This window comes from Micromys minutus (assembly GCF_963924665.1).
Source record: "Micromys minutus genome assembly, chromosome: X".
Taxonomy (NCBI): Eukaryota; Metazoa; Chordata; class Mammalia; order Rodentia; family Muridae; genus Micromys; species Micromys minutus.
This window is the reverse complement of record NC_137970.1, coordinates 85383308-85455396: the sequence shown is the minus strand read 5'-3', so window position 1 is coordinate 85455396 and position 72089 is coordinate 85383308. Positions and strand designations below refer to the sequence as shown.

At 36.5% G+C, this 72089-nt stretch overlaps 1 protein-coding gene and 2 pseudogenes across 3 annotated transcripts; all 3 read right to left on the bottom strand.

Moving 5' to 3' along the window:
• Positions 1-30809: 30809 nt before the first annotated feature.
• Positions 30810-31451, bottom strand: LOC308415073 (serine/threonine-protein phosphatase 2A 55 kDa regulatory subunit B gamma isoform-like; the record flags this gene model as incomplete). Its single annotated transcript, XM_080910170.1, has 1 exon — positions 30810-31451. The coding sequence occupies one exon, from the start codon at positions 31449-31451 to the stop codon at positions 30810-30812; it is 642 nt and encodes a 213-aa protein (XP_080766296.1).
• A 4196-nt stretch (positions 31452-35647) lies between these two features.
• On the bottom strand, positions 35648-38985 carry LOC308415072 (FGFR1 oncogene partner 2 homolog; annotated as a pseudogene). Its single transcript has 2 exons — positions 38977-38985; positions 35648-36419 (listed from the first exon to the last, which is right to left on the bottom strand). The product of its transcript is annotated as an FGFR1 oncogene partner 2 homolog (transcript).
• A 17089-nt stretch (positions 38986-56074) lies between these two features.
• On the bottom strand, positions 56075-57481 carry LOC308415921 (methionine aminopeptidase 2-like; annotated as a pseudogene). The gene has a single exon. The product of its transcript is annotated as a methionine aminopeptidase 2-like (transcript).
• Between the last annotated feature and the right edge of the window lie 14608 nt (positions 57482-72089).

Genomic DNA, 72089 nt, shown 5'->3' with positions numbered 1-72089 from the left:
GATCTTTCTAATCCATGATCATGGGAGATCTTTCCATTTTCTGAGATCCTCCTCAATTTCTTTCTTTAGAGGTTTGAAGTTCTTGTCATACAGGTCCTTCACTTGCTTTGTTAGAGTCACACCAAGGTATTTCATAGTTTTTGTGACAATTGTAAAGGATACCTTTTCCCTAATTTCTTTCTCCACATGTTTGTCTTTTGAGTATAGGAAGGCTACTGATTTGTTCAAGTTAATTTTGAATCCAGCCACTTTGCTGAACTTGTTTATCAGCTGTAGAAGTTCTCTAGTGGAATTTTTGGGGTCACTCAAGTACACTATCATGTCATCGGCAAAGAGTGATGTTTTTATCTCTTCCTTTCCGATTTGTATCCCCTTGATCTCCTTTTGCTGTCTAATTGCTCCAGCCAGGATTTCCAGTACTATGTTGAATAGGTAGGGGAAGAGTGGCCAGCCTTGTCGAGTCCCTGATTTTAGTGGGATTGCTTCAAGTTTCTCGCCATTAAGTTTGATGTTGGCTGTTGGTTTGCTGTATATTGCTTTTATTATGTTTAGGTATGGACCTTGGATTCCTGTTCTTTCCAGGACTTTTAACATGAAGGAGTGTTGAATTTTGTCGAATGCCTTCTCAGCATCTAGTGAGATGACCATGTGATTTTGATATTTTAGTTTGTTTATATGGTGGATTACATTGATGGATTTACTTATATTAAACCATCCCTGCATCCCAGGGATGAAGCCTACTTTGTCATTATGAATGATCGTTTTAATGTGTCCTTGGATTCGGTTTGCAAGGATTTTGTTAAGTATTTTTGTATCAATGTTCATAAGTGAGATTGGTCTGAAGTTCTCTTTCCTTGTAGGGTCTTTGTGTGGTTTAGGTACGAGGGTTATTATAGCCTCAAAAAATGAGTTAGGTAGTATTCCATCTGATTCTATCTTTTGGAATAGTTTGGAGAGTATAGGTGTTATATCCCCAATAAATGTCTGATAAAATTCTGCACTGAACCCATCTGGACCTAGGCTTTTTTTTGGTTGGGAGGCTTTTGATGACTTCTTCTATTTCTTTAGGTGTTATAGGGTTATTTAGATGGTTTACTTGGTCCTGGTTTAACTTTGGGATCTTGTATCTGTCTAGGAATTCGTCCATTTACTTCAGATTTTCCAATTTTGTGGAGTATAAATTTTTGTAATAGGATCTGATGATTTCTTAAATTTCCTGAGTTTCAGTTGTTATGTCCCCACTTTCCTTTCTGATGTTGTTAATTTGTATACTCTCTCTTTGCCCTCTAGTTAGTCTTGCTAGGGGTTTATCAATCTTGTTGATTTTCTCAAAGAACCAATTCTTGGTTTTGTTGATTTTTTCAATGGTTCTTTTTGATTCTATTTGGTCTATTTCTGCCCTAATTTTGATTATTTCTTGCCGTCTACTCTTTTTGGGTATATCTCCTTTCTTTTGTTCTAGGGCTTTTAGCCATGCTGTCAGGTTGCTGATGTAAGCTCTCTCCAGTTTCTTTTTGGAAGCACTTAGGGCTATGAGTTTTCCTCTCAGTACTGCTTTCGTTGCATCCCATAGGTTTGGGTATGTTGTGTTTTTGTTTTCGTTGAATTCTAGAAAATCCTTAATTCCTTTTTTTATTTCTTCTTTGACCCTGCTTTTGTTTAACAGAGCTTTGTTTAGTTTCCATGTGTATGTGGGTTTTTTGTTGTCTTTGTTGTTGTTAAAGACCAGCCGTAGACCAAGGTGATCTGAGAGGATGCATGGGAATATTTCAATCTTCTTACATCGATTGAGGCTCGCTCTGTGTCCAATTATGTGGTCAATTTTCGAGAAGGTGCTATGGGGTGCTGAGAAGAAGGTGTATTCTTTTACTTTAGGATAATATGTTCTGTATATATCTATTAATTCTAGTTGGTTCAAAGTCTCTGCTAGTTTTGCAGTGTCCTTGTTCAGTTTCTGTTTCCATGATCTGTCCATTGGTGAGAATGGGGTATTAAAGTCTCCCACTATTATTGTGTAAGGTGAAATATATTTTTTGAGCTTTAGTAGGATTTCTGTTATGAATGTGGGTGCTTTTTTATTCGGAGCATATATGTTATGGATTGCGAGTTTCTCCTGGCCGGTTTCCCCGGTAATGAGTAAAAAGTGTCCTTCCTTATCCTTTTTGATAACTATTTCTTGGAAATTTACTTTATTCGATATTAGAATAGGCACCCCAGCTTGCTTTTTGGAGCTGTTTGCTTGGAAGTTTTTTTCCCACCATTTAACTCTGAGATAGTGTCTGTCTCTGAGATGAGTTTCCTGTATGCAGCAAAATGCTGGATTTTGTTTATATATCCAGTCTGATAGCCTATGTCTCTTTATTGAGGAGTTGAGTCCATTTATGTTAATAGATATCAAGGAATAGTTGTTTCTGTTTCCTGCCATTATTGCTTTTGTGGGTTGAGTTGTGTCTGTGTCTTTTTCTTCTTTTAGTTTTCTTGTTTAGGAGTTTTCTTGTTTTTACTAGGCTGTATTTTCCCTCACTGTATTGGGTTTTCCACCTATAATTCGTTGTAGTGCTGTGTTTGTGGTCAGATATTGTGTAAATTTTGATTTGTTTTGAAATATCTTCATTTATCCATCGATGGTGATTGATAGTTTTGCTGGGTATAGCAGCTTGGGCTGGCACTTGTGTTCTCTTAGGGTGTGCATGATGTCTGTCCAGGCTCTACTAGCTTTCATAGTCTCTGTTGAGAAATCAGGTGTGAGTCTGATTGGCCTGCCGTTATATATTACCTGACCTTTGTCCGTTACTGCTTTTAGTATTCTTTCTTTGCTTTGGGCACTTGATGTTTTTACTATTATGTGTCGGGAGGTATTTCTTTTCTGGTCCAACCTATTTGGAGTTCTGAAGGCTTCTTTTATGCTCGTGGTCATCTCATTCTTGAGGGTAGGAAAGTTTTCTTCTACGATTTTGTTGAAGATATTTACTGTGCCTCTTAGTTGATACTCTTCTCCCTCTTCTATTCCTATTATCCTTAGGTTCTGTCTTCTCATTGTGTCCTGGATTTCCTGGACATTTTTGGTTAGGAGCTTTTTGTTTTTTGCATCTTCTCTGGCTGTTTTGTCTATGTTTACAATGTTGTCTTCTGCCCCCGAGATTCTCTCTTCCATCTCCTGTAATCTATTGGAAATGCTTACTTCTGTGATTCCTGATTTCTTTTTAGGTGTTCTACCTCTAGGGTTATCTCTTTTTGTGTTTTCTTTATTGTGTCAATTTCTGTTTTAAATTCCCTCTTCTATTCCTTCATCTCTTTGATTCTGTTTTCCTCTAGTTTTTTGAGTTCTTTGAGTGTTTTTCTTGTTTCCTCTTTAAAAGCTTCTGAATCTTTTTGCTCCTCCTCCCGTTCTTGTTTAAGTATCTCTATCAGCATCTTGAGGTATGATTTCAGGTCTGTGTCTTCCTTTTCTGGAGTGTTTGGAATTCCGATGTTTTCTGTTATGGGAGAGCTGGGTTCTAGTGTTGCCAGGTTGTCTTGGTTTCCTTTTGATATACTCTTTCGCTTTCCTCTTGCCATTTTGTTATCAGTGATATGTTCTTGCCTTTTCCTTGTATCTGGTCTGTGTCATTGGATCTCCACTGGTCCAGGTGGCAGATGGATCGAGCCCTGTTCTATGCCTCAGAGTCACCGGGTGGGAACAGAAGTTCCAAAGTTCTATTCCTGGTGGCTGGATCAGACAGGGCAGGGCAGGGCAAGGCAGGGGGTGCACTTTCCGTGTGCACTCCACAGAGATCTCTCTGCTCCCTGGCAGCCCAGGTCTCCCACGCACCAGTTGCTCAGCCTCTACGAGCCGCCGTTCCAGGTTTCAGATGGGCCAGGCTCCACTCTGTGTCCTGAAGTCCCCTCTGGGTGGAAACAGAAGTTCCTAAGTTCTGTTCCAGGTCACTGGATCTGGCAGGACAGGGCAGGTCAAGGCAGGGGGTTCACTTTCCGTGTGCACTCCGCAGAGATCCCTCCACTCCCCAGCAGCCCAGGTCTCCCACCCTCCAGTTGCTCAGCCTCTACGAGCCGCCGTTCCGGGTGGCAGATGAGCCAGGCTCTGCTCTGCGTCCTGAAGTCACCACCTCTTCTTTTGCTTTTCTTTCATAGTTATTTATTTTATTTTTCTTTCTCTCTTTCTTTCTTTCTTTCTTTATTTCTTTCTGTCTTTTGCTTTTCATAGGATGTATTTTCCTTCCTTGTGTTGGGTTTTCTACCTATAATCCTTTTAGAGCTGGATTTATGGACACATTTTGTTTTGTGCTGGAATACCATGGTCTCTCCACCTAAGGTAATTGAGAGTTTTGCTGGATATATTAACTTGGGCAGGATTTTTTTTTTCTTTTAGAGTCTGTATGATATCTGTTCAGGATATTCTAGCTTTCATCTTCTCTGTTGAGAAATCAGGTGTAGCTCTGATTGGTCTGCCTTTATATGTTACTTGTCCTTTTGCCCTTACTGCGTTTAGTATTCTTTCTTTGTTTTGAACACTTGGTGTTTTGACAATTAAGTGTCAGGAATAATTTCTTTTCTAGTCCAATCTATTTGGACATCTTTAGGTTTCTTGTATGTTCTTGGTCATCTTGTTAAGGATAGGGAAGTTTTCTTCTATGATTTTGTTGAAGATATTTACTGTGCCTTTTAGGTGATATTCTTTGCCCTCTTCTACATCCATTATTCTTAGGTTTGGTCTTCTCATTGTGTCTTGGATCTTCTGGACATTTTCAGGTATGAGCTTTTTGGTTTTTGCATCTTCTCTGTCTGTTTTGTCTATGTTTACTATGTTGTCTTTGTTACCTGAGATCCTCTCTTCCATCTCTTGTAGTCTGTTCATGATGCTTGCATCTGTGACTCCTGATCTCTTTTTTAGGTTTTCAGTCTTCAGGGTTGTCTCTTTTTGTGTTTTCTTTATTTTTCCATTTCTGTTTTCCATTCCTTCATCTCTTTGGTTGTGCCTTCTTATAATTCTTTGAGTCTTTTCTCCTGTTTCTTCTGTAATTGTTTAAGGGAGTTATTCAAGCAATTTTTGATGATCTCTATCATCATCATGAAGTATGAGTCTTCTTTTTCTGGAGTGTTTGGCAATCCTCTACTTGCTGTGATGAGAGAGCTGATGTCTGATGTTGCCAGATTGTCTTGGTTTCCACTGGTTATGTTCCTTCACTTTCCTCTTGCCATCTAGTTATCTGTGAATATAGGTGATCTTTTTGTCACTGACTCCCACCTGTCTCTCCTGTGGATCTGAGGGCCTGTAGTCTTAGGAGGGAGATATCTCCTGGATGTTCAACTTTTTGTGGGTAAGCAGTGAGTTCTAATTGCAGTGACTCAGTTCTGTCTTCATGGGCTCATGTCTGGGAGCTACTGTGAGGCTGTTCTGGGAGCTTAGCCCTCTACCCACAGGTCCTGAGTCCTACTGTTGTAGACTCGGCTCTTTCTCTAGGTCAAAAAAGACCCTTTTCCAGAGAGCATAGCACTCTTTGCCCTCTGAGAACTTCAGGTGTGACCTCTCTGGGCCTATGTGTCAGGCTCACCTCTTGTCCAGGTATAAAAGTGCCTGTGTGGCTGCTCTGCAAGCTCACTCTTTCATGGAAAGATCCTGAGTCCTGATGACAGAGATCTAGCCCTCACTGTGGGCCAGAAAGAATCCTTTTCCAGAGAACACAGCGTTTACTGCACTCTGCAAACTCCCTGTGTGACCTCCCTGGATTTGTGGTCCAGGGTCTCTGCTGGTTGAGGTGGAAAAGAGCTTGTGTGGCTCATTTGTGAGCTCAGCCTTCCCTGGGAAGATCCCAAGTCCTGATTCTCAATATTTATCAGTAGTGTTTATAGAGATACCTTGTATTCCATATATCTATGGTTGACTAATTTTTGTTCAGAATATTCATTTAAGCAAATGGTAATCTAATATAATTAAATGAATATACCCATTGATAAAAAGAATTTATTTAAAGGTCTTATTTATACAATAGAAAATTTAAATCAAAATGCATATGAATTTTAGATGGATGACAGAAATACAAACACTTCAAAAATTATGGGGGCAAATCTCCATAACTTTGACCTTCGCTGGAATTTCTTACATGTGCATTAGTAACACAAATAATAAAGATATTAATGTCTATAGCAAATAATTTTCACAACTTAGTGCATAGAATATATAAGTCTATTAAGAAGCATACAGATATTCTTCATACTTATTCCCCTAGGAAGTTATACAAATTCTCCTTAAACAAATTTAAAGGGGTCAAGTCATGAGTCATGAAAGAAATATAAATCAAAATCACAGCCAGATAATGTTTCATTACCACTTAGATAACTATCATAAAATAGGGCATAAAAGTTGTGAAAATAGAGATGTAACAGTTATCAGTTCAGAGAAACATAAAGACATACTTTAAACCTGTATATTCAACAAAATTGTAAAATATAAAGAAATGGAATTTTTAATCATTACCAACTATCCAAGTTATATCAAGTTCAGATAAGCATTTTTAATATATCTAAAACTGCTAGTGAAATAGGACTCATTCAAAGTCTCCCCACCAATGAAAATTCCAGAACACAGATAGTTTTAGTGCAAAAATTCTACAAGATGTTCAAATAAGGGCCAATGTCAGTACTGCTCAAATTATTCCACAAAATATAAACAGCAGGAACATTGCTCAATTTTGTGAAGCTATGGTTTCCCTGATACCCAAACCACATAAAGACTCAAAGAAAGAGAATTTCAGGCTAATTTCTCTTATGAACATCAACACAAAAATACTCTAGAAAACATCCACAAGCTGAATTCAAGAACACAACAAAAATATCATCCAACATAATCAATTAGGCTTCATCTCACAGATGTAGGGATGATTCAAGATATCAAAATCCATCAATGTAACACACCATATAAACAAACTGTAAAACTAAATTCATGTGATCTTATCATTAGATTCCGAAAAGGCTTTTGCCCAAATCCTGCGTCCTTCTCGAAAAACATCCTTAAAATACTGGGGATGCAAGAGGCATACCTCAATATATCAATGGCAATTTATAACAAGCCCAGAGCCAACACCAAATCATTTTTAATTTAATTTGGTTATTTTACTTATTCATTTTACACCCTGTTCACCTCTCCCTTGGTCATCCCTCCCACCATTCTTATTTGTCTTTCTCCCCTTCTCTGAGTGGGTGGGGACCCCTGTGTATACTCACTACCCAGGTGCTTCACTTCTTCCAGGCTAATTGCTTCCTCCCTACATAAGCCTGCCAAAAATGCCCAGCTAGAAGAACATTTCTCACAGATAAGCAAAAGTTTTTGGGATGGCCCCCTTTCCAGTTGTTCGGGATCCACATAAAGACCAAACTGCATGTCTGCTACATATATGAAGGGAGGCCTAGTTCCCACCAGCATATGCTTTGTGGTTGATGCTTCAGTCTCTGAGAACCCTAAAGGTCCAGGTTAGTTGACTCTGTTGAAGTTCCCTTGGAGTTCCTATCCCCTTCAGGACCTACAGTCCTTCTTCCTAATCTTCCATAAGAGATGCATGTATTGGTTTGTCTTTTGTAGCATTTTTAACTCTACTGGTTATAACTTGGACATTGAGAGAAACTCACCCAAGAAATGTTCTCAGGGTTTTTGCTGCAGCTTGCTGCTTCCACAGCCTGCCTCAGGCCACTGGGCTAGCCTGGCAGTTTCTTTAGGATTGAACTGGTATTTGCTTACTGAAAGGACTAAACTGTACCTGCTGGTTCATGCCTCGGTGTCTACTTGCTTAGAGGACTGGTCTGGAGCTGATAAGTTGTGTTTGGTGTTTGCTGTGGAACTGAACTGCTGCCCAAGAAGATCAAGCTCATCCCCAAAGAACTGTTGTTAAACAGGTCCACTTTCCTCATCCTAATAACACCACATCCTAATAACTTTTCCACAACCTCTGTTGGGTGATGGGCTAGAGGAGATTTTGAATACTTATTAAAAGTATTTTTCAAAATATTTATATCTATAGCTGTGACTGTCTGAATCTGTCTGATTCAGCTGCTTGGTGAAGCACCACAGAGGACAATGTGCTTCTGTCTGCAAGCATAAGACAATATTATTAATAGTGTTAGGCATTGGTGCTTGCCCGTGGGATGGCTCTCAATTTGGGCTGGTTGATGTTTGGCCATTTTCTTCATCTTTGTTCTATCCCTGGTGCCTGTATATCTTGGAGATTGGATACATTGTGAATTGAACGCTTTGTGGGTGAGTTGGTGTCTCCATCACTCCACTAGGGTTCCTGCCTGGCAACAAGAGGTGGCCTCTTCAGGTTCCGAATAACCAGTGTAGTAAGTCAAAGCCAAGGTCACCCTGATTAATTCATGGGCACCTCCCTTATCCCAGGTCTTTGTCTTATCCTGGAGATGCCGCCCACCTCCTCACCCATTGGTTACAGATTTCTATTGACATTCATGACCATCTAACCATTTCTCCTGTCCTTCCACACACCTGATTGTGATGCCCCAATTTCCCTCCATATCAACCCTCTCTCCTACTTCCTTCCATTCATCTGCCTCATATGACTATTTTGTTCCCACTTTTGAGTCAAGCATCCTATCTCAGGCCTTCCTTCATGTTTGGCTTCCTTGGTTCTGTAGAGTATACCATGGTATCTATATTTTTTTTTGGCAAATATTCACTTATAAGTGAGTACATGCCATGATTAATTTCTGGGTCTGTGTTACATCACTCAGAATAATATTGTCATGATCCATATATTTGCCTGCAAAATTCATGTCTTTGTTTTTAATAGATGAATAGTATTCTATCATGTGCCAACATCAATTTAAATGGAGAGAAACTAAAAAAAAATTCTACTAAACTCAGAAACAAGGTAAGTTTGTCTACTCTCTATATACCTATTCGATATATCTCTTGAAGACTATAGCTGCATAAAAAAGGTAATTGAAGGAGAACAATGGGACCTAAATTGGAAAAAGTCAAAGTACTGTTATTGTCAGATGAAATGGCAGCATACATAGGTGACCCCAAAACTTCTACTAGAGAACACTTACACTTAAGAAGCAATTTTAAAACAATAGCTGGAAACCAAGTTAATTCCTTAAAATCAGCATCTCTTATATTTATACATGGCAAATGGTCTAAAAAATACCAGGGACACACAATTTTACAATAACCTAAAATAATAAAAAATAGCTTGAGATATCTATTACCAAGCAAGTGAAAGACATATGATAAAGACTTCAAATAAGGGAAAAGAAATAGAAAAGATACCAGAAGGTGGAAAAATTTCCCATGCTCATAGATTGGTAGGACTAACATAGCAACCCTACCAAAATCAATCTCCTGATTCTATGAAATCCATATCAAACCCCTAATGCAGTTTTTCACAGATCTTGAACAAATACGTAAAGCTTCAATTGAAAAGACAAAATGAAGCAGTATAGCAAAAACAATCTTGAATAATAAAAGAACTTCAGGAAGTTTCACTGTCTCTGATTTTAAGTTGTACAATAAAATAATATTAAAATAACATGATATTGGTATAAAAATTGACATGTAAATCAATGGAATCAATTTGAAAACCCATACATAAATATTTGTGCCTACAGATTTTTTTGATAAAGCATCCAGAAATACACACTGGAAAAAAGACAACATCTTCAACAAATGGTGTTTTTTTAAACTGGATATCTGCTGTTAAATACAAATAGATTCATACTTATCACACCCACATACATACAAGAAAATCAGTTCCAAATAGATTAAATATCTCAACATAAAACAGATACACTGAACCTGATACAAGAACAAGTTGGTATTAACTTTGAACACATTAGCACAGGTATAGACTTTCTAAATATAATACCATTAGCATAGACTCCAAGATTATTAATAAATCAGACCTCATGAAATTGGAAAGTTTCTACATGGTAAAAGACACTGTCATTTGGACAAATAAGCAGATTTTTGCCAATTCTATGTCTAATAGAGTACTCATATGAGAATCTATCAAGAAGTCAAGAAACTAGATATCAAGAAAACAAATAATATAATTAAAAATAAGGCACAAGTCTAATAAAGAATCCTCAATAGAGGAAGCTCAAATGGCTAAGAAACAAAGAAATGTTCAATATCTGTACTTCCAGGGAAATAAAATCAAAACTCTTTGAGATTATATCTTACACCTTTCATATTGACTAATATCAACAAATCACGTAGTGGCTGATGCTAGGAAGGAAGAGTAAGAGGAACACTCATACATTGTTTCTGGTAGTGCAAAGTATACCCCCTATGGAAAGTTGCCATTAAGTATGTTGGAATGATTGGAGTCAATCTTCCTTAAGATCCATCTATACCAGTCTTTGGCAAACAACCAAAGGATGCTTTGTTATACTACAGAGACTCATGTTCAACCATGTTCATTGCTGTTACATGCATAATAGCCTGATATTAGAAACCTAGATGACCCTCAATAGAAGAATGGATAAAGAAAATGTGGTACATTTACACTACAGACTGGTTACTCATCTGTTAATAATGACATCATGAAATTTGCAGTCAAATGGATGTAACAAGATAAACAACTCATCCTCTGTGAAGTAGCCCAGACATAGAAAGTCATATATGGTATGTATCATATATATTGATATATGTAGTTATTAGCTGCTAAGTCAATGATAACCAAGATACAATCCATATAACCAGAGAGCATAGGTATAGAGTAAGAGACTAAAAGGAACACTTAGATCTCATTAGAAAGTGGAAACACAATACCTAGATATGGATAGAAGGCTGGAAATGGAGGATCAGGTGGTAAGAGAGAGAAGAGGGAGTATAGGAGGGAAAAGAGGAGAGGCTACTAAAATTGAAGGGCATTTGAGTGGTAGTATGGAAGTCTAATATGGTAGAAACCGTGTGTGTGTGTGAGAGAGAGAGAGGGGGGGGAAGGGAGGGAGAGAGGGAGGAAGGGAGGTAGGGAGGGAGAGGGAGAGGGAGAAGGATATGGAGAGAGAGACACTCAATTGAACAATTGAACATCTTTTCATAAATGAAGCTTAGGCTATATCTAACTAAGTTAGTTGTCAAAGAGACTCCTTAGGAATCCCTAAACAACCTAGGCTATTTCATAGAGTATAGGTTTGCTTATGTTTGCTATATTTGAAAAGATTAAATAATTTTGATTTCTGGGTCAACTTTCTACTACCAACTTAGTTACAGCACCATATTGCCCTAGATTGCTTTGGAATTTGTCAGTTTGCTGGTGACTGCTTCATTGTGAGATATGTATTAATTTCATGCTCTTATGGTCTGCATTTTAAAATTTTTGTTCCTTTGTTTATATAAGTTCTTCGTCAGAAATACAATACAGAAATTCTATCAGAATCAGCCATAGTGAAAATACTATCCTAAAGATGTTTACTTAGTATGGTATGTGGTCACTGTAAAATTTGCATATCCACGTCTAAAGAAGGAGTGAATTTGAGTTTCTCTCTTGGTCTACTTGAGAAGGTAGAAATAAGCATTGTATTACCCTTAAAAACACTAGAACAAAATGATTCCTTTTTTCTTTGCCAATGTCAATTGTGTTTTCCACAGAGGTGAATGATATAATATCTAATGCTTCTTTTATAGCTGCTAAGTGTAAATAGACAGTGGTGTAATTAAACCCAAGTCTAACCAGTGATCTTATAAAATGGTTCTACATAAAGTAAGTGTTCTGATTTTAAAGAAAACCCTAGCAATCAAGTGCAAAAGAAAACACCTTGTACATTTCCATAAACGCTACCCAAAATATATGTAAGAAAATCACCAAAATTGTTTTCAAATGCAGAACTTTTAGAAATGTTGTTAATTTTGTTTTTGTCAAAATCAGTGGAAACAAAGGATTGATTGAGTTTGAGCTCAGAGGTACATTGTCTGATTAGCATGTGGGAAGCTCTGTTTAAACTTCAGCAAAAATATACATAAAGAGACAAAAAGGAAAGAAAATTTAAAAGGGGAAAGGAAAAAGGAAGTATGTTATTGTCTAAAAGAAATAAATCAGTTTTAGAACATGTAGCATGGATGGCATTCTAGCTATATTCTTTCTTTTTCTCCAATACAAAAGAATTCCAACGGTTATGATACTTATTATGCAGTCTGAACTATTTAATTTTTATAATAACTCACCACTTTCTATAAAAAGGTTAACTGCCAGGAAGGATAGAAAGATTTTGACATCAATAAACATAACTACGTACTGTTAATTTTTTTACCAGTTTTGCTAGAAAGATAGACTGCACATTTATGAAATGAAAGAAATCCAAACTGAAAAGGAAAAAAAATCACTGCTATGTACTCAGTATATGAACATTTGAGGGACAGAATATGATATTCACAATGGGTTTACAGGATCCTACATCTTTTTTAAATGTGTTATGGGAAATGATTCCCAGGGCAGACTGTATAGTGAGAATCATGTATGCCACTGAAGCAAGAAGTCCTTGAACTGATATGATAGCCACTTATGGAGTAGGTAATGTCTGCCATTAGAGTGAGAGTTGATGATAATAGGCTTTCTGAGATGGTAGCATTTTTTTAAAAAGTACCAATAATATGACAGAACATAGAGGAGCAGCTTTTCTTAGGTAAGTGAAATGGTTACAGTCACTTTTTTTTTTTTTTTTTTTTTTTTTTACATTTACCTTTTCCTTTCAAAATAATCCACAACAGGCTAGGAAAAAAGTTCTTTTGCAAGTAAAGACAATCTTATTATTTTTCCTTAAGATAAGTAAACTTTGATAATACTCTCCTGTTTCAAAATATTTATGTTTTGTTGCCAGTGTACATTTCCGCATACTGTGGTCACAGTAAGACAATCTTCCTCAATGTCTCTCAGTTGACTGGATTCTACTGTCTTATAAAGATCTCTTTTTTTTCAGCCTAGTGATAAAATTACACTGATTCAGTGTTAGGATAGTACTAAAGTCTTTACTCTCCTACTTGAATTTCTTATGTTGACTCCAATACTTTCAAAGTACCTCTAAAATTTGATTCAACATATTAAGTGTTACTTATTTATTGTATAAGCCATGGTAATTTAGCATATGCTAATTACATAAATGCATAAAAATAAATACTGAGATGATTATTTCAGTGAAGGAATTTAAAATATCTATCCACAAAGCTACATTTATTTTTTGGTATTAAAATGTAAAAATCAAGTCTCTTAGCATATTTTCATAATACAATCCATTATTGACATTGATCCTCACCCTCGGTGCTACATCCATATACTCATCGATTCTATGTAACTGTAACTGTATATTTATTGACCATCATCTATCTGTCCATTCACCTGAAAAATCAGGGCATATTCAGTTTGCATATTATTTTAGTTTTAAAAACACTGCATCAAGATGTTCTGCTTGTTTGAATTAAATGACTGCGTGATCATTTTCCACTTGTGGCTGTGACTGAAGACAGGACTTATGAATTCAAAGACATGAATCATTCCTTTTAACTTCATCATCGTCCCATCCATATGCCATCAAACTGCATATGATTTTTAAACACATTCAAAATGCTAGTTTTTTTAACAGCACTTTGAGTAGAATAAGTAGCTTACAGTTTGCATCCAACCAAGAAAAAAAGCAATGCCACACATTGAAAAGGATTTTTCCAGTTCCTTTATTGATAACACCACTTATTTCTAAACTATACAACTGTTGCTGAAACCAAAAAGAGGCAGGCTTTGGGCCTTTGAAAAGCTTCCATTCAAGATACAATTTTTACTTTCAAAAAACAAAGTTGAAAAGATTTCAAATGGCATGCACTGCACATTCCATTTTCTGAATCTCTCAATCCTGTATAGCAAAAAAAAAAAAAAAAAAAAAAAAAATGTTTCACTGCAATATCTTAAAGCAATAGAAACAAAAATATTTCTTGAAATAAAAATGCATAAATTCTTACTTAAGTTTTTCCTATCTGAAATTCAAGTGTCTTATCACAAAGTCAATTTGAAATGTTTGCCTCACCCCTGAAATAGATATGCTAAATGCCTAATGACAATCATACTTAGAAATAATTTTTGGATACTTTAATAGACTTCAAATTTTCTACCTATCCTTATGAATTAAAATCGTTTGCTTTGTATTTGAGAATGGTGAGTATGTAAAACTTACTGCGAACATTTTGGTTCATTGAGCTTCGTTAATTAAGTCAATATAATTTTCTTGGAGAAACTAGGAGAATACATTCACTTCAAATTCCCCTATAGAATGCAAAAAATAAGAGAAAAAGTTTTTTGTACTTATGTATCCTCACTTGACATTATTTAGGAGTTTCTCTTCTTAAGAGGTAGTTCAAAATGTGTTCTCTCTCTCTCTCTCTCTCTCTCTCTCTCTCTCTCTCTCTCTCTCTCTCTCTGTGTGTGTGTGTGTGTGTGTGTGTGTGTGTGTGAGTGTTTGTAATTTTCCATTAAACTTCCCAAATTATTGCACATTTTTAAGTCAATATAAAATTTAAAATTTTACATCATGTTTCTTTGAATTATGTGAGTTAGGAGACTTAGCAGAACTTTTGTATGCTGCCTTCTATATGTCTCCATGAAATACATGGACCAAAGAAAATGTTCAAGTGTCCTTCATATCATAATTATTGTGTGCCAAAATGTCCAGAAATCTAATCTTCCCAGACGCTGGGACAGCTTGGAATAAGAGGATTACCCAGCAGGGTGTTTGAGAAACATATAAACTGATCTAACTAGTACTAATATAAATCACTCTGTGTGTTAACGCCCCTCTGGTGGGTCCTATAGTTACTGAAATCATAGTACTGTGAGCTATCAAAGTCAATTTAATGCATGAAATTTGAGCAAGTTCCATTTGGGGAGCCATGAGTTACTTGGGAAATCTCAGATACCCTTTTTGTTAACAAAATTTTTAGCAGAAAGTATATTGGAGGGATTGCTAATAAAGACACCATGATGTATTATAGAGGTAAAATCTTGCACAAAACAGACATGCAGACCAATAGAACAAAACAGAAGCTCCAAATTGGAGTACACATAAATACAGCTGCCCAACATTTGATAGAGAAGCATGTGTGTGTGTGTGTGTGTGTGTGTGTGTGTGTGTGTGTGTGTGTTAATTAATAAGACTGGGAGACTGGGTGTCCACATGTAAAAGATTGAAATTAAACTGTATCCATCTTTTACCAAAATTGTACAGTATTATATCAAAGACTTCAATTAGATATTTGGGACACTAAAACTACTAAAAGAAAACAATTAATAGTACTCTAAAACATATAGGTGAAAGAAAGGACTTCTGAATTTGACTCCATTTGCCATAATTCAGGCCAATAATTAACAATTAAGACCACATAAATCAAAAAGGCTTCTGTACAATCAATTAATGAAATAGTCAATTAAGTGAAGTATACCTCTCCAGAATGGTAGATAATTTAGCTAGCTGTAACTACAGGATTGTACAAAAACACATGCCCCAGTTACCAAGGAATGAGTCAGAAACTTATTTATGTACAATGCTTAGGCTTTAAGCTTGGGCTTGTTTGCCAACTAGCTTATAACTTATATAACCCATTTAAACTATTCTATCTCTGATACATGGCCAGTTCCCTCTCCTCAGTTTCATGGGACACATTACTTCAAAGTCTGAGGTGAATCTCTTGCCTATGAAACTGTGCCAGAGTTCCCCTCTTCTTGCTGAATTTCCTGCCTTCTAAATCTTCTAATGAGGTCCCAATCACCTCATTGGACATCAAATTTTTATTGACAGGTGATGCTTCCATTTTAAAACTGTATGGTTGTATCTAGAGATTATCATCCTGAGTGAGATAATTCAATCACAAAATAATAGACATAATATGCAGTCACTGATAATTGAATACTAACCCCAGAAAGATCTGAATATCCCTCAAAAAACTCACAAACAATATGAAGCTCAAAAAATGAAAGAACAAAAATTGGAAGCCTTAGTCCTTTTTAGAAAAAAATATAAGTGTATAGAACTCTCTCAGAGTATGGTAGACCTAGACATTAAATCATTAGTAACTCAAGATCTAAGAAGATAGCCTTGTAGCAATTCATGATATTTAAAAATCATTGTTTAATCTATACACACCAAGAAACCTTTGACTATTTTCCTGTTACGTTTTGTTTTACATGTACTTTATGCTTATTGTACCTAGTAAGGTTTCAATGCATACTATCAAACCTTTAAGAAAATCAATATTGATAAAAATATATTCATATAGTTTTATGCCAACATGCCTTTAAAAATCTGTAAGTGTATCTCTGTTTTTTAAATAAAGTTGTAAAAAAAAAACTGTATGCCTCCAAATGCATACCATGTAGACAATGAACGCTATTGCAACCTTCAGATGGAATTTTCAGGGGTAGTCTTGCTCTCAGAATACATTTTCTGTTTCTCCAGTTTAGAGAACTAGATATCTTTCCTTAATGTTTCTAAATATTTTATTATTTGCATATGCTTTATTATATGCTCTATACTTTGCTAAAACTTTAAATTTTTTACTCGGTATCACCAAACTTCATCTCTTTGCTTCATTATTCCTATATCTGGATAAGAGCAGTGGCCAACTGACATTGCAATCTGACTCTGTCTTGTCATCTCTTAGGCTCACTGGATGTATGTGAAACATTGTAGGGGGTGGAGAATTAATAATTTAGAGAAGGAACAGCAGAGATCCAGGGACACAGGCCTGGCAAGACTGCGCTGCAAGTAGCCAGGGTGCAGAGAGTTCTGGGCTGAACTCACAGAAAGCGTGCCCCACCCCAAGATTGGTTCAGGGGAGCAGGAACTTTGTCATAGGTTCTCAGTTTCTGCCTGGAGGGCCCGTGAGTGCAGAACAAAAGCTCAGGCCATCTGCCACCAGGAACAGCAGATTCACCGGTGCAGGCCTGGTGAGACTACACTGCAAGTAGCCAGGGCACAGAGAAATCTGGACTGAGCACACAGAAAGCACTTCCCCCAATAGGTTCAGGGGAGCAGGAACTCTGTGATAGGGTCTCGGCTTCCACCCGGGGGGCCTTGTGTGCTGACCAAACGCTCAGGCCATCTGCCACTGGGAACAGTGGAGAACCAGGGATGTAGGCCTAGTGAGACTGCACTGCAAGTACGTGGGGCACAGAGAGGTCTGAGCCAAGCACGCAGAAAGCACCCTCCCATCTGCCACTGGGAACAGCAGAGATCCAGGGACAGGCAAGGTACACAGGAGAAATGGGAACCAATCACTGACAACAGGACCATATATAATCACAGACAACAAGATGGAAAGAGGAAAGCAAAAGAACTTACCCAATGGAAACCAAGACAACCTGGCAACATCAGAACCCAGCTCTCCCATCACAGCAAACAGCAGAATGCCAAACACTCCAGAAAAAGAAGACTCAGACCTGAAATCATACCTCAAGAGGATGATAGAGATCCTTAAACAAGAACAGGAGGAAAAGCAAAAGGAAATAGAAGCTTTTAGAGAGGAAACAAGAAAAATACTCAAAGAATTCGAGGAAAACAGAACAAAAGAGATGAAGGAATTGAAGAAGGATTTTAAAATGGAAATGGAAACAATAAAAAAAACACTAAAAGAAACAACCTTAGAGGTAGAAAACCTAAAAAAGAAATCAGTAGTCACAGATGCAAGCATTTCCAACAGACTACAAGAGATGGAAGAGAGAATCTCAGCGGCCAAAGACAACATGGAAAACAGACAAAACAGTCAGAGTAGATGCAAAAGCAAAAGAGCTCTTAACCCAAATTATCAAGATCCAGGACACAATGAGAAGAACAAACCTAAAAATAATAGGAATAGAAGAGGGCAAGGAATATCAACTAAAAGGCAGAGTAAATACGTTCAACAAAATCATAGAAGAAAACTTCCCTACCTGTAAGAATGAGATGACCATGACCATAAATCAAGCCAACAGAACTCCAAATAGAGTGGACCAGAAAAGAAATTCCTCCCAACTCATAATAGTCAAAACACAAAGTGCCCAAAGCAAAGAAAGAATACTAAAAGCAGTAAGGAAGAAAGGTCAGGTAACATATAAAGGCAGACCAATCAGAATCGCACCCGATTTCTCAACAGAGACTATGAAAGCTAGAAAAGCCTGGACAGACATCATGCAGACCCTAAGAGAAGACAAGTGTCAGCCCAAGCTGCTATACCCAGCAAAACTCTCAATCACCATAGATGGAGAGACCAAGATATTCCAGGACAAAACTAAATTTACATAATATCTGACCACAAACCCAGCACCACAATAAATTATAAGTGAAAAACTCAATACAAGGAGGAAAACTACATCCTAGTAAAAACAAGAAAATACCTGAGCAAGAAAAACAAAAGAAGAAAAACTCACAGTCACAATTCTACTACTAAAAGCAGGAAACATCAACCACTATTCCTTGATATCTGTTAACAAAATGCACTCAATTCCCCAATAAAAAGACATAGGCTATCAGATTGGATACATAAACACACTCCAGCATTTTACTGCATACAGGAAACTCATCTCAGAGACAAAGAATCAAAGTAAAAGTTTGGGAAAAAAATCCCAGCAAACTGCCCCAAGAAGCAAGCTGGAGTGGCCATTCTAATAACAAATAAACTAGATTTTCAACCAAAAGTTATCAAAAATGATAAGGAAGGACACTTTTTACTCATTACAGGGAAAATTAATTAGGAGGAACTCTCAATCCTTAACATATATGCTCCAAACTCAAGAGCACCCTTATTCATAAAAGAAACACAGCAGCCCTATTTATAATAGCCAGAAACTGGAAAAAACCCACATGTCCTTCAGTAGATGAATAGATACAAAAATTGTGGTATATTTACACTCAGCTATCAGAAACAATGACTTTATAAAAACCTTAAGAAAATGGATGCATCTAGAGAATATCATGCCGAATGAGGTAACCCAGTCACAAAAGAACAGACATAATATACAGTCACTGATAATTGGATACTAACCCCAGAAAGCTCTGAACAGCCCAGAAACAACTAACAACTTAAACTTATATGAAGTTTAAAAAAAACAAAGGCCAAAAAAAAAAAAATCATATGCTTAATCTTTACACATCCAGAAAAGTTAGACTATTTCCAGGTTACATCTTGTTTTACATGTACTTTATGCTCATTGTAACTAGTAAGATTTTTAAGGCATTCTATACAACCTTTAAAAAATCAAGTACTGACAAAAATGTATTCATGTACTGTTATAAAAAAAGTTTTTTAAATCTGTACATTTATCTTTGTTTTTTAAAATAAAGTTGTTCAATTAAAAAATAATTTAGAGATGACATTCCAGAGGTTATATATATATATATATATATATATATATATATATATATATATATATATATATATATATATATATATATATATATATATATATCAGCTATTCTGCAAAGGGATCAGAATATTAAGGGCATTTGTGTTTTGGGGGAAAAAAACAAGTTTGGTCTGACATACCCTTTTGTGTCTCTTTCACCTAATCTATGATTTTATTTTATAGTTGAACACATTTTTTTGTAGCAGATGATAATACATTCTATACAGTTTTATTTTTTGAAAGTCTTTGTTGCTGATATTATTATCTTTTTAGGACAATAATAAAATATTTGTTGACAATAGATATAAGTCCATTCAATTTTCTCTAACCCAAGAGCAAACAAATAAAGTAAATAAAAATTTACCTTATTATTTCACAGAATTTATCAGTCAAAATTCTCCCTTTCATATTTAGCCAGATTTGTTACATTTATCCAAACCAAACATTTACTTTTTTCTCATATATATATATATATATATATGGAAAAAGGTATCTTCAGTCTTATTTCAGTTACATAGGTATCATTAATTCAGTCTTAATTTTCTTTTCTTTATGTGCATTTTCTAAAAAGATTGTGTAACACCTACAGTCTTTCAGAAAATCAAAAGCTATATGTAACTCTGAAGTCCATAGAAAAGAATAAACTATTCCCAATACACAAAGTCAGTTAATTATTAAATTTTACATATTAGTGAATTCCTATTGTTCAACCATTACATTCTATTTTTTTCTTATTCTGAAGATTGAAACTGTGATTTTGTGGATACTTTGCAAGTATTATACCACCAAGATGGATCTCCAGCCCATCATTCTATTCCATTAAATTCGTTTAACACACATTACTCTTAAGTAACTTTCTTTTATGTTTTAATGTTAATATATAACAACCTTAATTAATGTCTGGCATACAGTGGCCACTATGTCCATATTGATTATTCATTTTATCATCATTACCTTTTTAAAATATTTTATTCTATTTTTTTCCTGCAATGTGTTTTTTTTATACTCCAGATTTTTTTTCCCCTCCAGGTCTACCTCTGCCCTTTCCATATCCCATACTTCCTTCTCGCCCCTCTGTGTCTACTAGGATGTCCTCATCTCCTCCACAACCTACCCACCAGAACACTGAACTCCCTGGGGCCTCCAGTTACTTGAGATTTAGGTGCATCTTCTCTAACTGAACCCAGACCCGGCAGTCCTCTGCAGTATAGGGGTTGGGAGCCTCATATCAGTTGGTGTATGCTGCCTGGTTGGTGGCCCATTGTCTAAGAAATCTCGATGATGCTGGTAAATTGAGACTGCTAGACCTCCTATATGGTGGCCCTCCTTCTCAGCTTCCTCCACCTTTTCCCAACTTCAACCTCAGGATTCAGCAGCTTCTGTTAATTGGCTGTGTGCAAATATCTGCATCTGACTCTTTCTGCTGCTTGCTGGGTCTTTCTGAGACTAGTGATGAAAGGTCCCTTTCTGTGAGCACTCCATAACCATAGTAATGGTGTAAGGCCTTAGGCCCTTCGTTTGAGCTGGATTCCATTGGCCTGTTGCTGGACCTCCTTTTCTTCAGGCTCTTCTCCAATTTGTCCATGCAGTTCTGTCAGACATGAACAATTATGGGTCAGAGTTTTGACTATGGGATAAGAAACCCATCCCTCACTTGATGCTCTGTCTTTCTGCTGGAGGTGGGCTCTACAAGTTCCCTCTTACCACTGTAGGGCATTTCACCTAAGGTTCTGCCCCTTTGAGTCCTGAGAGTCTCTCACCTCCCAGATCTCTGGTACATTCTGGATGGTCCTTCCAACCTCCTACCTCTTGAGGTTGCCTGTTTCCATCCTTTTTGCTGGCCCTTGGGCCTTCAGTCATTTTCCCCAAACCAACACCATCAAGATCATGTTCCCTACACTACCCCACGTCCTCTTTCTGTCCCAGGTCCCTCCCTCCCTCACCCCCTTGTGATTGCTTTCTTCTCCCTGCCAATGTGACTGAGGTGTTTTCATTGGGCCCTTCAGCTTGTTAACCTTTATGAATTCTGTGGACTGTATCTCAAATATACTGTAGTATTTTTGGTCAATATCCACTTATTAATGAGTATTTAACATGCATGTTCTTTTGGGACTGAGTTACCTCACTCAGGATGGTATTTTCTAGTTCCATCCATTTGCCTGCAAAACTCAGGATGTCCTTGTTCTTAATAGCTGAGTAGTATTCTGTGGTGTAAATGAACAACATTTTCTGTACCCATTCTGTTGTGGGAAATCTGTGTTGTTTCCAGCTTCTGGCTATCACAAACAAGGTTAAGGAAATTTTCCCTTGTGCCAATCAGTTCAAGGCTGTTTTCTACTTTCTGTTCTATTAACTTCACTGTATCTGGTTTTATGTTGAGATCCTTGATCTACTTAAAATTGAGCTTTGTGCAAAGTGACAAATATGGATATTTTTTCATTTTTATACATACAGATAGCCAGATAGACAAGCACAATTTATTGAAAATGCTTTCTTTTATTCCATTGTATTTTTTGTTTCTGACAAAGAAGATAGAATGTGTATAAGAGTGTTGTTTTATTCCTGGGTCTTCAGTTCTATTCCATTGATTAAAGTGTCTGTCTTGGTACCAATACCACCCAGTTTTTTTTTTTATCACTATTGCTCTCTATAGAGCTTGAGGTCAGGGATGGGGATTCTCCCAAGTTGTTCTTTTATTGTCAAGAATTGTTTTCACTATTTTGGTTTTTTTGTCTGTGCAGATGAATTTGAAAATCGCTCTTTCCATGTCTTTGAAGCATTGTTTTGGGATTTTAGATTATAATTTTAGAAATCAGTGAATTGTTACCTGACCCTGGTATGCTGGCTTTCTGCTTGTATTAAAACTGTATAGTATGGCAAGAAATAAATAATGAAGCAAAGCTGTTCATCTTATGGCTTCCAGGAAGTAGAAGGAGGAAAGGACTCCTGTCTCAATGCCTACTTCAGGATATATCTTCAGTGGCATAAGTTCTTTTACTAGGCTCCACCACTTTAGGCTTCAATTACTTACCAGTATCACAATGAGTTGGCACAGGCCTTTGGGTGAAATTTTAAGATGCAAATTATACTACCACAGTATGGATTCAGAGTAACAGAAGAGAACTGACACTATTCTAGATGTAGAAATATACTCAGTGGGGTTTAAGAGCTTACATGGTCATATAAATTTTTAATAGTACTGAAGAGTGCTAAGCCAAAGAAATAAGTAATAAATATTTAATAGCTTCCTTTGTAGAGTGAAAAACCTTTCCCATGGTCCAAAATAGCACCATGTCCTCCTACATTAAAGACTAGACAAAAATAGTAACATAAGAAAAAGTACGACTTGGTAAGTTGAAATCATTAAGAATGTGTTTGCCAAGATACTACCCCTGCACATATGGAGCAAATATGTAGCTTGGCCTTCATGCAGGTTTCGAACAACTGGAGCATGGGCTGTCCTTGACTCTATTGCCTGCCTGCCTGTGGATCCTGTCCTCTTAACCAGACTGTGTTGTCAGGCTTCAGTGGGAGAGGATGTACCTAGTTCTGCAGTGACTTGATATGCCAGGGTAGAGTGATACCCAGTTGGCTACCTCCCCCTTCTCACAAGGGTAGGGAGGATGGGATATATGATGGGGTACCAGGAGGAGATAGAGGGTGGGAGACTGGGATGTAAAGTGAATAAACAAATAAATAATGGAAAAAGAAGAATGCATTAAAAAGGGATATGATTGTTTTCTTTCTTTCTATAAATAATACCATTTAGTAGGGGAGAAGCTAAATTTTTCGTGATGTTATTTGTTCTTTGTGAAGCAAGGCTGTTCATTATTCAGCATTTTGTTTCCCTGTGGATGCTTTCAAAAAATAGTTTAGCGACTTTTTCCACTATCATCGCAGGTAAAAATGTTAAGCTAACAGATCTACAATTTTCCAAGATCATCCGTTTAGTAAAATGAGGCATTAAGCTCTATTTTAGAGTTTTGGTACTACTTTTGTCCTGTGCACTGTCTTCGAAATAGCAGCAAGAAGCTTGGCAATAACATGCATCATTGCCCTTTGAGTCCTTAGTCACCAATCATTAGGGCCTGCTGATTTGAATGTTGTCCAGAGTTTTCAAGTTTCTTCAACTTTTTTCTGTTTTAAACTTACTTTTGCCAATGCTCTTTCATTCCAGGCAGTTACCTAACTACCTCAGATGTAGGAGAAAAAGGATAGAGAATAAATTTAAATGTATTTCTAAACAAGTGACCAGAATTTAATACTTGAAAATGCACCATAATTTTAGATGTTTTTCCTTTTCGTCTGTTTATTTAAAAATAAACAAAACTTCTTCATTCTCGAAAATACTTTATTTCTTTGTTAACAACATTTGTGATTCCTGCTTAATATACTAAAGGGCAAGGAAAGTGTATTCCTTTGTCTATGAGGAAACTCAGACTATCAGTTCTGCCCAAGTTTTTCTAGTGGGTATGAATTAATGTAAGTCATCTCATGGAATAAAAGCAGTTGGCCAAACCAATATTGTTTACAATAAAAATACAGCAAAACACCCTTTTCAACTATGTAGAGAATCGCTTTAGAGTTTAAGGTTGCAAAATGTTTCCTTGTCAGTTGGGGAATTTTCTTTATACTATAACAACAATAAGTTGTCTTCTGTAGTGTGCTTTGAATTGAATTACATTTTGAGCAATCAATTTTAATTACTTTTCCAATTTTCAAAACATTGCCGTCATGTTCGTATTAAAAATAAAATCATTTTACATTTCATTATTACATCAGTCTATTCAAAAACTTCTCAAGGCATCTAAACTACGCTTATTCTGTTCACCACAGGAATGAACATTTACATTGTTGTTTCAACCAAGGACCATTAGATAGGAAAATGAACTGCTTCCAAGTTCATAACATCATACAAAATCTGTTTTAGAATATCTATCAAAAGATGTCCAATATACTTGGGACATCATTTTGTAGGAATATTTCTATGTCAGAGTCTTGAAAGTACAAAAAGATAAGATAAAAGGAAAAATAAATATAGCTGAAATTCTCTAAAACTTGAAACAGTTAGATGTATTTAGACTACTTACCTCTTAGAATCATAGTAGTACTTTTCTGTTAAAGGTAGCATGACAAATTCCATTGGGAAAGGTACAGAATAAATAAAAAATCCTTTTATGAAATTTTGATTTTTAGCTTTTTAAGTTACTTAATGAAAGCTTCCCACATTTTCTTTTTAATTTTTTTTTTTTTTTTTGGTCCATCATGGTACATGTTTTCTGCCTGGGAAAATGGTAGGAGACATGTAATGTAGAGACATGAATTTGATTACCTCATGGTTTCCTGGAAGCAGAGAAAAGACTGGAATCCTGATGTCTCCTGTGATACAACTTCTTCACCTCCCCACAGCACATTCTCACTGGCATGAAGGCAAAGCAAGAAGTGATAATACAATGGATAGCATGCACACACAAAGCTGGTGAGCCATGACACACATTTTAAATTTCAGGTTTATAATCACTAAGCCCAGGCCAATTATTTTGGATTCATGTGGCCCACAAAATATTATACAAGTGAACCAGGACTAAAAGTAAAAGGCTTCTGTCCATGTTTTAATGCTTCTTTCTACAATAAATATATGCCATTTCGTCTATTATACTTAAATTAAAATAACCATTCCTCATGATATTTTGATGAGGAGTACTATAGTACTGACAGTTTACATCCTTCTCAAGAATAAAGTTTAAATTCTATTATTAAATTATTATTAACTGTTTAAAAGTGAATTCATAAAATTAAATTATATTTCTTGAATTATGAATAATGTCCTCTAGGGAAAATGCGGGCAACTATCATATTTTGATGTTTAATAGATTTTTACTGCACAATATGTAGGGTGATAGTTTTAAGATTAGTCTCAGAAATAGTAAGGAAATTTTAAACTACTTATTCATTAATCAAAACTATAAAATGTAAATGGCATCTATATTATGATATTAATATTACTTACAGATGTGCTATGCTTGTATATCTATGTGTATGTGTATGTATATGTGTATGTGTATGTATATGTATATGTACAATGGGTTGTTAGTAATATAATTGATTCTTTAGAAAATGTCCTATGTATATTAGAATTTGAAAAAAGGATAGAAAATTAGATAGATAGTGTATGTGTGTCATTGCATACTAACGCCTGTTCTCTGTGTTAGATTATATATATATATAATTTATATGTTATTATACATCAAAATTATTACTAAGAAACATCCCGAATTATTATTTAAATTTCTTCTTATTGCACTTAATTTTAGTGCTTTGTTCCAAAGATATTTTTAGGAACTATTTTCCATTAAATTCCAAGTCACCCCGTCAGATTATTTTGAGAGATGCTGTGTATTCTGTTATCCCACTTAACAGGTTCACATTAATGCACTATATATTATAATATATTATGTTCAGTATATGTTAACGTATATTTCCCTGATCATATTATTTTATGGAAGTGAGAGTATCTATAACATAATTCTATCGGGTAAAACTGATTTATAAGACACGTGAGTCATAAAAGAGGATACAGAGCTAATTGTTTTCCTAGTTTTAGCTGTATAAACAATTTTTTTCTGGAAAATTTTAGAGAATAAAGGCATAAACTTGTAACTGATAGAAAAACTATAAAACCTATGAAGCTCCACTGAATCAGAACGGCTATTCTGACCATATAGTTTATTGAAATGGATAGACTTTGGTTCTGGCTACTATCAATTTATAAGTTGTTTTGTTTTGTTTTAATTTGGGTACAAAAAGAGGTACATATGTCGTTCATATTTTAGCATAGATAAAATCCATAACTTATAACAGTATAGTTTGTTGAACTTCAACAAGCTGAACAAATATGTGACCGATGTATCTAAGCTGAAAGAAAATGAACTGTCACCGAGAGTTACTTCATGTTCTTATCCCTTCACTGCGCACCAAGAGTAAATGAATTCATGCAGAATATGCTCCCCTGAATTAAGTACTTTTTGTTCAAACTGCAATTTTGATACATTCATTTTTATTGCATGTAGTTTTACAGCATTCATGATACTGCTATACATTTTTAAGGGAGTATATATATTTTCATCCCATTGTTGATACATACTTCTAAGGGTTTTCAATTTGGGACAACAGTAAAAACTATGCAATGAACATTCATGTAAAAATTTTCTACTGAACATACATCCACATTTTATTGGATTATACTTAGAAGTAGAACTTGAGTCATATCTTGAATATATGTTCAATTTCAGTAAATATCACCAAACAGTTCTCCTAAGTGTTTGTAGCAATTTGGCCTCCCACCAGCAGTGAATGAGATTTCCTCTACTTGCCAAAAAGCTGGAAGCTAAAATTGTAGGCATAGATTTAATATAGAGCAATAAGCTACAAAGTGCATGAATTGGATGCAGCAGGTAGTAATGGAAGGGCACTCAAATTTTTTTCTGGTCCCTTGGATTCTAGTATAAGCTTTTGTAGTAACTCACTTTGTGACATTGACAGAACAGCCTTAAGACAAAGTTTTATCATCTGTAACTTCAGAGAGTTAAATAGCTTATGATATTTCTATTTTATTATCCTCCCCACACATAATTGAAATTATTTTAATTGACAAAAATATTTACCAATTATAAAATGAGTTGTGTATCTGTGAGTAGAATGTATATGTGTGAAATCCAAAAGTCAGAATTGGCTTTGCTACTGAACTCTCTTTTCTTTTAAGACAGGGTTGCTAGACTCAGCTAGATTTGCTGGTCAGAAAGTGCCTTTGATCATTCTTTTTTTACCTACTCTGTGCTGTGTAAGGCACACATTATTATGTCTGGATTTTTTACATAAACTTTTCGGAGGATGGTTCAGGATCTAATGTTTCTGTTGTAAGTACATTCTCGGTGGATCGTTTTTAATGTTCCATCACCATTAAATATATCTGACTCACACCCAACAAATAGCATTCAAAATTTACCCAAAATCCACTAATAAAAACCTAAAGCATAGATAATACTTTATATTTACTATTCAATGAGAAATGCTTGCATCATTCCAATAAGATTTCAGGGACATGGAACAATTAGATATTTCAAGAATTCATTTGTCATCCATTTTTTAAAAATAGGATAAACGATTTAATTTTAAACCAACAGGAAGTTCAGCATTGATTTTGGTTTCAGAACATGTAACCAAGTTGCTATTTCTAAAGACTTTAACAAACTATTCAATGAGACAGGGCTCCTGATAGAATTATTGTACTTTGTTAATTATATCCATGAGTATGAAATTATTCTTTTTAATAAACTCACCTCTCAGCTTTTCAATCTAATGGAAACTAATTTAAAAAGCACTCAGAGGTCTTATTATTAAAAAAAACTATTATATCACTCTAAACAGATACTTTATAAATATCTTAAATTAAAGTTAAGAAAATGAAATATTTAAGGCATTGTATTAACTACTCATCATATAGTCTAGAATTTGTTTATCTGTTTGGTTCATTATTATTCATGTTAATGTTGGTGATTTATATATTTCTAAAAACTGAGTGCTATTTAGAAAAGTACCTATGGGTTTAACCTTTGAATATAAGGCAAGGAGTTGAAGTGGTAAATCATTGTTATAATATGCTGCTAACTGAGAAAAATAAGTGGAATTGGGTATTGGGAAATATCTTTAATAGATATGGTTTTCAAAATTTCCACATAGACTAACTCATTTAAACCAAATACCCCAAAAGAGTATCCTATGCTGCACTTTGAGGGACAATACAAAATATCTGTTAAAATTTCAGATCAAATGTAACACATTGCAAGTGTGTCATTCTTTTTTAGTGATTAATAGTACAATAGAGTTTTTTGTTTGTTTGTTTGTTTCTGTTCAATAATGCCATGAGTAGGAACAGGTGACTGCAATACTTCAACTCTCTAAGTCCCTTTTTTTTTTAATTTTAGATGTAACATTTGTTATTTTATTGGAAAAAGCTGGTATTAACATATTTATAGTTTTATTCAACAGTTGGATAATTTGTGAGACACCAAAGAAAAAAAGAATGCACCTATGAGCCACAGAACCCCAAGCGATTGGGCCTGACTATGTTACCAGCACGTACATACCCAATACCCTCCAAGGGCTTCGCCCTCAGAGAAGACTCAAAGCAGAAGAAAACAAACTCAAAACCCCAACAGTGTCGCAATGATTATGGGAAATGCCACGTATTCAAGACCAGAGAACTTAAGCAGAGTAAAGTGGCAAAGTCTGTGGCTTTCGAGGCTCTGGCCCTTCTGTGATTTCTCACACCGCCCCTCCCCCCCTCCACGCTTTTTCCTTCATCGACACATACATTATTACTAGCAGTCCGCTCTGAACCTGAGTGATTTCTTCGGATCCCAAAGACACAATTACTTTTCTTCTGAGACCTTTTTCTGTCTCTCTTTTTCCTTTCTACTTTGGTACCCGACATTTAAGACAGATGTCTGGAAACTAAGGTCATGTGCAAGACCCCTTCTTTTGAAGACCATGTAAGATTTGACTTTGAAGACTTTATATGTGAAAGCTATGACTTCATAGCAGCCTCTAGCTTCCAAGGTGAGTTTCTTCTCTAACACCAAACCACAAAGATAGATAAGTGTGCCAGAGATCCAGGCCAGTGTGTAAGGCCCTCTCACCAGGATTTTGGCTTCGATGGGATTTATATACAACTGGCCACATTCTTCAACTTCTTTACAAGAGGAGAAAGTTGCCAATCTCTTAGTTGCTAACTTGAATCAGGGTCAGTATGTACATATAATACTGTCCAGAGCGCCTGAATTTTACAGTGATAAACATTATTCATTCACATTGACTTAAGAAAAAAGGCAAAAAGTTTAATGGACCCAGTTTCTGTGTAAATACATGGCCGGAAATGAGTGTGCATGCGGTTTGTGCTTTGACACACACAAGGATACCTTGATCCACTGAGAAATAAAAAAGCTCTGTTGCATCTGTTTCCTGGGTGGCAGTCCGTGTTGTAAAAACCAAAACCCCTCTACTCTCTGCTTCCAGAGTCAAAATGCCAAGCCCTGCAGTCCTGGGATCTCAGGGGTAAGGATGGAGCAGGGGGTCACTATGAATGGCCACTCACCTGTGGCCCTGAGGAGGTCTGAGAAAAAGGAAAAAAAAATCCTCTGGGGCTGCCTGGCTGCATGCAACCTCCTTGGAGAGCAGCCGGGAGGGTGAGGAGAAAGCTGTAGGTACAATGTAGGTGAAGTGCATCTTGGGAGGCGCGGATGCCAGTCTTCTCCATGTTCTCTCTGTATCATCTTGTCACCAGTGCACCTGCACTGAGTGCCCGATACGAAGATGCTTCCCTCCTTAAACCTTCCCTTGGAATGCTGCCCGGAAACTAGTCACCAGTGTGGTGGGTTGGAAAGAGCCGATGGACGGACCTGCATGGGACGCCAACTCAGCTCTCAGGGTGTGACTCCCTCGGCACCCTATCTCTCTGCTCAGAGCCTTGGTTCCCTCCTGTGTACAGAGGGGACGGTGACCACACCCCAGCTCCAGCAGAGCCTGGATCTCAGCTGCAAGTTATAGAAATGCATGGACATCTGTGTCATGGGAGTGAGGATTCTACAGTCGGGGGCAGGACCCACTGCCGGCCACAGGAAGATAACTGTCTAGCATGGAAGGGTGACAGCAAAGCCACCACAAAGTGGGCTGTGGGGATTCAGCCACAGCCAGCACGGGCTCAGCACCATGCCCATCGTGCAATGGGCACTCACAAACAGACGGCAGTGAGGTGAGGGTTACAGACACACAGCGTCCCCAGTCCGGCTTCTGAGGACTTGCCTCAGCCTGGAAAACCCACACGAGGAACCCCGGCCCTGCCTCACGATTAACCCTACGACTTACGACTTCGGCTCTGCTTCTCAGAACCTGCCCTGGCCTGGCGCCTAGACTATGGAAAGACATCCCCACCACCCAAGGGACAAGCTACCATTGCCAGCACTCAGTGAGAATTCTCTGTCCAAAATCCAACAGGGAGCAGCAGCTGAGCCAGGGCGCATGGCTGGCTCCCTGGAGGATCCGCAGATCCTGACTGACTTGTGAACTTCGCTCTTTCTCTGGAGCCCCATCACGGACCAGCCTGACTTTCCCTGATAGGAACTGACCCACCCTGGACAAGAATAAAGTCCTGATGATAATGAAAGGCCCAGCCTGAGACAGGAGGGCCGTAAACAAAGGAGCCCTGGACAGAGGCCCACCAGGCACATCCTTTTAGCAACCTGTAACTGAGGCTCCTTCCCTTCCTTTGTTTAAACTAGCAATTGCCATCCAAGCCGACTCCAGCCTAGGGACTCATGTCCCCAAATGGCCACCACGCTCATCCTGTCCTCTTACAGAGGTGGCCGGGAGGGTCACTGAGGCCAGCTAGTGCATGTCAGAATTGACCTTATCCTGGAAGATGTACAGGTTATTGGTGGCTGCAATGGCAATGATATTCTCGGCTGGGTGCCAGGCCGTGTGCAGGATCTTCTTGGTGAAGTCCAAGCTGTCCACACTGATGTCATCATGCCGTCGCTTGCCGCCCACACACACACGCCTTGGTTTGAGCACCGCTCTGGGTTTGCTGCTCTCCTTCGAGGCCTCCAGCATCACGTCCCGCTTGGTGTTGCGGTCGAACATGCGGAAGAAGTTGTTGTAGGCCCCCGTCATGATGACACTGTCACTCCCATTCCAAGCACACTCAAACTTGTCGAAGATGCAGTCACTCTCATACAGGGAACAGAGCTTACTCTGCAGGTAGTCGTGGACCTGGTAGGTCTCTATGGGCCTCACTTCCATGTTCAGGTCCCAGACCTTGACCGTGAGCATGTAGCGTCCGCTGTGGCTGAACTTCACATCGTACACCCAGGAGATGATCTCTGAGAAGAAGGAGCGGTTGCTGGGGTCCTCGGGCTCTAAGTCCCTTCTAGCAGCGGGATTCTTTAATATGCTTTGCTTCTGGGACCATGTAAATAGAATGCACCTGGAAATGTCAGCAAAAAAATTCCTTTCAATATCTTCGTACATTATTATAATGAAAGATATCACATCCCACATAAATTACTCAGACTATGTGCACTGCCTTCACAATAGAAATCCCTCAAGAAGAAGCACTTGAACCCACATTGTTTTCCAACACTCAACCTTGAAAATCAATAGGCATCAGAAAATAATTTTGTAAAGATATGCTATGAAAATCTCTCAGATTAGTTATAAACATGGGGATTTATGAACCATAAGTTACTTTTTTTTTTTTTTTTGTTCCATAGTTTCTTGTGATGAAAACAAGCTATGGACTTTTTTTTTTTTTTTTTTTTTTTTTTGGTCTTTTCCCTGTTTTATGCTTAATTACACTCTTTTTTTCCTCTCTTACAATTTTATTTTTTTAAAAGAGGGATTTCTTAAAGGTAAACAGTTAACTGAATATTCAGAAACTTCCTGGGACTTGAACAGAGATTTCTCGAAAACAGAAAAAAAAAATGGCTACGAAATATGTCAAAATGATTATTGTTTCTAGCAGTAAATAAAGAGTAAATCAAAATATCTCTTATATTTCATTTTACCCTCATCCAAATAGCAAAGATAAACAACACAACTGACAACTTATGGATACTTATGAGCCATATCAATGACAACTGTGACACTATAAGCCCAAGAGTGCAAAAGTAATGTATATAAATTGTTGGCAACAAACAACAATCTAATTCAACTTAAGACCTGCACAGAAAGAATATTATTAGACTGCAACATAAAAACTAATTATTTAAAATGTTAAGTTATTTTGTCACTCTTTCAAATTTCCCTCTATTCTTTCATCTTTAGGTAAGCAACAATAGCTTAACTTTGAATATTAATGCATTACTAAAGGCAGGATCTCACCCTAAGTTGATAAGTCAGTAAAAATAAGTTTTAGTTCATTTCTTGTCTTTCATTTGTATCTTTTAAATTTTTTGCCCAGTTTTCTGCTGAGTTCCAGTTAAAGAACTTAAGCTAACATCTTTAAAGCATTATTACATACATTAAAATAATGAGTAGAGAGCTGTCAAAGAATATTAATGTTAGGTCATTTTACTTGTATATTGTATATTTGTATATTGTACATTTTAAAAGTATATACTTTATACATTGCAATTAACTTTATATTATAATACACTATGGGGGAAAAGTGCCATTATTTTCTTGTTATTTAGGAAGAAATGGGGACTTCACAGGTTTGACTTTATTGTGCACAGAATAGATGAAAATATTTCCGATGACAAGGAATGAGTTGGTCTTTGCGGATTTTTTAGACATTTGTGGGGAGAAAAAAATTTATTCAACCAGAAAAATTTTTTGTAAATATATCCCAATCATACCATGTAGGAAAGTTGCTACAAAGAATACTGAATTAAGAAAATCCTATTTTTTTCAAAATAAAAAAAAATAGCTTTCCTCTAAGTTAGAGATAAGAAGTTAGATTTTCCTAATGGTTATGTTTAATAAATCTAAAATGATATTATATTTTTTCATTAAGATTATGAAGTTAGTACAGAGCACTTTGTACTTTAATCTAGCCTAGAGAGAGCTGGTATCCCAGGAGTGCTGTCACTCCTAAGATCAAGGTGAGATCACCACTTTTGCTTCAATAATGGGCCAAAGAGGAAACTGCCAGGAGCACACAGGGCAAAGGAAATACGAAACAGCCATGGATAGGAACGTTCTAATTATATTGGCATCTTGGAGGTAACCATGTGACACAACTCACCACACCCAAATCCTGCCAGGAGAGTTGGTCTCCCAGAAGTGCTGATACACTTAAGATTACAGGATTACAGACCCACAGAAGGGACTGTCATTAGTCAGAGACAGAAAGACAAAGTAACAACAGAGATAACTAGATGGGAAGAGATAAAGACAAGAACCTATGTAACAGAAACCAAAGCTATTTGGCATCATCAGAACCCAGCTCCCCCACAAAAGCAAGTCCTGGATAGCCCAATACATTGGAAAAACAAGATTCAGATTTAAAAGTAGTATCTCATGATCATGATAGAGAAATTTAAGCAAACAAGTAACTACCTTAAAGAAAAACAGAACACAGGTAAATGGATAGAAACACTTTTTTTTTTTTTTTTTTTTTTAGTTCTGAAAGGGTGATTTATTTTCTGTTTACATCAGGGCTTAGTTATACAATAATGGATACTTACATAGCAATACTCAATTGTTTAAACAAAATAGCTTTTGCCAATCAAAGACTGCAGAGTACTTTAGAAAACATTCCTCTTCTGACCTCAACTCTTGCAAAGAAGTTTCTGTGGGGATTTACCAAGTACTAGAGGGAGCAGCAGAAAATCATGTGCCTTAGCATATACCCAGATGTTCAGAGAGGCTGACTTTACCTAAGTTTATTCATTTCTAAAATTTTAACAATTTTGACACATAGTTTTGTTGTAATATTTATTTATTTATTTACTTATTTATTTATTTATCTAACTATTTATTTTTTTTCTTTTTTTTTTAACTTTAAACACTCATCTTTATTGACAAAATAGGCTCCTCTTCAGCACATTCTCATATGTAAGCTTAAAGCTGTTTTTTGGGGGAGTGGGGGTGGGGTGGAAAACTTGCTAAAAACAAAGAATTGTCTTTCAATATTCACAAGCTTAAAATTATATCCAAGAAGACAAAGAATAAATCATTTTTTTAATAAAAATAAACACTTCTCAAAGAACGTTTCACAATAGAACTACTCAGTACATTGATTCTGACTCCTCTCAACTGTGCAGCCTTCCTTCTTTTCGAAATTCTGGCCTGGGACTAAACTACATGAAAGAATGTACCATAAATTAAGGAATACTCTCCAAAACCAATAGAAAACTCTTAAAAATAAATTCACTTACATAAAATGTTAAGGCCTCTGCATGAGAACGGTTTAACACCTGGGGGACTGGCAGACTGATGACCCCACTCACCTCAAACTTCAGAATGAAAGGTTCTCAAGTGAAAAGTCATTTGATTTTGCCAACACATGAAATTACACATAAAATTCCACTGCAAAGTAAAATGTACTTAAATGGTATACTGAAAAGTCCAACTTTCTATTTGTGCTAATTTCAGTATGGACTTCAACAAGTAGAGTGTATTTTCAGCCATATTTCACATTCTTTTATTCTGATCACTGCAGAACAGTTTAGGTTGCAATTGGTATTAAAGCACACGTCTGTATCCTGTGGCCTTAAAGCTTTATTTATTTATTTATTTATTTATTTATTTTATTTTAAGTGCAAAGCACAATGCCTGTGGGTTTACACTTCACTTCACTGCCAGTTTCTGAGTCACAGATTGGGGGGAAACCTCAGAGGTTATAAGAACTAAATGGGGTTTAGATGCAAACCCAAAACTTTGATTTTAGAACCTGCATCTACTTTGTAAGTGTTTGAAGAGTAACTTCTTAAATAACAAAAAAATTCCAAATTTTCTTGGAAATGACCATACCTGTCTAGTTACATTAAATATGTCAACTCTGTCTACTGGTCAAGTGTCTTGTACCCTTAAACATCATGTAAAGAGGAGGAAGAGCCAGGTTCACTGTTAAAAGAGAACGAAACCATAATCTTACAAAGTAGTTTAACCTACTAATGTGTATGTATATGGCTGTCTTTCTTAGAAAGGATCTTTGTCTTTCCTGACACACACTCAAGCAAGTCACGGATAACTAACCGCTAGCCAGGAGTCATGGGAACTAGTACATATGTTCCTGTGTGACGCAAGTGTAGCCTTTAAACATGAACTGAACAGATGGGCTGGTGGACAGGTGAGCACCAACGCAGAAGCCTTATGTACATAAGCTATGAGGCCGAGCAGGAAGGATGAGACTTAGGACAAAGCTGTTCACTCAGAAAACCACAGCAACCTTACTTTTAACACTGTGGTAATTTAGGCTTTCCAACATTTTTGAGGAGTATTCAGGGTGGTCTATGTATCATCCCAGAACCAACAGCACGTCTCAAACTGCAGTGTTCGGCAGCACCGTGAAGACTCACTGTTCATTCTGCAGCTCAGCTTTTCCTTTCTAACTGTGATTGGGATCTAGGTTATGACCACTGGTTATACATTCATTCGGTTGCTGTCTTTTTGCCAGTGTCCCTGTACATACTGGAGGAAAAGGGCTGAGTAAAGTTGGGTTTTATGTTCACTCATCCATTCACTTCTGGGCTCGTCCTAGTGACCACGCAGAAAGCCACTCATCTTTTCCTCAGACTCAGGTTAGTCACTAAGGCCGACAGAGATGTACTCTCTGACGCGCCATACTTCCGAAGGTTCAAAAAGGATTTTCGAGTTATCTGAAGGATTTCTCTCGAGCCTTTGTTTTCTTGTTTAAGTTGAAATATCTGCTCCTGTTCCTTGCAACCCTGCTGTTCGTCAATTTCAATAGCTTTTCTCATTACTGCTGCCATCTCGGTGATCTGGTCAACATGTGCTTTCAACTCATTCTGATTTGCTTCCAAGTGCCTCCTCTCCAGTCAGTGCTGAAGTGCTTCAAGGATGTGCCGAGATGCATCCAGGAAGAATCCTTCGCAACTGTTACGATGTACCATGTCAATCGTTGAGTGTTGCTCTTTTAACTTCATTATTATACCGGGTCGTCCTTTTTGCTGGCCATTAGCAATCTGAACATTTGCTCCCAATACTTGCTCATTATCAGTTCCAAGGTGTTCTTCCATGGATATTCGCACTTCTTTGTTCTCCTGTTGTAATTCTGATTTGTCTGTTTTCTTGCTGGATTCCCATATCCAGTGTGGAACGCGGCCGGTGTCTTGCTACTTCATTAAGTTCTTGGATTTCTTCCTGATACTGCTTCACTGCTTCCACTCCCTTGCTGAGGGCAGTGGTCTGCTCAATGAGAGACTCTGCTGCATCATCATGATCTCTCAACCTTTCAACAAGGGCTTTAAAGTCAGCAAGCGCCTTCTCAATGGTCAGTTCCCAAAAGCAAGAGCACAGAGAGATGGAGCTCTGCTCAGAGGTTCGCCCACTTTTCTCCACCCTACACACTCCCACTTCCCCTCCCTTTGCCTGCCCTCTTCCCTCCTTTTTCCCGCCCTCTGTCCGCCTATTGCCAGCCTTCTGCCTGCCCTTTCTCCACCTTTTGTCCACCCTTGACCCTCCCTCTGCCCGCGCTTTCTCCACCTTTTGCCCACCCTTTTCCCTCCCTCTGCCCGCCCTTTCTCCACCTTTTGCCCACTCTTTCCCCTCCCTCTGCCCGCCTATTGCCCGCCTTCTGCCCACCCTCTGCCCGCCTATTGCCCGCCTTCTGCCCACCTTCTGCCCGCCTATTGCCCTCCTTCTGCCCTCCCTTTCCCCTCCCTCTGCCCGCCTTTTACCCTCCCAATCTCCACCTTCTACCCGCCCTTTCCTCTCCCTTTGCCTGCCCCTACACCCGCCCTTTTCCTGCCCTCTGCCCACCTATTGCCCGCCCTCTGCCCTCCTTTTCTCCACCTTTTGCCCTCCCTATTCCCACCCTCTGCCCACGTATTGCCTGTCTTCTGCCCTCCCTTTCCCTTCCCTCTGCCTTTTGCCCTTTCTACACCTCCCCTTTCCACTCCTTTTCCCCTACCTACACCTGCCCTTTCTACACCCTCTGCCCTCCCCTTCTTAAAATGCTTAAAGTCTGTACATTTATATATTTTTTTCAATAAAGATGTTCAATCTATAAAATAATAGAAGAAGGTTTTTAAAAGCATTTTGCCACGAAACTACATGAATATATATTTGTCAGTACTTATTTTTTTTTTAAGGTTTGATAGTCTGCATTGAGCTGTTTCCTGGATCTTCAGATCTTTCTGGGGCTAGATTCAAATCATCAGTGACCATTATTTTGTGACTGGGTTACCTCACTCAGGATGATATTCTCTAGATATATCCATTTTCCTAGGAATTTCATAAATTCATTGTTTCTAATAGCTGAGTAGTACTCCATTGTGTATATATACCACAATTTTTGTATCCATTCATCTACTGAAGGACATCTTGGTTTTTCCAGCTACTGGGTAATATAAATAAGGTTGCCATGAACATGGTGGAGCATGTGTCCTTATTGTATGTTGGAGTATCATTGGGGTATATGCCCAAAAGTGGAATAACTGGTTCTTCATGTTGTATATGTCTAATTTTCTGAGGAACCACCAGAGTGCTTTCCAGAGTGGTTGTACCAGATTAGAACCCCACCAACGGCCAAGGAATGTTCCTCTTTTTCTGCATCATCAGCATCCTCGTTAGCATATTGAATATCATATTAGCTTGTAGATAGCTAGTTTTTACTGAAACCTTACATAATGGAAGAAGGAAACTAGTACTCTCATTACCTCCTAATATCCTTACCTTGATTGTTAAGACTTCAAAAATATTGTAGGCCAGGGGGACATAAGCACCCAGATCAGAACAATCATTCACCTCCAATCATATCATAAGAAATCATAGATAACCTTCGTCATATCAATCAGAATTTACACCCAAAGAACATCAAATTTTCCCCCTGATCTTTAAAGACTCTCTGGCCATCGACTGATCATTTATTTTATTTATTTTATATTTTTTAGTTGTTTATTCTAATGTGTAATTGCTATCTGGTGCCTAAAAGAATTTTATATATTCATAAAAATTTATATTCACATTTTTTTTGTGAGCAAGTATCAGTGTTTACTGGTTGGCACTGATAAAGACACATGGTTAAGGCAGTTGTTTGTAAAACATCAGCATATGCACTTGTAGGTATCACATGAGCTCTGTGATGCTGGGGTCTATAAAATTGGTGCTTAGTAGCTAAATAGTTTTCTTTAAAACAGCACTAATATGAACCTTGACAATAGAATCTTATGCTAATAAGATTTAAAAAACGAAACAGTGTTTTTAGCCCTTGCTTTAATCTGTTAGGTATTTAAAATTTGGGTTATAGTCCATTGTACTTTATTGGTCTTAATTTTTTGAAAGCATATATGTACAAACGTATTCATATGCTGAGGAAATATTTAGTTTACTCGAAATTAATTATATAAATACACAGGTCTTACTTTTTTTCTATGATAAAACTCTAAAGTTCCAATAGATAGCATCCATTACTGGCTTTGACTGAGATAGAGATGTATACTATGCTAGGTAGATAAATGCTTTTCTACTAAATGGTCGCAGTTTTTAGCAAGTGAAGTCCTTTCATAAAATATTTTATGTGTATGTGGTAGAAGACTAATGATACAAATGCACAAGCAATATGTGAAACAACTAACTGGTTCATCCATCTACCTCTTGCATGTATATTTGATAACTTCCTACATATGATTTTTTATTTAAAGGATAATTGTTCTTCTCTTACTCCCATTGACTATTAAGTAAAACTGAACCTTCCAGATATCACATATTCAACACATTATAGGACTCCTATCTCTATCTCTAGCTGCACTTTCTACTTTTCTTGTTCCTAATACTTTATCATGAAGTTAAGCTAATAAACCTCTACAAATAAAAAAATGTACATGCAGTAAGCACGCTTGGAGAATGTTTCCTGTTCTTATCTTACTTGTTCCATGGTCTTATGCATCCTAGGCTATCTTCAAATGTTTTACATAGAGGAAGATGACATTAGGCATCTGATTCTCCCTCCCCTCTGTCTCACATGTGTTGAGATTACAGCCATGTGCCAACAAACATGATTCTGAGTGTGTCTTAGTCAGGGTTTTATTTCTGTGAACAGACACCATGACCAAGACAAGTCTTATAAATGACAACATTTAACTGGAGCTGGCTTACAGGTTCAGAGATTCAGTCCATTATCATCACCCAATGGAAGTATGACAGCATTCTGGGTTGCATGGTGCAGGAGGAACTGAGAGTTCTACGTCTTTAAACAAAGGAAACTAGGAACAGACTGAGCATCCTCAGGCAGTTAGGAGAATGGTCTCCAAGCCCACTCCCAGAGTGACACACTTCCTACAACAAGGCCACACTTTCTAATAGTCCCACCTTCTGGGCCAAACATATGCAAATCATCACAGAGTGGTACTAGCAATTAAACTAGTGGCTTTGTGAATTCTACACAAACACAAGATCAACTGAGGTATATCACCAGTTCTGTGACTTCCAGAATTATATTGCTTATTCAAATTTATTCACATTATTATCCATTTATGTAATAACTAAAAACTATTTACATTGTGTGGCTTTAAGAAAAATACCAATAAATTTTAAACAGTGTTAAACTTTATGTCCAACACAATAGAAGCAAGATTCCCAAACTCAAATTTCTATTTATGAAAAAGTATATAACCACTTTATACTAAAACAGATGCTTTGGTAGATTTTACATCTTAAAATAGCAAAAGTATCACAAGTCATGTCAGTAGTATATCAGTAGTGAGGAAAACAGTTTATATATTTCTTATTACTCTTTTACATTTTCAACATTTTTTTGTCATTTATTTTATCAATGGTAGATTTTTCTGATTAGAGTAAAATAGAATCTTGGAGTAATTTTATTTCCATGATACTTAAAGATGTTGAAAACTGTGCCAAATATCTATTAGTAATTTGTGTTTCTCCTTCTGAGAAGTGTCTATTTAGTTTACTAGCATATTTATTGATTCTGTTTCTTTTTGTGTTTATTTTTTGAAGTTTTTTATACAAAATAGATACTCCTGCCTAATATACCGGGAAGGTTTTCCATCCTGTAGTATGTTTTGTCATTCTTTTGTGAATTTATTTTGTTGTACAAAGGTCGTTAATTCCACACAATAATATTTGATAATTCTTAGGATTGTTTCTTGTGTTATCAGAGAGTCTTTGTTTAGAATTCTTTTATCTACCTTATATTTTGAAGTATTTTGCCCATATTTACTGAGCAGTTTATGCATTTCAGATTCTAGATTATTTTTTTATATTGTATTCTTATTCTGTATCCTGGTATCAGGATAATAAATTTATTAGCAAGTGTAAAATATAACTAATAACATTTTCAGTATATTTTCATACATGTATAATGTGCTTTGCTCATGCTTAACCCCATCACCCTCTCTTCTCATTCACTTTCTATCCCTTCTGATTCTTTTCCTTTTTCCACATCTGTTTTTGTCATGCTCTGGAAGAGCCTCTCAGGAGACATCCATATCAGGCTTCTGTCAGCGTGCACTTCTTGGCATCTGCAATACTGTCTGGCTTTGGTATCTGTGGGGCAGTCTCTGGAAGGCTTTTCCTTCAGTTTTTGCTCCACACTTTGTCCAAGTATTTTATTTAGACAGGAGCAATTCTGGGTTAAAAATTTGAGAAGGATTGGTGGCCTCATCCCTCAACATGGGGCCTAACCTAACCTCTGGATATGGTCTCTACAGGTTCTCCCTCCCCTTTGTTGAGCATTTCAGCTAATCTTATCCCAGTTGGGTCCTGAGAGCCTCTTGCTTTCTTGACATTTGGGACTTTCTATCAAAATAATTTTTAAAAGGTTGTTAGATCTGCCTTAAATTCTGTAAGAGTTCTTTTATCAATCTGGCCAGTCCATGGCTTTCCTTTGTTGGTGGATTATTATTGGTTCAATATTGTTGTTTTTCATATTCTTTTAATCCTTATAAATTATGAATATACTGGGGTCTGATGACTGTTTTTGTAAAGAAATAACCTTTCTATGGCTGCTTTCCCACAGCATTGTCAGACTGAAGAAGCTGAGAGAGAAACCACATCATGCTCTGTGGCTACATATCTGATTTCATTAGTTGTGTTTAAAATGGAAAAAAAAAACATAGTATAGCCCCTCTGAGAAACACTTCATAGTTTCTTATAAATGAAAAGATACAATCACAAAATTAAATCTCCCCAAAGAAAAATATATCACTGCCTGTGACTGTTAATCTTCATTGTCAACATGACTGAATTTAGAATCACTTAGGAAACACTCCTGTTGTCAGAGCTATAAAAAACTTATCAGAGATGTTTAACTAATGAAGTACGACCAACCTTGAATGATAATGACATTATACTAAGGGCTGTGGTCAGAGACTGAAAAACTAAAGAATGCTATGTTATTCTTTTTTTATCTCTATTACTATGTAGTTCCTGCCCTGGTGGATTATATACCTTTGAAATGTGAGCCAAAATAATGAACTCTCCCTTGTATTTAGTTTGTAGAAGGAAGTACCCATGTTTGACAGTGATGTTTAGTAGAGTGACAAAGTTACAAATCAGAGAAAGATTTTACAGAATAGAATAGGCCTACCTTCAATGAGAAGAGAGAGGAAAGAGAAGGTACATAAGGGGCAGTGCAGAAAGAGGAAGGAGGCAGTTTTACCAGGAGAGTTGTACAGATAGAGTGACTATAGGTGAATATAGAATGGAGTCAGAGAATGAGAAAGAGTCTGGAGATTAGAACATATTATCAATGTTAGTATGAGGCCAAACAGAGTGATTCAGTAAGAAACTGACAGAAGCTAGATTGAATCAACCAGCCAGAGATCAGAGAGCATTAGAGAGGGTGACTGAATTCAGCAGTAAGTCTCAGAGACTAAAAACATTCTAACATTGTCCAGAAGGTAGAAGCTTTCAGGACTAGACCTACATTTGCAGATGAAGGCAGTAAGCCTTGAAGATGACAATGACATCAGGAGAATAAAAGTTGCATTCACATGCAACAGCACTATTTCCAAATTATTTCTTTTTTATCAGTCAGTGAATAGATAAGGCATTAATGGTTATTCCTCTAAAGCACCATTCCTACAAATCAGTAATTTTGTTTGAGTAGAAAAATAAACAGTGACACTTTCATACAATGAAATGCTATTAAGGAGTAAGAAAATATTGCTGTGGACAAGAAGTATGAAAAGGAAATTAGAATGAAAGAAGGACACTTTATTCCACAGGGGAAATTTTTCAGATTTTTAAATTTGATGACTATTACATGACTATTCCTGTTTGTTACAGTTTGTTGGAGGAATCCCTTAAGATTTGTGTAGTCCCTGTAATGGAAATTGCATTGCCACAAAATTGGCTTAGAGAAAATAATGAAAGAATGCATGTCTAAATAACTTTTCTAGTAGTTGTAGAACTTGCAGTTGAACAACCCTGATGAGGTCTTATTGTGCTTATATTTCCTTACTAAAAGTAATGTGGCACTGATCTGAGTATTATCGTAAATGAATCTTTGCAAACTACTGAAGTTGCCTATTTGTGGAATATATCTAGTGAGAGTAAATTGCTAGTCATTTAGTTGGAGATATTTAAATTTTTATAAGTATTGCAAAAACCATATTCAGTAACGTAAGCTCTAATTTACATTCCAGTAAGCAGTGCATAAAAGGCCATTGCTTCCTCAAACTTTCAGCAATTCTAGTGGTGAAAGACAATTCATTCTGATTCAATTTGTAATTACTCTATTATGAATGAAACCACACAACTTGATACCACTACTGTCACCTCTACAGTGTTTTCCAAAGTCTGTGTGCATGCAGATATTTACATATATTTTCAGAGTACTTTTCCTTCTTTTATTTATTAACAGATTGTTTCATGGAAAATATATGAAATTTGGGTCAAACATGGTTTCTTGTTAGTCATACACATTCATATCATGCTTATTTTAATTTTGTACATGGAACATGTCTGTTCAGCATGTTCAGATAATATATCAGTTTTTCTTAGAAAAGTTTTCCCTTAGCACAATTAGAAAAGCCATTTGTCTTAGTTTAGGTTTGTATTACTGTGATAAAACACCATGGCTATGAACAACTTGGGAAGGAAGGAGTTTATTTATTTTGTTGTAGAGTTTGTAGTCCATTATCCATGGAAGACAGAGGAGAAACTCAGGGCAAAAATCTAGTGTCATGAATAGGAACAGAGGTCATAGGGAATGACAGCTAGTAGCTGGTTCCAGATGGCTTGCTCAGCCTGCTTTCATATGCTAACTAGAACTACCAATCAAGGAATGGTACCACTCCCAGTGAGGTGGGCCCATTCACATTAATCATCAGTCAAGAAAACCTCTGACTGTCTTGCCACAGGCCAATTTGCTGGGACATTTTCTCAGTTCAGATTCTCCAAAATGAGTGTATCTTCTGTCATTGAAACCAATCTTTCTTTTTATTTATGAATATAAACAATATTTTTAAATGATATTTCATTTTTAAACCTTTGTGGTTTTTTTTTCCTGGAACTTACTTGACTAGACAAGAAATAAGAATACATGTAGTTGTTTTGTCAAGTAATTAATTTATTTTCTCGTTGGTTTTAAGGCACTATTAGCATATTTACAAATGTATGTGTGGTGGAGTATATCTGGGTCCTTGCTATTATTTTCTGCATATATATATATATAACTATAGTAATCTAGTTTTTTTATATCATACTATCATTTTAATTGTTTGACATCGTGAAAAAAAGGATAAACTGCTGGATAAATGGCCTATTTTGTATTTTGACAAAAATTTTTAATTGAGAGTTATTTCTTTTTGCTAATTTGTTAAATATTAAAGTATTTTGAAAATTGGAAGGGGGATTTACCCATTGGTTACTTGCATGTCATACCCATCCACTCTCTTCCTTCATGTCCTCCTTTTATACTGTTTAAGAAAATATAATCAAATAATCTTTTATTTCATTTTAAGGAAGATATCCTTACAATCTTTCTGCACCCCACTTGTGTTCATTTCTTTACCTCTAAAGAAAGGCTATTTAAAAAAAAAAAAAACTACTCATTTATATGCTGTTTTCTCAGGACTGTTAGTGGTGTGCAAGTGTATTTCACACCTGTCAAATCCATGTATGCATGGGTTTTGTTACTTGGAATATACGGTTTTCTCTCTCACCTCTCCTGTGGTGCTATCCAGTTAAGTCCAAGCCCCAAAGGAAACATTGAGTTTTTTTGGTTGCACATCTATTCATCTTTCTGAATGGCTGGTTTTGTCCCCTTCTTTAGTTCTGTAAAGCATCAGTAATTCCCAAACTAAAAGCCACTGCTAGAGTGAACACAACAGAGATTTCTCTGGGTAAATAGGACTCTGTCACTTGTCATCAATTCCTTTTCAACTCAGTCTCATTTTGTTCTGTCAAACAGATAACCAGTGTTCATTTATTCTTTGTTCTAAGTTAACTGAAACAAATAATTAGCTAGGTCTTTTGGCTACTTCATTTTCACGGAAACACCACAACCACAAACATTGTTAGTTTATTCAAATACCTACTCTCTTTTTGAGGGTTCTTAAATTAGTTTAAAAAATTTAGGGCATGTACAAAAAGGTGACATACAATAAACTGCTTAAACATATACTCTCACAGTTTCTCCACCAAGATTTTTCTCTGAATGTTTATTTTAATGATGATACCTATGCTTCATAGAGTACAATAACTGATTATGTTACTGATATGACAAGTCTTGTCCAACAAACTTCAATATGGTATAATATATATTCCAAATAGTGCTTTTTACTAACATTAGTAAACTTACCATAAACCATAGGCATACATTTTTGCAACTTACTTTTAATAAGGATTCAACCTCTCATTTTGCCCACCACCCAGGAGAGATAATGGAAGAGAGAAGTTATTAGAATTTGGGGGAAGTGGACTTGTTCAGCAATAGTTCTTTGGGGGTGAGTTTGATCTTATTTGGCAACATTTTATTCCCATAGCAAACATCAAATAAAACTCAGCAACTGCAGACCAGTCCTCTAGGCTGACAGACACCAGGCATGGACCAGCGCCTACAGTCTCTTCGTTTCAGAAAGCAGACAGCAGGCATGAACCAGCAACTTTCATTGAATCCTGAAGAAACCACCAGGTTCACCAATCTGCCTGAGGAGGATTGTCAGAAGCAGCAAGCTTCTGCAGGAACCCCAGGAGCAGCTCAACAATGCTATGTAAGGCAAAGCAATACATGCTTGTCTTTAACAATGGTTAGCAAGACAGAGAAAGGTAGAACAAACCAAAGCAAAGTTCAGGGTTTGTCTCCCCTGTCTGTGGGGTCATATTTATACTTCATCAAGAGTCCTTCCACAGGTCTGTTATATCCAGATACCCTTTCACCTATGTCTGCTTCAGAAAACAATCTTTCATGTGTTTGCTTTAGCAAGACAGCCTTTCACCTTGTGTACCCGAGAAGTACATCATTTCGCATAATAAACTTTGAACTGAATCCAGGAAGGGATATGTTAGATCACAAATAGAAAAACAGTTTCTCATAGGAATTATTTAAAATATAGAAAATTAATATGTTACAGACATAACTGGTACATACTCTTAAGTCTACTTAAGTCTACTAATATACTACCATATATCACTGTACAGACCTGAGGTTCAGGCCGATTTCTTCCCCTTATACTTCTCTGGTATGTATTTGTAAATTCAAGTGCAAAATGAAACAATAAGGCACTGTGTTTAGGTTGCAGTGAGTTGTTCTTCTTTCTCTCTTTCTCCAAGACTGTCAAGTAATAGTGTAGTAAATGGAAACAGTAGTATTTTATTATTTGGTTTTTATATAGTGAATTTCATTAGTAGATTAGAAATAATAGCATAATGTTTTGTTTTTTTTTTTGTTAATGTGATGTCCATCAACATTAAAATATATTCTTTTAAGGCAACTCTCTAAATTTTATTTCACTTTGCAATCCATAAAAGTACATTTTATCAGTGAAATGGGGGGATTTTTATTGCTTTTGCAATGTTGCAATCTAAGAAAAGTATAATTTAAATTTAGACAGACTCATGCACAGTGTATTTGCCCTGATGGATTTAATTATGGGATATTAAAGAGTGATCACAGGAATTAATTTCACAATATCAGTATAAATTACTTTTTCATTTCAAGTGTTCACTACAATTCTAAATGTAAGTCATTTAAATAAGGTTTCCATCATTTTTTCAAAGAATGGGCATAGAGAGACTCCAGGTACTTTTTCCAATTGTTAATGCCTATCTATTTCTGAGTTCTGTTAACTTCTTTTCTACTCTATTATGAAATATGTAACATAAGCAACCTTTAAATACAATCTGCTTATTTGGGTTCACAGTTTAGAAATTGTATGCCAAGATCAGGTTGACTTCTCCTTTTGGGTTACAGTGGATGGGGGGGACAGGATGGCAATGATAGGAAATATTTGGTAGAGAAAATTGTTAACTTCGTGGCATGGGAACAAAAAACAAAAAAGAAGTTATCATGAGTTCGGAATTTCTTCCCAACAGTATGTCCCAAAGGTCTAAGAGTCTCCCATGAAGCCTTTTTGTTCTAAAGGTCTATAGCATCTCCAAGTAGCATCATTGTGCTAGCAGACATTGAGCTTTGTATTTTATGTTTTTCAAAGTGTGATAGGTGTGATTCACCAGAATAGGACCATTAAATTTTAAATTCTTTATTCAGCCATAAAAATGAACTATGTCCTCTTACTTATTACAACAAGAGTCGGACTGCCGATTGTTGTGATTTTAAATGAGACACAAGATAAATATTTCAAGTTTTCTGCCAAAGTGAGAACAAATTATTGTGCCTCATAGTAAAATGGAAAAAACAGTGGTCACTAAAGCCTAGAAAGGTGAGGGAACAAGTGAGATAGAAAAAAGTTAATAAAAATCAGAAAGAAACAGAATTGGAGAATAAATTCTAGTAATGCTAACAAAATATTGTTAATATTGCTAAGTTAATCCATCATGTATTTTAAAAGATTTTTAAATCACCAACTAATAATAATAATAATAATAATAATAATAATAATAATAATAATAATTGGTTGAAGAGAGAAGAGATAGAAATTCATGGCTCAGAGGATGGTTCAGGGATGTCACAGAAGCATGAGAATCTGCCTTTGAATCACTAGAACTCATGCAAAGTTGGGCACAGAGTCTTGAGTCTAAAAATCTAAGCACTCATACTATTAAATAGGAGGTGAAGACAGGAAAATTTCCAGAAGCCCATAGGCCAAAAATATTAGTTTATATAGTCACCAAAAAGGAGAGCCTATTCTAAGAAGGTAGGCGGTAAGGATCAACATGTGAGATTTTTTTTTATGATTTTCTTACCTCTATATCTGCTCTATGCCCTGTGATACTCACACACACACACACACACACACACACACACACACACACACATACCACAAACAGAGATGGGGTAGCTTATTGTTCTAATTCAACTGTGTATGTATATTAGATTACAATAGCACATAAATATGTACATAACAAAATGTAAAATTAAAACAAAGATCTGTGTTCTGATACAGAAAAACTAAATTAGAATCTTCTACTGTAAAAATCTAAACTTCCACATGCCAGAGTGATTATGAGAGTTTTCAGTAAAGTTTGGGAAGTACTGTCTTAAACAAAGATACTGGCAGTACTTTCTCTACATAATTCTTGAGAAAACTTGACCTTGCTCATTTATATTCTGATGATCCTGAAAGCTGTATCTGTAGCTAAATTCTCTCCTGAGATGCATACCTATATATAGACCTGCATGTCTCATAGACATGAGACATAATGTCATGAAATAATCTCTTCACCTTGCCACTTGACTCAAAACACAGGGACATTCACACATCTCTTGATGTAGTCCTTCTTTTAAAGTGGAATGCCAACCAAATCAAATTGGATGATGTCAAACATATTCACCTAACGGAAAGACAGTTTCTCTTTTATATATGTTGTATAAAATCATTTCTTTCTTCATTCATATTGCCTGTCCTATTAAAAGACATCATTTCCTCTTATAAGACATTGCAACATCTTCTTTATTCCTTTTTAATTGGTCCCTATTAATTTTTCTGCAAGAAATATAATCATCACTGCAAAATACAAATTGCTTAGATTGGACATCTTCTGTCCCCTCATTGTTTTAACAACCTTGGAGATATAAGCCCACTTTTATTAAATCCTGATACTGAATTTATGAGATGATTACTAAAATCTCTTTAATAGTTTCTTCTGTCACTCAAATTTATCCCCTACTGAAACACGTTGTTCCTGTCATACAGAAATAAAAGTTTTTACGTGTAATAGCATACTATACCGTTTTTTCTATATAGTTAGTATTAATCCAATGTAAAAATATTTTCCCTTACCTTTCCTTGTGTATGTAGTGTGTGTATACGTTTGTGTGCAGCTCTGTACATTTGTATGATATGCATATTTATGTATGTCAGAGGACAGTGTTTGAACTCACATTATCATCTTTGCATGGAAAGCTTATACAACACAATAAAATCTTCTATTTAAGGAAGCTTTAGAAACAAATAGTGGCTTACACTCTGGTTTTACTACAAACAATATGAGGTCAAGAAATCAAACAAGTCTGTAATTTAGGTTCTTAAATAATATTTTTGATTGTTTGAACAATGCTTTTGATTCACCCACATTTTGTCAAATTCTTATGACTTAGAAAAGTACTTTGGCACACAAGTACTTAATAAATATTAGCTACCCCTTTATCTTTTATATGTAAAGAATGAGTATTCACCATTCTTACTATTTTATAGGTTTCAAAAGTGTCTTCCTCCCATATATGCCATCACTGTAGACAGTGAAATTCGTTTTAGTGTAACCAATTGTTTTCCCTACTTTAATTGTATTTTGAAGGGCCTTCTCTGTGTCTTCATTCACACAGATCTAGGTCTTTGGATGTGATCCTTTGCAAGAACAACTTTGTTCCTGGATTAAAATACCTCTAAATAAGTCCATCTGAGTCAGTATAAGGAAAATTTTTATTCATTTAACACTACAAGGAAAGATGAATCTTCTTGTTGACCTTTGTTCAAGCTGTTTGAACTTAATATTTTCAGCACAGGGTAACATTCATTTCACCTACAGAATAAAGTGTTGCTTAATTTTAAAATTGAAGACACAGTAGGTTACATGCATTGAAACCAAATTTGATAATTGATTTTCTCTTTGAAAAATCTATGTGTGCTAATTTTCAATTTGCTGCTATATTTTTAAACAACTAATGAAATATATTGAATGCAATAGAAAACTAGTATGATTAGTAAAAAGGAAAAAATATAAGTGAGCCAAAGGGGAATGCTTAAACATATGTAGAAATTACCAGAATGAGTTAATTATAATAAGATTTTATCTGGTGGAAGTTCAGTTTACATTTTGGCATGGTATCTGGGAATATAAAAATATACAAACAATTCTAGAAGTTGTGTTGAAGAAGTGGTCAAGTAGCTATATTAGGGAAATTATATAAAAATGGAGCAGCAGGATTACTCAGTGGAAAAAGTCACTTGCGACCAATGTTGATGACCTGTGCTTCATTCTTGGGACCTACTTGGTAGAAGTTAAATACCAACTCTGGCAAGTGGTCATCTAATCACAATATTTGTCCCATTTATCAGTAGGTATTGGCCTGAATGGCTAATAATTTGAATTTAATTCCTGGATCCTCTAATGAAAGAAGAGAACAATCTCCTAAAACTTGTCCTCTTAACAATCAATGTAAGGACAATAGGAGGTAATGAGAGTTCTAGTTTCCTTCTTCTTCAATTACGTAAGGTTTCAGTGGAAACTAGCTGTCTATAAGCTAATATGATATTTAATGTTCTAACAAGGGTGGTGGCGATGATGCAGAAAAAGAGGAACATTCCTTGGCTGTTGGTGGGGTTGTAAGCTGGTACAACCACTCTGGAAAGCACTCTGGTGGTTTCTCCGAAAATTGGACATATACGACCTGAAGAACCAGTTATTCCATTTTTGGGCATATACCTCAATAATGCTCCAACATGCAAGGACACATGCTCCACCTAGACGAGCAGTAACCTGGGGCACAGACATAGTGAGGTTGTGCACTGAGTACCCAGAACACAGGGAGAATTTGGTGGTGGTGCTTGTGGCAAAGGTTCCTTTCAGGCCCACAGTAAGAGAGTATCCAGATCTGCTGGGAAAGGCTGTGCTCCCAGACCAGACACCCAGTCACCCTGCTACTTGGGCCAGCAGATAACCTGAGGCACAGGCCTGGCAAGACTGCTGCTTGAGCACCCAGAACACAGAGAGTGCTTGGAGGCAGTGTTTGTGGCAAAAGTTCCTTTCCCAGCCCACAGGAAGGAAGTATCCTGATCCACCCACCTGGAAAGGCTTTGCCCACAGACCTGATGCCAAGGAGCTCTTCCACCTAGACCAGCAGGTAACCTGGGGTACAGACCTAGTGAGGTTGTGCAGTGAGTACCCAGAACACAGAGAGTGCTTGGCGGCAGTGCCCGGGACTGTGTCAGAGAGAACCATGATCTGCCTGGGGAAGGCAGTTATGGAATACTTTCATATGTGGACCAGATGTGAACCTGACACGAAGGCCCAGGAAGGGCACACCATGAGTTCTCAGTGATCAGAGAGTGCTGTGTTTGTTGGAAAAGGAACCATTTGGCTTGGAGAAAGAGCCAGTTCCCCACCACTAGTACTTAGGACCAGTGGACAAAGGGCCGAACTCTCAAAGCAGCCTCACAAGAGATTCCCCCATCTGAGCCCACAAAGACAACTGAGTACCTGTGACCAGAACTCACTGCTCACCCACAAAAAGCCTAACACTCAGAAGCAATTTTCTTCCTGAGTCCATGGGCCCTCTGATCCACAGGAAAATTTAACAGGAGGAACTCTCAGTCCTTAATATATATGCTCCAAATACAAGAGCACCCATATTCATAAAAGAAACCCTACTAAAGCTCTAAAATACATTGCACAACACACAATAATAGTGGGAGACTTCAACACCCCACTCTTATCCATGGACAGATCATGGAAGCAGAAAATGAACAAGGATTCAGTGAAACTAGCAGAGGTTATGAACCAATTGGAATTAACAGACATCTACAGAACATTTCACCCTAAAAAAAGAGTACACTTTCTTCTCAGCACCTCATAGTCCCTTCTCCAAAATTGACCATATAGTTGGTTACAAAACAAGCCTCAATAGATATAAGAATCAGATCACCATGGAATAAGGCTGGTCTTTAATAACAACAAAGACAACAAAAAGCCCATATACACATGGAAGCTGAACAATGTTCTACTAAATGACAGCATGGTCAAAGAAAAAATAAAGAAAGAAATTAAGAATTTTCTATAATTTAATGAAAATGAAAACACAACATACTCAATCCTATGGGATGCAATGAAAGCAGTACTGAGAAGAAAACTCATACCTCTGAGTGCTTCCAAAAAAAAAAAAAAAAAACTGGAGAGAGCATACATCAGCAACTTGACAGCACAGTTGAAAGCTCTAGAACAAGAGGAAGCAGATATACCCAAGAAGAGTAGATGATAAGAACTAATCAAACTCAGAGCAGAAATTGACCAAATAGAAACAAAAAGAACCATTTAAAGAATCAACAAAACCAAGAGCTGGTACTTTGAGAAAATTAACAAGATTAATAAACCCTTGGCCAGACTAATTAGAGGGCAAAGAGAGAGTATCCAAATTAACAAAATCAGAAATGAAATTGGAGACATAACAACTGAAACTGAGGAAATTTAAGAAATCATCAGATCCTACAACAAAAGCCTATACTCAACAAATCTGGAAAATCTGGAGGAAATGGATGAATTCCTAGACAGATACCAGATACTAAAATTAAGCCAGGACCAGGTAAACCATCTAAAGAATCCCATAACACCTAAAGAAATAGAAGCAGTCATCAAAAACCTCCCAACCAAAAAAAGCCCAGGACCAGATGGGTTCAATGCAGAAATACTTCTAATACATTTCTGAGTCTCATGACTCTTTGTTCATGACCTAGAGTTCTCTACCTCTTTTTATGTATGTGTATAATTGGGGGTACTTTCCTGGTTCTCAGGAAAGCCTCTTGCTCCTTTTAAAAGCTTCCTGTTATCACTTCACAAGATCTTCAATGCTTCTTCAACAGAGAAATAGTGAGAACACATTCAGAACATTGCTTAATGTTAAAATAAAACAAACTCTTCTACTCTTTTCTAAGGCAGAATAGGCCTACATCAAAAGCCACATCTTTTGTAATTCTTAATAATTACCAAGTGAGAGTTTGATTTTTAAAACATTTTGTCCTTAAAAATTTTATAACTAATAACAAATATTAATAAATATATAGGACTGAAGGTATAGTATAATTCTATATGTAGTTCTAATATCAGTAATGTGTTTATATAAAAAAATCACCATTTAATATCTAAGCTTCTATGGTTGGCAAAATAGCAAAGTGAAGACCTAATATGCACAAAACCCTGTATTATGTCCCCAAGGCAAAACAAAACAAAAATACCCAAATAACATAACCCTAAGTTTCCTATTTGTATAATACTCATCATAAATATTTTAATCAACAATAAAATTCATGTGGGCTTCCAGACTCCAATAAACTGAAAAAATAATCTACCAGAGAAAATTGCTCAGTTTTATACAAGTTCATTTTCAGCTTCTAGCTAAATTGTTTTTCTATTCCTTTTGGAGTTTGGTGTCCTTTAAGAACATCTAGAACCACATCTCTCCAAGTACTACATACATGTGCACACATTACTTTATTTTGATATTCATGATTTATGATATCTTAATTTTTATATTATCATATATCCTTCACTAACTCATAAATATAATGTTTTTAAATCATCCTATCCTTCCCCATCAAACTTCTCCTGGGACCCCATGTTTTTTCAACTCTTCCACCTGCTCCTTCTTCATCTGAGTCCCACTAGTGCTCATGGATATGTGGAAATGAACTATGAGCAACCTACCATGAGAATTTTTTATATATTAGTAAAAATATGTATGACATATGGGAATCAAATATCAGTAGTATAAAGATTATGACCATAGATATACTTTTACAAATATTTGCAGAGGTTTCACACAATCTCAAAGCCTGGTATAAATTTTTAACTTACAAATGAAACTAATGTGATAATTTCAATTATTCATTTCAAAATCCACACTTTTTTCTTTTTTTTTTCTTCCATAACTGTCCTTTATTGAGCACAAACTCAAAATGAAAATGGCAGATTTATACATGGTAAACTTCAATGAACTCTGGAACTATGGGCAATGAAAAACTAGTTCTAATAAAGCAGTCACCAAATTTTGAAATTAGCAAACCAGTATATTATGATATACAAATGTAGTTTATCTTGAGAATGAATTTTTATGTTTAATTATTTTAGGTCTCTGAAGAATTTGAGATTTTTTTAAGTTCAAGGAAATATAGTAAGACAAATGCATAGGGCAGATGTGCAAGGCAAAGACAGTGGTTCAAGCATGGCACCTGGGGTGTTACATCCAAGATCTCATTCTGCTTAAGTAACCTATGCCTGACTCTTTAAAAACACTGAAAGTGATCTAAACAGAGCTTTCTTCTGCTTTGTACAGGAGCCCAGCCACAGCCGCTGCCACAGCCGCTGCCACAGTCACCTAACCTGCTCAGAAACAGGGCTCTACCAACCTACAGATCCCAATTTCCTTGTCAGCCACTGGGAGAGCACTTGTCCCTTCTTGTTAAGTGAAGTGACTATTTACAGCTTACTTCTAAGCCAGGAACAATTGGTTGTCTTTAGCAGAGACTTCTGAAAGGAGTGTCACCTGGGGCAGCTTCTAACAAATTGCAACAAAAAGGAATCAACCTACAAAGGAATCATTTGTACCAAAAAATACAGCTGGAGAATACTGGTTCTGAAAATGCTCATTTTCCCTACTCATGTGCAAATTGTTGTATCAAGTGTTACTTATACCTTATTAAAGATTTATATGATAAAGGTACAGAATCTAACCTTTAATTTCATGGATTGTTTTTTGATTCAACACATTGTAGCACCTTATTTTTTACTGGTATTTGAAAGGAGGAAACAAAAGATGAAATTAGCACAGAGCAGACAGTTGTACTTCCCACTAGATTTTGTCATAAATCTAAAAGTGCATTGAAGAAGAAAAGAAAAAAAAAGAAAAGAAAAGAAAAGAAACCTAAACCCAAATGATGAAGAGAAACCTGTTTATTTAATACCTCAGATCTACCATGGACAACTATACTCTTGATTTAACAAAAACCCAACAGTTTAGGTTGTAAAATAATTTACTAAAGCACTATTGTTGACTTTTTTCAGTAAGAGGTACATCACTAAATGTAACAATGATTTTTAGGGATACATAGCTAGTAAGCAAACAACACACTCCTCCCATGTGTTGGTTTTGGCTTCCTTTACAAGACCATACTCCTTCTGGCCATTTCCAGGACACAATAATATCTCTGCTCCCAACAGTGCTCTGAGGTAAGTTTGGTCCTTACAAAAAGCAGTCTACTGAAAAAGGTCTGGAAAACCTAAAAAGGTCAGTTTTTTTTAACATCTTGGGCTTAGATATCAAGATGCTCAAAAGACACAAACATTAATCCAGAGGCCCAGGAGTTACCAGGAGAGCCTCATGAATATGTGTTGAAGACAGATGTCATACTCAAGGGCAGCAATGTGACTACCAGCACCATAAAGACAAAGCTCATACAGCCAGAAGTAACCTTGCTTTACACCCAATCCAGGTATGAAAGTCTATCTTCTCTTCAGAGACAATGTCGAGCAAAACAAGTTATGTAGCATCCCAGAGACAATACAGCATCATTGTGCTAAGGCATGCACAAATTAAGGCTTTACCCGGGCAAGTAACGATTTTGAAACTATGATGGAATATGTCTAGCAAATGACAAAGGTTTTAAGTAGCCAAGTTATTACTGGGCCCAGTTTAAGCAAGTTAAACATGTGTCTTTACATTCAGATTAATGCATGATTTATAAAAGATAAAACAAACCTCATATCAAGTAATCAAATGCTGGGATCTCTAACTTGGAAGCCATGGTTGTAAATGCTGAGTACTTGGCTCACAAAGGAAAAAGTCCAATCCCAAAATAACTTAATTCAAACAATATCCAAACTTATTTTGCTTGTGGCTTTAATATTGATTGAATTTCTAATGTGGAATACATTAATCCTATAAATATGAACGCTGGGTTAAGGGACATATACTTCATCAAGGTTTTTCCAGTTGTCACAGTGTTATCCCAAGAATAAGTACATCTTCCTATAAGGGGTAGGGAGACAAATTTTAAATTTGCTTCTAAAAAATAGTAAAGCATTCCTCAACTGCACCCATTCCTGCCTGCTTTATACACATGAAGACCCCGTAGTCACCATGCCTGAAGAGAGACTGTAGTGTCACAGCTAAAGTCCAGACGACACTAGCTGCACTTTAACTTCTTTCTACTCAGAGTTACAACCATAGATATTAAAATGTAGCTCTCAGATCTGAAAATGTCTTTATTTATTACAAAATGAATTCCAGGAAAGTTAAAAATCAATACCAGAGGGCATAGGTGCAGAACTGGGTGTGTGTAGTCATTCAAAGCATCCAAGTAAGAATATGGCAATATAAATATCCAAAAAGCATCTCTTAGGTCTTCAAACAACATGTGTAAGTAATTCCTAACTAGTGAGCAGTACAGAATTTCCTACATGGGAGAAAGAGTTAACCATAAAGTCTTGAAAGCCTTTTCCTCGGTTAATTACATGTAGACAGTTTACCTTTGATCAAACTCCTTTAACATAGATAACAGTATTACACAGGTCCACTGTTAAAACAGACAAAATATTGCAAATTACTAGTGGTTTTATGTGTTCTAACAAAGCTTATGAAATAAAGACGTTGAGTTGGCTTTGGACTAAGTTTAATAGTCATTTCCTCTGCTGACAACTTCTTTACAGGTTGGATGCAACAATATGGTGTGTTTAAACAGTGCTCTCTGTATCATCCTTTAATTTCACACTGTGGTGGATATGGATCTACAATGCCCAAGTCACACAGGTTCTTCAGAACCATTAAGTATTTACTTTCTCCCAAACGATCCAGCCACCTTCTCCAGAAGGCAAGGGTACTGAAGTTTTCGTTGATGACATTTAGCAAGTGTTTTGTTCTTGGAAGCCTTATTGACACATGTCCCACATCAAAATTTTTCATGTAATGTGAACATTCCATGTTGTCATGAACCATGCCCTTCCCTGTGCTACCAAAGGTCTCAATGGAATACACCTCTCCTTTCTCCATTCTTGTAGCTTCCCAGCCTTTCACAATGGGCACGGTTTTCCTAGCGTGAATTCTATATGGCCCAATTGAATGTCCATTTAAGTTACCTATGGGTTGCACTTGATATGTCTTCCCATCTATTTCTACTTTATAGGGTTCCATAACTTCTTGAATACCTTCACCAACATCACAGAGACAAATGTAAATCACAGCACACTTTCAGTATTAGTGGCATCTAATAATAAGTCATATTTGGGATTGAAAATAAAAGTAAAAGCACAATCAATTATTCTACCATTTATATGTGTTCCAAAGTCGATCTTCCAGATGTCGTCGTACAGTATGACTGTCCTGTCACCTGTGTTGGGAGTGTACTGTGCAGCACTGTTGTTGGGAGAACACCCAGTGGGAAACGCCAGGCCTGCATTTAACACGTTTTCCTTTATTAGCTTTCAGGAACAGTCTTCCAACTTCTCGCAGATTTCTATCATTGTCATCCCAGACTTGATCCAGCTCATGACGTATTTCCTAACTTGCCGATGTGCTTCCGCAGCTTCTCAGAAGTCGTTCCAAATCTCCTCACTAGCCAGGCCTAGCGCTTTTTTCCCCTCACTTGTGGTGATCCAAGCAGCTGTTCGCCTATCTTGTGTGGGTGGGTATTCACACTCTTGACCTTTGGGAAACACACCATTAGGATACAGGTCACAGACTGGAACGAAGGGAGGGTCTGTTTGAACTTTTGGTCCTCTCTTCTTCTTCTTTTTCTTCTTCTTCCCAGTTGCACTATCAACATCACCATCTCCATCATCATCATCGTTGTCTCTCTCTTTCTCCTCCAGTGCTTGTCTCTCCTACTGTTTTGTTACTTCATCCACTAATATTCTAAATTCTTTAGCAAGTTCTGGTTGTACTGCTGACACAGCGCCTTTTCCCTTCTTCTTTTTCCATCTTTTCTTCTTGGCGGCTTCCTTGGAGGTGCTTTTTTGTCTTCTGGATCCAGGTTGCCATTCAGGTGGCCCCTGAAGGACCCTGCTTCCTCCATGCCCGGCATGTTGCCCGAGAGGGAGAGAGAAAGAGAGGGGAAGAGAGGAGCAAGAATGAACAGCGAGGGCCTGCTCCTTCGTCATCCACCTCCACCAGCGACGCCCCACACTTATTTTCAATATATATTTAATGTGTGTGTGTATGTGTGTGTGTGTGTGTGTGTGTGTGTGCGCGCGCGCACGCGCACGCACACACACATGAATATATTTGACTTCATACTCTAAACCTTTCAGTTTTCTTTCTTTTCTATACTAATGATTTATTGTGTGGGTAGCTGGTTAACAAAAGTAAATACTATTAGACATCTCACAATATCTCTCTCTTATTACATGTATGATAAAAATTAGCCCCATCAATTTTCTTTCTTAATAAACCCCATACTTAGAACATTATCATCACCCTGTTATTCAGTACTGAACCATGGTTTTCTTATATTTTACTTGATCTGTTATAAGTGGCTCTTAAGTTATATGATTTTTATCAGAAATATCCATCACAATGTGACCAACTGTATTTCTAACACATGACTGTAAACATCATATTCTAAATCCGAAATTCAAATAAAAATAAAATAAATATCTGTACACTTCTGTTAGTTTCTTAGTTAAAATATGCTGTGGCAGACTGGTACATAAGGCAAAACAAAACAAAACAAAAAGCAAATAAATTGATAGAAATATTTGTTTCCTAAATATGTCCTATTATAGTCTTTTCACATGGGGTTATCTTGTACAATTTAATAGTTTTCAAAATTAATTCCAGACTTTTTTTTTTATACTGAAAGGGCATAAGGACTTGAATTTTATATAATTGCTAGGTGTTTCCTTTTTATTTATTTATTTTTTATTGTGAACCATTTTAATAACTACATAATATACCACTAAATAAATTACAAATAAAGTGATTTAAACTAACCTATTTGATATCGACTATGAAAACAGATAAATTAAAGTGATACTTTATAAATTTAAAAATATGTTTTCCTTTTTTTTTCTTACCGCTTTATTTTTTTAAAAAAGAGGGATACATATACAGATTTTAAAGGCATTTTGGTGTAACGTTATATGAATATTTTTGTCAATACCTAATTCTTTTAGAGGTTTGATAGCATGTATTGAAATCCCACTAGTTACCATAAGCATGAAGCACATGTAGGACAGAATGTAACATGGAAACAGATTTTTGTTGGGTATAGATTAAGCATAATGATCTCTGAATATCAAAAATTGCCACAAGGCTCTTATCTTAGCTCTTGGATTTTAATGATTTGGGGTACAGGTGTACCACACTCTGACAGGGTGATATATGTTTATTATTTTCCCTAAGAAGGACTGAGGCTTTCTTTCTTTCTTTTGGCTTTTGTTTTTCTTGAACTTCATATAGTTTGTGAGTTGTTTCTGGGGTGTTCAGTGCTTTCTGTGGTTAGTATCCAATTATCAGTGACTGCATATTATATCTGTTTTTTGTGACTGGATTATTTCACTCAGGATGACATTCTCTAGATGCATCCATTTTCTTAGGAATTTCATAAAGTCATTGTGAAATTCTTCACTGATAGCTGAGTAGTACTCCATTGTGTAAATATACCACATTTTTTGTATCCATTCATCTACTGAAGGACATCTGGGTTCTTTCCAGCTTCTGGGTATTATAAATAGGGCTGCTATGAACATTGTGGTGCATGCATCTTTGTTGTATCTTGGAGTGTCTCTGGGGTATATGCCCAGAAGTGGAATAGCTGGGTCTTCAGGTAGTACTATGTCCAATTTTCTGAGAAGGTTCCATGAAGTGCTGAGAAAAGGATGTTTTAGGATGAAATGTTCTGTAGATATCTATTAATTCCAGTTGGTTCATAACCTCTGCTAGTTTTACTGTGTCCTTTTTCAGTTTCTGCTTCCATGATCTGTCCATTGATGAGAGTGGGAAGTTGAGGTCTCCCACCATTATTGTGTGGGGTGCAGTGTATTTTTTGTGCTTTAGTAGGGTTTCTTTTATAAGTATTGGTGCTCTTGCATTTGGAACATATATGTTAAGGATCGAGAGTTCCTCCTGATAAAGTTTCCCTGTAATGAGTAAAAAGTGTCCTTCTTTATCTTTTTTTTTTTTTGATAACTTTTGGTTGAAAATCTACTCTATTCAATATTAGAATTGCTACTCCAGCTTGTTTTTTTGGGTCCGTTTTTTTGAAAGTTTTTTTCCCTACCTTTTACTCTGAGATAGTGTCTGTCTTTATCTCTGAGATGAGTTTCCTGTATGCAGCAAAATGCTGGATTCTGTTTATGTATCCAGTCTGATAGCCTATGCCTCTTTATTGGGGAGTTGAGTCCATTTATGCTAACAGATATTAAGGAATAGTGGTTTCTGTTTCCTGCTATTTTTGCTTTTAGCGGTAGAATTGTGCCTGTTTGTCTTTTTTCTTTTGGTTTCATGATTAGTTATTTTCTTGTTTTCACTAGAATGTAGTTTTCCTCCTTGTATTGGGTTTTCCATCTATATATTTCATTGTAGTGCTAATTTGTGTTCAGATATTGTGTAAATTTACTTTTGTCCTGGAATATCTTGGTCTCTCGATCTATGGTTATTGAGAGTTTTGCTGGGTATTGCAGCCTGGGCTAACACTTGTGTTCTCTTAGGGTCTGCATGATGTCTGTCCAGGCTCTTCTAGCTTTCATAGTCTCTGTTGAGAAATCCGGTGTGATTCTGATTGGTCTGCCTTTATATGTTTCATGATCTTTTTCCCTTACTGCTTTTAGTATCCTTTCTTTGCTTTGGGCATTTGGCATTTTGACTATTATGTGTTGGGAGGAATTTCTTTCTGGTCCACTCTATTTGGAGTTTTGTCGGCTTGTTTTATGCTCATGGTCATCTCATTCTGAAGGCTAGGGAAGTATTCTTCTACAATTTTGTTGAAGTTATTTACTGTGCCTCTTAGTTGATACTCTTCTCCCTCTTCTATTCCTATTATCCTTAGGTTTGGTCTTCTTATTGTGTCCTGGATCTCCTAGACTTTTTGGGTTAGGAGCTTTTTGGCCTTTGTATCTTCTCTGACTGTTTTGTCTTTGTTTTCAATGTTGTCTTCGGCCCCTGAGATTCTTTGTTTCATATCTTGTAATCTGTTGGAGAGGCTTGCATCTGTGACTCCTGATTTCTTTGTTAGGTTTTCTACCTCCAGGGTTGTCTCTTTTAGTGTTTTATTTATTGTTTCCATTTCCATTTTAAATTCTTTCTTCAATTCCTTCATCTCTTTGGTTCTGTTTTCCTTTAGTTCTTTGATTTCTTTGAGTGTTTTTTGTGTTTCCTCTCTAAAAGCTTCTATTTGATTATTGTTTTCCTCCCGTTCTTGTTTAAGTGAGTTATTTATGCTCTTCTCAAAGATCTCTGTCATCATCTTGTGGCATGATTTCAGGTCTGAGTCTTCTTTTTCTGGAGGGTTTGGTATTCCTCTGTTTGCTGTGATGGGAGAGCTGGGTTCTGATGTTGCCAGGTTGTCTTGGTTTACATTTCGTAAGTTCTTTTCCTTTCCTCTTGTCATATTGTTGTCTGTGATTACACATGTTCTTGTTGTCAGTGATCGGTTTCCATCTCTCCAGTGTACTTGGCCTGTGTCCCTGGATCTCCACTGTTTTAGGTGGCAAATGTCTATAGTGTTCAGTCTGCACGCAAGGGCTTTCCGGGCGTACAATGTGTCCCTAAGGCAGAGTTTCTGCTGCTCTGGACCAACCAGAGGTCCGTGCCTACCACAAGCTATGCCTATCCCTCTCTGTTCCCTGGCTACTCACAGTGCAGATTGCCAGTCCCGTGTCCCTGGATATCTGCTTTTCCCGGTGGCAAATGCCCTGAGCGTTTGGTCCACATGCGTTGGCTTTCCATGGGGATACCAAGTCTCTATTCCAAGGTTCCTGTTCCCCTGAAGCAATCCGGACGCCGCGCTTTCTGAGTGCTTGGCCCAGACCTCTCTGTGCTCTGGCCACTCATGGTGCAGTCTCACCAAGCCTGCGTCCCTGGATCTCTGCTCTTCTGGGTGGCAAATGGCTAGAGTGTTTGGTCCACATGCAAGGGCCTTCTGAGCAGACACCATGTCTCTATGGCAGAGTTCCTGCTGCCCTGGACCAATCGGAGGTCCATGCCTACAGCACGCTAAGCCTAACCCTCTCTGAGGCCTGGCTACTCACAGTGTAGTCTCGCAGGGCCTGTGTCCCTGGATCTCTGCTGTTCCCAGTGGCAAATGTCCTGAATGTTTGGTCCACATGCGATCTGCTAGGTGCTTCTTATGAGCAGGCAGATTTGTTTACTACTTGAGGTTGGGAAACTTATCTACTACAAATGATTTTCAGTAACAAGGGGATATCACAACTTGACATGGCTTTCTCCCTTATATTTAAATATTTCATGTAGCATATGCTGAAACCCCATCATACTATTTTCTATCCGTTGACTTAGATGCACCTTGTGCTTTCAAAATGCTATTATCCATCAAAATTCCTTTTATTGAAATGCGTTTCTGTGTTCTTTCTGTCCATATCTCATTTTCCTATCTTGAGCAACCATACTGAAATCTATTATTTTCTGTTATAATTTTTTCCTGTTCTTCATATTCAATACTTGCCAGCTATACATCTCAGTCTCTGCCCTTCAGTTTGATAGGAAATGCTGTTTCTAATCACTGTCTCTGTGTTATTTAACGCACAACTGAAAATAACCACTTGGTGTTTTCTGTTTGGAATGAGTAATTTAATGAATAACCCAAAATAATTAATAAATATACATACCTGTTCAGAAAAATCATGGTTTTAGAAGAATATAATTGTTTATTGAAAGTACGGAATTCATCTTACATTAATTAATCTGTAATCTAAGTTAAAAACCTGTTTGTTGTATATTATATGATGAAAATATCTTTATGAATAAATATTAATATATAATTCAGATGTGGTTAGTTTACATTTGAAGTATTCTTTTCAAGGATCCATATTTATTATGTTTAGTAATTACTATTCCAAAGCCAAATTTTGCATTATACTGATTGTCTCTAAATTTACCAAAAAACAATTTCAATTAGAGTAAGAAATAAACTTTTTATTGGTAATGTTACAATAGTTAACTAAAAAGTTGAAAACAAGCCTCCACTTATATATATGAGAATTTAGCAATCTCAACAAACTAATAACTTCCAAGAAACATTCTTAAATTCAAGATACTGCTGCCAAGCGAACACACACAGCCACTATTCTTAATATGGGAATCTGCTGTTCTATGTTCTTATACAACTGTGGATCCTCTCATCAAAATTATAGTCTACCCATTTCCGGAAGAAACTTTCATGGGAATTGCCAAGTATCTAAGGATAGATGATAGAGATTTCAAAGAACAGGTTGTGTGACATTTTTTCCTGATCGTTAATGTTTTTAAGTGTTACAGAATGTAGTCTGGTACTTGCTTTCGTTGTAATATACCATCTGTTAAGTTCCTACCTATATCCTTTGCTACACAATGTTTTCTTTGGAAAAAAAAAAGAAGTTTCCACCTATTCACAAGTTATATGGGTGATATAATGAACTGCCATGTGTTAGACTAGCAATAAAGGTTCCTTAAACAAGAACCTTATGGTCAAGAGAATAGAATCTCTGGCCTAAGTAGGGACCTACCATTCCACTTGGGACAAATCAATCTAGTAACTAAGAGACAACAACCAAGAAACTGGGCTCACCTTAACACATGCTAAATAAATAGCTGAAAGTATGTTGTGCTTAATAAGAGCCTCTACTATCCCTTCCATAAGTCTACCCTAGTTCAGTGTCATCACAAGCTAAGAAGCCTTGAGCTTTAGCAGGGTCTGTCCATCTTTATGGGTCTCAATTCATAAAGAATAAAGCTTTTTTCTTTTCTTTTCCTGCCTTTTTCATTCTTCCAGAGCCAGAACCCAAGTATCTTTCTTCTGATACTCTGGATTTCTTTAGAATTTCTCTAATTAGCATACAGGTCAAACATCCTGTGGCTGCTTATTTGCCATGAGTTTGACCTTGTATGCTGTTTTAACCAGCATGGTTTTATTCCCTTTTCTCCTCTATTCTCTTCCTCTGGACAGCTGGTGAGTTTTACAACATGTCTGCCAAAGGGATTGCTCTTTTAAATTATTAAATTTGTTTTCAACCATCCGTTCTAGTATTTTTTAAAAGAAAAAAAAATTTTTGAGACCAAGAATCCCAAGAAGAGACACCAATTTTCCTGGCATTATTTGGAAGCTACAAAGGAACTTTGCAAAACTCTGATAACAGATGTGCCACTTACTTAGCTGTACTAATCATAAGTATAAATAGTCTCATGAGGAAAAGGTGCATTTATATGCATATAAAGTTCTTCTAAACTTTTAATTGTAATGATAGTTAATTTACTTCTAAACCTTTTACTATAAAAACTTGAAAACAAGGAGACATTTTCCATTCAACCACAGCATAATCATTACCTTTAACAATGTTAATATCATTCTATTATATAATTTATAATCCATAACAATTGTTATTTTAGGAATGTCACTTTTAGATCATTATTTATAATCCAGTATCTAATCAAAGATAATATTATAATCATTTAACCTTTTAAATCTAGTATAACCTCCCTGTAATTTTACTCTTTTCCTTTTTTTAATGCAACAGGTATTTTTGAAGAATTGAGGCCTATTTTGTATAATGTCAATGTGATTATTTCTTCTTTTGCAACAAAAGTTCTGTGTTGCTTTTTTGAAAATTCCCTTAGTATACTACAGAATTAAGCAATTACATCCCATTATTTGTAATTTCAATTTTGATTGTGTGGTTGATGTGTTCTCTAACTGATTTCTCTTAAAGAGGAAACCTCCCTTGTAGTTAGCACGTGCTATGTCAAGTAGAATATTTAGATTATAAATCGTGGCCATGCAGCCTTTGTCCATGGATGGTCCTTGATTGGTATTTGTAAAATATTGCTTTTCAATTTCTGTTTTCTTCTAATAATGTACAGTTATCTAAAACACAGTGTTAGAGTATGCCCATGGGGTACTTTCATTCTGTGTGCCTGAAACCACAGCTCTTGTAATTGTTTTATATGGCCAGTCTCTTTCAAAAGTGTAATAAAGTAGATTCTTCCTCAGGCTGGTTCTTACTTCCTTTGACATCTCTAAACTATTTAAATACTTCCTTGCATAATTTGATAAGCTATTTCTAACTCCCTTTATACTTTCCCTTTTTGGCCATTGTATCAACCATTTCTTCAAGGAATTATGGTGAGCTTTACTTAATAGAGAGAACATTTATACGTCCAAGTCTGGTAGTAGATATTCTTATTGCACATGGGATATCCTGGGGTGTAGAATATTTCTTTGGCCAAAGTCTTTGCTTCATGACTTTATAATAATCACTGTAATTCTAATCTAACACCAGAAGGATTTTGGCTGGTTACTTGTTTTTTTATTTTACCTGTACAATTCTATTTCTATCTCAATAGATATATACCCAATTCACTCAATTATTTGTTCCACACAAAGTATTTTTAAAGTTACTACTGCATGGATGGGGTTTATCTCAGTAGTTGAGCACTTGCCTACATTTAGTACTGCAAATACAAACCCAAACCAACACATATTGTTAGTGGCTTCATTGCAATTATTTTTTGTCTTTAGAACATGCCCCTATGAGAAGATTCAAGACAATTTGTTTCAATGTCATTCGGACTTTTTCTGTTTGTGTTTTCCTTAAATATATGTGATTAATAATTAAATCTACTTATTTATTTAAGTACTCAATGTTAGCCCTTTTATTCTTGTTAATTAAAGTCACGTTTTAAATATGTGAAAAAATATGATTTGAAAATCAAAGTCACATACAAACAAGATTCTCAAAGTAGTCTCACTTTCTTATTAGTCTTACCAATCCTACCATCTATGACATGGTGTAGATGTCAATAGTTTGTTTGTCTTTCCTTTGATTCCTTTTGTTGAAATAAAGAAATACATTCACAAACAGGTATAACTCATGTCTCTCTTCTCTTGAACAAGGATATATTGTACAGTGTATTATCATTTATTGTCTAGTTTCACTTAATATTCTGGATATTAACAGTATTAATTTTTGGTTTTATATTTATTACAGCTTACATATACCACAATTTTAGTCCCCGAAGGGATGATAATTTTTATTGATTCTGTTATGCTGTGTCTGTAAACTTAACAAGAATGTAAGAATATAGACAACATTGTGTATCAAACTCTTTTTTCTAGTTGGCTAAACCTTATTTCAATGTAAAGGTGTTCATTTCAAGGGCAACTTGAAATATTTACACCTTACTCAAGTATTGCTTTCTCCATTAACCATTTGTCATCATATTGGCAGTATATGAATGCATATGTTTGCAACCTTCTGGCAAGCTCTGCTAAACTTTAGAATTTTTATGAATCAAAAAGGTGAGTAATTGTAGTCAATAAGTCTTTGCTTTACATTTCACTCATTTTTATGGAAAGTTTAAGCATTTTGCTCATCTTTAAAAAGAAATCCTTCCTATTCTTTGTTCTGTTTTAATGCATAGTGTTTCTGTAACTTATTTACTTTTACATAACAAGGAGCTTTTTCATTATGTGGTCTTGCCTAGTTTATATTGTTAGTTAATAAAATAAAAAATGTGGTAAGAATTTATGAGACCACTTGTTTTTTTGTTGTTTATTATAGGGATCAGGTTCTCACTATATACCCCTGGCTGTCCTAGAACTCACAATGTAGACCAGGCTAGCCCTGACCTCACATAGATCTACTTGCTTTTGCCTCATGTGTACTGGGCTCAAAGATGTGCACCACCATGCCCAGCTGACTTTCTAAGATTAGCATGTAGTGAGTTAAGCCTTGGTGATTTACATGACTTCAATTGTTTATCCGAATGTTTTGAGAACAAATGTTTTTCACAGTTTAGACTAGTTTGAATATTAGGAAGATGTTTACCAGCTCTTATGGATGTGGGTAGCTGTACTTAATCAAATGTATGATGTTTTAGATGAATGCTTATGAGTGTGTTCATGGCTACCTAAGATACACCAACAAACTTACAGCCTTTGGAGTATGAGTGCTTTAGGTTACATTGGATTTTGTCACCAAACTCTTTGTGAAAATAAATCAGTCTCCACACACTTATTCTAAAATGACAAATAACAGATTGTAGGCCTGAAACTCATTAAATCAGTCACTTCAGGGGGCACTTTTATTCAGAAAAAGCTTTGCATTATTCAATAAAGCACTATGAGAATCATAAAATATTCAACAAAATGCCCACTCCCAAAACATAACCTTAAAGTGTTTATCCTTTCTTGACTCTGTTGAATAACTACCCCAAAATTCCCAAACTCAATCTAATCTGAATGAATAGAAAATTAGGTTGAGCATTTGTTTTAAATTTCTGGAATTGCATATTTCATTTCCCTACTTTGGGATATACTAAATTTGATTTTAAATATATACATAATTAACTTTCCTTCCTCTCCTATCAAGTAATTAAATTAGTTGTTATTTCACTCCCTAAAATGCTGTTTCTCTTAGTGTGGGATTCCCAGGACCTACAGCTAGATCTTAGTTGTTGTAGGTGCTTGAACATTATATTTTTGACTAAAGTACTGTGTGCAGGAATAGGAAATAAGGGAAGATACAATGAAGTACAAGAAAAATATAATCATTTACTCATCCACAATAAAATTGTAAGTTTTGTTATATTTTTCTCTATTTCTCTAGCATATCTCAGATTTATCCTGATATCAGCTCACTTGTATCTGCTGGGAGCTGTTGTTTTTGAAGAGAGGAAGCAGTCTGCTTGACACGAAGAGGTGCAAATTATTTCCACCCACCACCATTACTCTATGCCTTCCTTCCAAGTTTGTGGCCTTAGCAGTGGATCATGTCAAATTACATCACACTACATTTTCATTCTGACTGCGATTTATTAAGATATTTTGTGTGACTATTAAATTTTAGTCATGATTAGACTAAACAAAAGTATGAAGTCATTTCAAGTAGAGACATCTGCATTTTAAAACTCTTAGGGTTTTATCATTATTAGACATTTTTTCTTGGTTTTGTTGTTTAGACATAATGCTTTAATGACAAAGTTGTACTATTTGTTTTGCTGTTGGCACTGTTGAATCACGGTGGTGTCTGTTTCTCAGATGTAGAGCTGTTGGGTGAAATACAATAAAAATGTGCTCCCCAAATAGACATTGTTAGAAAATATGTAAACATTATAAAAAAAAAATAGGTATCTAGGGAAGCCTACCAAGGTGAAATAATTTTAACTCCCCACAATATTTCACATCATGAACTTGAAAACATAGCCAAAAATATCCCCATTACCCATGTGAAATGTATAGCTTTTGGTTTTACCCACTAATTCTTTGGTGGAGGCAGATTTGGTCAGGCAGTGGAGGCATCTGAGTGCTTAACCTTAAGAATGTGTCAACGGATTGCTAACAGGCTCTCCCCAGGTTGTCATCTGGTTATATTCAATGTAGTTCCTGTATATAGCCCTTGCACTTTCTCTTAAGGACACTCATATTTCAGTTCTTGTTGCTCTTGTCCTAGACCTATTTTATAAGCTTTCCTGGAGTTCTGGAAACCTTTTGGCTGCTGTTGCACACTTTCCATGTAGTGGAGCAAGGAGGAATTTTGGATTTACACCTCCAGATGGGACCAGATATTTGGAGCCTGGTTTTTACATGTCATATTCATGGAAAGCACAGACTACCCTGACTACTCATTAGTGCTGGGTGAGACTAATTTACAGGAAGTATTCCAAACCACGGAGGAGAGGACTCTGTCAAAAGTGAGGTAGGAATAATATAAATCTCTTGGATTTTTTTCCCTAGTAGTCTTAATTACCCAAACATACTGTTCTTAGTACAATGTTGAGGTAAACACTGACAAGTAAAACAAAGCATGAATGGTACTCTGATGTTGTGTGTGTGTGTGTGTGTGTGTGTGTGTGTGTGTGTGTGTGTGTGAAGGAACCATTTCTTGGTTTGTTTGGCCTGCAACAACCAAGAAGTTAAAGCTAGGTCATTTATAGAGGGCAGCAGTAGATTTTCTCAAAGTTCACTTGGCTAATTCCACGAAGAAGAACCAAGAGTTTTTGTTGCCTGTTGCAGCTGCTTCCTGTGTCCAGTCTTGTTGATAAAATCTGAGAGGAAAGATCACATTTTCATATGACAGAAGGAAAAAGGGCAGCATAATCAAATGCCACAGGCATCCATTTTTAAAAATTGACTTCAAAATTGGACATAATAGTCCTACCTAAACACCGAGTTATTCCACTTCTGGGCATATGCCCCAGAGATACTCCAACATACAATAAGGACACCTGCACCATAATGTTCATAGCAGCCCTATTTATAGTAGCCAGAAGCTGGAAAGAACCCAGATATCCTTCAGTAGATGAATGGATACAAAAAATTGTGGTATAATTACACTATGGAGTACTACTCAGCTATCAGAAACAATGACTTTATGAAATTCCTAGGAAAATGGTTGCATCTATAGAATATCATCCTGAGTGAGATAACCCAGTCCCAACAGAACAGACATAATATGCAGTCACTGATAATTGGATACTTGCGCCAGAAAGCTCTGAATACCCAAAAAACAACACACAGGCCATATGAAGCTAAAACAAAACAAAACAAAACAAAAAACAAACAAACAAACAAAAAACAAAAACAAAGGCCAAAGGCCAAAAAGGGAAAGCCTCAGTCCTTAGGGAAAAAAAAAAAATGCACATCTGTCACCAAGAAAGGCAGAGTCCCAGACAACACAGAACTGGCAAGAACCTGATAGAAGGGATTCCAACTAATCAGGGGGTCAAGAGATATTAGCAGAGCACATGAAAAGTGTGTGCCTGCCCCCACAGCATGATCCAGGGATCCAGGAACCCAGCAGAATCCTGCCCTCTGTTCCCAGCCAATTGCTTCCAAGGTACACAACAGGCACATCCTCCACAAGGAACAGCAGGGATCCAGGGACACAGGCCAGGTACAAGAAAAAGGCGAGAACCAATCACTGACAACAAGATGAGAAGAGGAAAGCGAAAGAATATACCCAAGGGAAACCAAGACAACCTGGCAACACCAGAACCCAGCTCTCCCATCACAGGAAACAGCATAATGCCAAACATTCCAGAAAAAGAAGACTCAGACCCGAAATCATACCTCAAGAGGATGATAGAGATCCTTAAACAAGAACAGGAGGAAAAGCATAAAGAATTAGAAGCTTTTAAAGAAGAAACAAGAAAAACACTCAAAGAACTAGAAGAAAACAGAACCAAAGAGATGAAGGAATGGAGAAAGGAATTGAAAATGGAAATAGACATAATGAAGAAAACACTAAAAGAGACAACCCTAGAGGTAGAAAATCTAAAAAAGAAATCAGGAGTAACAGATGCAAGCATTTCCAACAGACTACAAGAGATGGAAGAGAGAATCTCGGGGACCGAAGACAACATTGAAAACATAGACAAAACAGTCAGAGAAGATGCAAAAACCAAAAAGCTCTTAACCCAAAATTTGCAGGAGATTCCGGACACAATGAGAAGACCAAACCTGAAGATAATAGGAATAGAAGAGGGCAAAGAATAGCAACTAAGAGGTACAGTAAATATCGTCAACAAAATCCTGGAAGAAAACTTCCCTACCTTTAAAAATGAGATGACTATGAGCATAAAAGAAGTCTTCAGAACTCCAAATAACATGCAATGGAATAAAAGATATCCTATTCAACAAATGGTGTTGGTCCAGCTGGCACTCAGCATGCAGAAGAATGAAAATAGACCCTTTCTTATCTCCTTATACAAAGTTCAAGTATAAGTGGATCAAAGATCTCCACATTAAACCAGATACACTGAAACTATTAGATGAGAAAGTAGGGCAAACCTTAGAACTCAGAGGCACAGGAGAAAATTTCCTGAATAGAACACCAATGGCTGGAGCTCTAAGGTCAAAGACTGACAAATGGGACTTAATGAGATTGCAAAGTTTCTTTAAGGCTAAAGACACTGTCAAGAAAACAGAACGGCAGCCAACAGAGTGGGAAAAGATCTTTACCAACACCACATCAGACACAGATCTAATATGCAAGGTATACAAAGAACTCAAAAAGCTGGACGCCAGAGAATTAAACAACCCTATTATAAATTGGGGTACAGACTTAAACAAAGAGTTCTCAATCGAGGAATATTTAATGGTTGAGAAACATCTAAGGAAGTACTCAACATCCATAGCCATCAGGAAATGCAAATCAAAACAATCCTGAGATTCCACCTCACACCCGTCAGATTGGCCAAGGTCCAAAACTCAGATGACAACAGATGCTAGCAAGGATGTCGAGAAAGAGGAACACTTCTCCACTGTTGGTAGGGTTGTAAACTGATACAACCACTCTGGAAATCAGTCTGGCGGTTCCTCAGAAAAATGGACATAGTACTACCTGAAGACCCATTTATTCCTCTTCTGGGCATTTACCCCAGAGGTGCTCCAACACACAACAAAGATACATGTACCACAATTGTAGCTCTATTTATAATAGCCAGAAGCTGGAAAGAACCCAGATGTCCTTCAGTAGATGAATAGATACAAAAATTGTGGTACATTTACACATGGAGTACTACTCAGCAATCAGAAACAATGACTTAACAAAATTCTTAAGAAAATGGTTGTATCTAGAGAATATCATCCTGAGTGAGATAACCGAGTCACAAAAGAACAGACATAATATGCAGTCACTGATAATGGGATACTAACCCCGGAAAGCTCTGAACACCCCAGAAACAACTCACAGACTGTGTGAAGCTCAAAAAAATACTATATTTTAATTAAAATAGTACTGTATCGCATCCCCCGTTCCTCCCTACACCCCATTTTAGTCTCTCTCCTATCTCCTCAAATTAATAGCCTCTTTTCCTATATCATTGTTACATATATATACTTGTGTGTGTGTGTGTGTATGTACCCACAAATACTTAATTACAACCTTATAAAATGTACTGAAATAGATTTAACAAAAGGAAAAAAATGCATATAACACCCTCTCCGAGTGTGCTACACCTATACCTTAAATTATTAATAAATAAAGAGAGAGAATATAGCCTTGTTGCAATTTTTGGTATTCAAAAATCTTTATGTTTAATCTATACAGACCAAGAAAATTCTGACTGTTTCCATGTTATATTCTGTTCTACCTGTACTTTATGCTTATGGTAACTAGTAAGATTTCAATACATACTATCAAACCTCTAAAAAAATTAAGTACTGACAAAAAATATTCATATAGTGTAATGCCGAAATGCTTTTAAATATTTGCACATGTATCTCTCTTTTTAAAATAAAATTGTAAGAAAAAATGACTTCAGTCCTTTTCTCAGGGGTAGAACCCTTCTTACCTTATTACTTTTACAAGGCTCCATCCTTTAATGCATTGAACTAGAAACAGCAGATTTGGAGAGCATATTTCAAGTGAATCAGAATGTTATTTCATTTACTTGACTCCTGAGACTGTGTGTTTATTGAATGTTTGTTTTAAATGGCTCCCAGATCTTCTGGAAAGCCTCCTCTTTGCTTCTTTCAG